Source organism: Emys orbicularis, chromosome 18 (genome assembly GCF_028017835.1).
Source record: "Emys orbicularis isolate rEmyOrb1 chromosome 18, rEmyOrb1.hap1, whole genome shotgun sequence".
Lineage (NCBI taxonomy): Eukaryota > Metazoa > Chordata > Testudines > Emydidae > Emys > Emys orbicularis.
In genome coordinates, this window is record NC_088700.1 from 14309468 (window position 1) to 14369246 (window position 59779).

The following is a 59779-nucleotide window of genomic DNA, read 5'->3' on the forward strand; positions in this document are numbered from 1 at the left end:
TTTGCATTCTCAGCCAACCTGTCTTTTGTTTGGACACAGGGCTCTTTTTCCCCTGTGCTATGCTGAGTTTCTTTTCAGCTTGTCAGCCAGCCTCAAAAAGGAGAGAGAATTGTGAGAGGAGCAAATAGAATCATAGGAGGTAGAGATTGGGGAGACTTTTTAGATCAGTTTGGTATGTCTCCCTGCCAGTGCAACTGTAGGACTTTCCAGCTGCAGGGTTTTAAATATATACATTAATAACTGATTGCTCGTGGCTGAACTAAGATCTCAGTGGAATGCCTGTCCATGTGATCCAGCTGCAGCAATTTCTCCATTCTGTTATATGGTGCCATCTGCAGGAGAGAATTGAAATGAATTCTGAGTGTACGTCACCAGCCAGCTGAACACCTTTAAAACTATACATTTGCTCCAGGGGTGGACTGGCACACGTAAAGCAACCTGGCCACTCTGGAATGGCCTCTGATGGACCAGAGACCACTTCAAGGTTTATCTCCTGAACCTCCAACACTAGAAATTTGTGCTATATACCACTGAAACTAGAATTCCCAGTAGCATGTACTCTATAGCATTGTTTCTTAGCTTCGGTGATTTTTGATACAGGCCCTCAAATCACATTTGTATTATACTCTTTCACATCTGCTGTGTCCTGTTGGAGAAGAACATCCTTGCTTGGTACATTCCTGAATGGCTGTCCTCAGTCCAGGCAGCTGGCTACCAAACTCTCCAGTTCCAAAAAAGAGCAGCAGGCTTGGGACACAGATCAGCATCCTGGATACTTTGCTTATTTTCTGTCCCTATTAGGCACTACTTTTGTGTTCAATCAGTATAACACCCCCTTCTCCCCCAAAGCACAGTTTGGGATACCTTCTTGGGCTGCTTCCCTTTACTATCTAGTTTTCAGCTTGAGTGCACTATTTTTTCTTTATTCCTCATAGGGCTCCACTGAACCAATTAATGACCAATGGTTGAGCTCCAGGCAGGCAGCTTGTATTATATTTAAAATATTGCTACAGTTTTTTCATGAGGGAGAATTTATGTACACAATTTACATTTGAATGCTATTCATTTGTGTTAGCACAATATTTCTCCCGGACATACAAATTGATGTTTCCAAGTGCCAGGCATTCAACTACATGTAGTAACTAATTGCAGTAAGATGTATTACAAACACTTCTTGGGCTGCAGTCATTGAAAAAGTTAATGTAAATCAAGTCTAAAGCCTTATAAATGCCAGCACTTTGTCCTTTATTATTCTAGGATGTTATACTGCATCCAGCTCATGGCAGATGAATACAATGTGATTTTCATGAGTCATGGTTGTCTGTCATAAACAGAGTAGTAATCACCATTGCAAGGTAAGATTGCAGAAAGTATTGATATTATTTGAGGAACAGAATGTGATCGTGCAGCTAAATATCATATCATGAAGCATGTGTCCAAGGGGACAGAGTTAAGGTTGCTGAAAGGAATGTGCAGCCTTAACTTTGGTATTTCCTGACTTTTGAGTCCTTTTCTGCCTTGTGTCATATTTTTTTCCATGAAAAATACTGATATACCGAGAGCGATTTATCAAAAAATCATTTTTATTAAAAATTCATATTGGTATTCATATTCACAAGTGAGGTAAAACCAGACAGATATGATGCAGTGTCTGTTTTAAAAATAAACTGTAACTGAGTCATTGATTTGGTTCCACAGGGTTTGAGAGAAACAAGTCAAGAAAATTGTACTGATGTGGTTAGATGGTGAACAAGGTGGGAAAGCCATTGATGGTGCTGTCCTGACTCGGAGTGGAAGACTGAATGGATGGGTCAAGGATCTTCCATGGGCCAAAGCTTTCAAACAACACTGTTCATTATCCCTTTCTCCTCTTTCCAAAAGACAGTTGAACTACCAATACAATAAAGGTTATTAAATATAGCAATATCCCATGGACTGGTCTGGTTAAGAGCCTCATCAATATTTCCAATTATAGAAAGATATATTCATTGTGCAAATTCATTCCATCATGAATTTCAGCTCACTGCTTCTCAGCCCTACAGAGAGTTCAACAGCAAATTTAACTCAGCATAAAAAAGTTCCATTTTGACAGTAATATTTGCAAGTATTAATCCGTAATTTTGACTCATTGGTTCTGCAAGTGGAGTGTGGAGGGGCAAGAGGAAGACATTAACAATGAAATTATTTTTTGCAAACAAATCAATCATCTTCTACACATGTACAGGTGAAGCTTTTCATCTGAAATAAAAAAAATTCATTTATGAAGTTGGTGCATATTTATAATAACCACATTCACACTATCAAGTCAACTTCCCATGAAACTAAGTGCTCTTACTTAGTTCCTGGCCCCAAAAGCCAGAACAGCTCAAAAAGGAGGAAGGGTAGGAGGTGTAAAGGATCATTTTTTTCCCCAATATAATCTTAAGAAAAAGATTTGGGGTCAAATCCCACAGTCCTTAGGCAGTCAAAATGCCTGCTGAAGTCAATGGTATATTGACTAAAGACAACAGAATTTGTTTCTAACGCCTTAAAAATACAAAACAAATGACAAACTGTAAACAAAAACCAACCTCCCCACACTGTTGAAATAGCAAGTAGTTGACAAACTCACATAAGCAAAGACTTTTAGAGTTATGGGTCTGCTGAAAACTCCATATTTTCCCCATCTTGTTGTGCCAAGAGACTGTACAGGTTTCAAACTATACTGCAGTACCTAGTCCACTGGTTTCATCTGTATGTAAACCTACCCGAATGAAATTCATATTTATTCATTCCCTTAAGTACTACTTTGAGACATTTAATACACATGTAAAAACACCTCTGCTAGCTTCGGATGAAATTTACCACTGTGCTGAAGGCCAGCATGAGGTCTATGCACCACTATTTTGAGAGCTAACGTGGGACTTCTATGGGATTTAGGTTGTGGACAGGCCTTGTGCTGGTCCTCTATACAGGGGTGACTTTCACCCTTAAAGAGCAGCATCCACAAACCTCCAGCACAGAGATGTGGCTGCACCACCTCAGGTACCATATTATTACTCTACAAATGTCCAGCAAGAGACTGGACTGCATTAGCTCCTCTATAGTATAACAGAGTATCTGGGCACCTTCAAAGATGAGCCATGACTGCAAGACCCTCCATGTGTTAGAAGCCAGTTAAAGGCTGTATGTCTTGGGAAGAGGTGTCATTTTTTAAGATAGAAATAAAAATAATGAATTGTCTTTTTAGAAATCTATATGGAAAAAATATTTTTCTTTTTAAAAAAAGAAACCAAATCCAACAACACTAACTTCCAAGTTTAATCACACATCCTGGCTGCCATCCTGGATGTTGAGTCAAAAAGAAGCAGATAGTGCAGGATCACCACAGAAAAGGATGCTGCCCAGGAACAACTTTTGACCCCAGAGGACGGGAACTCAACCAATCCACAATGACGAGAGCAGATCTCGTCCCTCCTACCTCTGACCCAGTGCGTCCAACAGTAGCAAATGTAGCTCGTTTGAGAGAAGAGTCCAGTCGGTCCTTATTTCATTGGATGATGCCATCTTGTTGCCCATTCTGGGCCACATGGCTGGGGTCAGCAGTTACCGAAGGATTGGGTGTATTACTTTGCAGGAATCGACGGAAGTCCTTGATCATGGGGCGTAGGATCTGGATGAGGGCACTCAGAGCAGCCTGGGTCCCTTCCATAGCCTGCGCCTGACGCTCTTGTGCACACGCCTGAACCTCCTGAGAGCGACGGATCATCTGCAGCAGGTCATTTTGCTGTTCCAAGTGCTGGGCGATCTCCTTCACATGTAGGTTGGTCACTCGCTGCTCCTGCAGGAGCTTGGCTGAATTTAGGGCAATTCGGCTTTTCAGCTCCTGGGGTTTCACGGATGCCTCAGCTTGATGTGCCATCATCTCCAAGGGTGCTTCAGCAGTAACAGTTGTGGGAGCCTCTGTCGTGCAGTATTCCACCACTCCATCCTCCAGACTATGGTAAGTTGTCTCTGCAGGAACTAGGCACAAATAAAAAGAGAAGTCAGAGGCTGCAGCTCTTTGGGTGAATGTCTATAGCAGGGGTTCTCAACCTTTTTCTTTGTGAGCCCCCCCCAACATGCTATAAAAACTCCATAGCCCCACCTGTGTCACAATAACAGGGTAGCAACAGGGCAACTGCCTGGGGCCTCATGCCACATGAACCCCCACAAAGCTACATTGCTCAGGCTTCAGCTTCAGCCTTGGGTGGCAGGGCTCAGGGCCCGGGCTTCAACCCCACGCAGCAGGGCTTTGGCTTTCTGCCCTGGGCCCCAGTGACTCTAATGCTGGCCCTGGTTGGTGGCCCCCCTGAAACCTGTTTGCGGCCCCCCAGGGCGCCTTCGACCCCTGGTTGAGAACCACTGGTCTATAGGACACCACTAACAAATGAACATGCCAGGGGTTTAGTGCAGGGGTGGGCAAACTACGGCTCACGGGTCGCGTCCAGCCCATCAGACGTTTTAATCCGGCCTTCGAGCTCCTGCTGGGGAGCGAGGTCTGGGGCTTGCCCTGATCTGCGCAGCTCCCAGAAGCAGCAGCATGTCCCCCCTCTGGCTCCTACATGTAGGAGCAGCCAGGGGGCTCCGCGCACTGCTCCCGCCCCAAGTGCTGCCCCCGCAGCTCCCATTGGCTGGGAACCACGGCCAATGGGAGCTGCAGGGGCGGTGCCTGAGGACGGGGTAGCGCGCAGAGCCACCTGGCCGCGCCTCTGTGTAGGAGCCGGGGGGGGGAGGAACATGCCGCTGCTTCCAGGAGCTGCTTGAGGTAAGCACTGCCTGGAGCCTGCACCCCTGACCTCCTTCTGCACCCTAACCCTCTGCCCCACCCATTATCCCCCTCCTGCCCTCTGAACCCCTCGGTCCCAGCCTGGAGCACCCTCCTGCACCCCAAACCCCTCATCCCCAGTCCACCCCAGAGCGCCCCCCCACCCCAGCCAGAGCCCTCACTTCCCCCCGCCCCCTAACCCCCTGCCCCAGCCTGGAGGCCCCTCCCGCACCGTGGACTCCTCATTTTTAGCCTCACCCCAGAGCCTGCATCCCCAGCCACAGCCCTCACCCCCTCCCACACCCCAACCCCAATTTTGTGAGCATTCATGGCCCGCCATACAATTTCCATACCCAGATGTGGCCCTCAGGCCAAAAAGTTTGCCCACCTCTGCTTTAGTGCCTGCGTAAGGAGAAAACTGAAAAGACTGTGCATGTAGAACACTAAAGAAGAAAGCTAGTCCTACAAAAGACTGATCTTTCCTGATCTGGATCTGTCCCCAGGCCTGTACAGTGCAGGGTCAAAGAGCGTAGGGAATACTACAGTATATACCTAGATACACCACTTCTCAATCCCCAACTCAAGAGGAGCTTTCCAAGCAACATTAATAAATGGACACAAAGGACAAGTAAGAGATGAAATGGCATTGGTCAGAATGCCTTTGGCTGCTCAAGCATCCACTAGAACATCTCCACAGACCCAGAAAAAGGTTTCTAAAGACAGAAGGAAGAGAAATGTGCTTCCATCTTTCGTAACTCACAAGAGGGTGGGGGATGGAGGAAGAGCTGGGAGTAGCCACAGAAGACAAATCTATTAAGCTCAGCCTTTGCAGGACAAAATAGGTTTCACTTATTCATCACAGTGTCAAAACAGCTAGGTGCTGCTGTTTCAACTAGCATATCTCTGAACATCTAAACATCTCAAGGAAGCTTTGTATAAACTAGCTTAACGAATATATATAGCTAGAGGTATCTGTAGTTGCCTATTTTGCTCCATCTGTACTCTGGATTTATAGACTGAACACCAAGAGCAGCCATTCAATGGGAAGGAAAGCAGAAGAAAGATATTTGAGCAGATAACTATGTACTGTGAGCTTTTATTCTGGTCTAGAAAGCTCAGTGTTCAAGTTCTTCCTTTCTCTACTAAGCCCCCTTAATCCATCTTTGCTCCCTTTTATGATTTGTTACCCCACTCATAAGCTTGAATCAGCTTTAACCACAGACAACTGTGCATAGCTACTAACCATCCTATGATACAGCCTTACAGTTATCCTCCAGATGGAGGCTGGGGCAGCCTGTTTGTTGCAAAGGTGCATTGGGATGCCAAGTCCCCAAAAGGCTGCTTGCTTTCCTTGTTCTTAAGGCTGACCTTGCTGTCAAACAGTGGTTTGCGTTCAGTACCTGCATATCCTGCCCCTCTATAGCACCAGAGCTTATAGGGGTGCCATTTTCACTATATTGTAAAAGGTGCCACGGTTTCATTTTGCTGCCCTTTTGGGGAATGGAGGCTGCTCCACATGGGTACCGGGGCCCCTTCTCATTGTTCATGGGAGAATTGCAGGGACCCCGTATGACCTTCTGATCCAGCACCTTCATAGGGGCAGCACTCACTCTGGGTCAGGGTGACAGTGGTGGTGGAGGCTGCGATGGGTATCTCAGCACCATCCCCGGCAGTGCAGTCCCCAGTAGGTAGACTGATGATGGTGGCTTCTCCCAGCAGGTTGCAGATGCGCTGCTGCATGGGGGTGAGTATGACAGGTGTGGCTGTGGCACCAGTCGGGTCCTCGCCATCCTGGCCCTCGCCGGCTCCATCCTGTCCTATACCACCTCCTTCCATAGCGGCCCGGACCTGCGCCACCTTGCGCCGCACCTCAGTCTTGAGGTCTGACCACTTCTTCTTGACCTCCGGCAGCTCGCGGCGGCAGGTGGCCACAGCGTTGACGCGGCGTAAGATGTCGTGCCAGGCGGCGGCCTTGGTGGCCAGGGGGACCCCCGCGTTGAAGTGGTTGATGAGCAGGTGCTTGCCTCGTTCCAGCTCCTCGACGATGATCTCCACCTCCCGCTCCGAGAAGTTCATCTTACGCTTCTTCGCTGGGGGGGCCAGGGGCGATGCCATGGCCATGGAGTGATGGGGCTGAGGGGAAGATGGGAGCTCTGGAGGCCTAAGGGGGGGTGGGGGGGGCAAAGGGCCCTAGAGGGGGGTTGGAAGGGCAGGAGGCCTGAGAGGAACTGGACTGGGGGCCTGACAGGGAGCTGGGAGCCTAAAAGGGCCCTAGAGGAGCCTAGAAGGGCAGGAGGCCTTAGAGGGCCGGGGGGGGGGGACCAGTGAGGGGTGGAGAGGGCTACTAGGGGCCCTGAGAGGGACTTGGGGCCTAACAGAGGCAGAAGAGGGGTGGGACCCAGGGGCCCCGAAGATCTAACAGGGTCTGGTGACCTAAAGGGCCAGGGAAAATGGGGGGGCCCCAAGGGGCCTCACGGGCCCTGGGGTGCTACCCCCTTCAATAGCGAAAGATACGCAAATTGCGTACCGCGGCCACCCAGCAAGCCCCGCTAAATGGCCTCCACCCTGCGACAGTGGCGTAATGGCTTCCAGAATCAGCCCCTTTCCTGCCTCGGCCCATTGGGCTCCCTGCTTGCCTGTCAAACATAGGTCTCACCTCCCGCCGACAGCGCCTTAATCCTATTGGTCAAAGGTGCTGCTTGTCAGGAGTAGACACCGCCTCCCCCCAGCGCCATTCCAGCCCGCGGCCGGAATGCTGCCTGTCAAAGAGTGTACCCGCCTCCAGAGGCCGCTGCTATAGTGCATTGGGTGCCGTTCCTGCCAGTCATAGCTCAGTAGCCTCTGTTCTTCCAGGCTATTGGATGTATTCTCTGTCTGTCAAGATTTAGTACGGGCTCAGGCCGTCAGCGTCTCAGTCCATTGGGCCTGTCGTCACCTTACCCCACCTTCCGCCGCGGCTTTACCAATGTGAATCCTCCATCAATTTGAATAGCTTCCCAAATCCTAGTACAAGCTGAGCGCCTCTGCATTCTGATTGGGTAAGGCTAAGGCGTCCGTGTGACGTAAATGCAACCGCCCATGATTTCATTGGCTCATACGGGGAGGTGCGTGGAGCGTCCGTAGTGTTGTCCTCGAGCTCCCTGTGAACATGCCTTTCCGAATGGCTACAAAAGGGTCACGTGGGCGTTTTGCCTGGCGGCGCGAACCGGAAGCACGTCGAGACATTTCCTTTCTGTGGGGGAGGGGGAGTTCCGCCATTTGCCGGCATTTCGCGAGCCGCTGGAGGATGCCGGGTCCGCGGCGCTCTCTGGCCTCTCCTGTGGTGAGCGGCGTGTTGTGCCCGTGCGGCTCCCCTCGGGCAGGACCCGCGACTCTGGCATCTGAGGCGGGCGGCCGATCCCTGTGCGGGGGGCCCGAGCACCGGCGTCTTCACACCCTCTTCCAGAAGCTCGACGTGAACCGGGACGGCGCGCTCTGTGTGCACGACCTGGCGGTGGGGCTGGGGCAGCTGGGGCTGCACCGCACCGAGCGGGATCTGTGGGTGAGTGAGTGAGCGAGCGGGGAGGGCTCCGGCGGGGTGTGCGCTGGGATTGCACCCAGGAGAGCCTGGGCTCAGGAGCTGGGGGACCCGGTGTGGGAAGGCACCGCGTTTGGGGGAGGGCGGGCCCCGGGTGAATGAGTGGGGAAGGGCGGAGGAGGGGGCGTGCCCCGGGTGATTGAGGGGGGGAAGGGCGGGGGGGTTGCACTATGGTGGGGGGGAGAGGACGTACCCTGTGGGCAAGGGCGGGGGAGGGGGCGTGCCCCGGGTGATTGAGGGGGGGAAGGGCGGGGGGGTGTTGCACTATGGTCCGGGGGAGGACGCACCCTGTGGGGAAGGGCGGGGGAGGGGGCGTGCCCTGGGTGATTGAGGGGGGGAAGGAGGCGTGCCCCGGGTGATTGAGGGGGGGAAGGGCGGGGGGGTTGCACTATGGTGGGGGGGACGATGTACCCTATGGTGACGGAGTGGGGAAGGGCGGGGGTGGGGGGATTTGCACTTTCCTAGGACGAAGGGAGGGCCTGCCCCTGGGTGAGTGACTAGGGAAGGGCAGGGGGATTGCATCATACTGAGGGGGGAAGGTCTAGTGAGCGACGGGGAACGGGGGACTGATGATTGCATCACGCTGAGGCGGGAGGTCTGGTGAGAGCATGCTCTCAGGTGAGTGACCGAGGAAAAGGGATGATTGCATCATGCTGGGGGGGAGCGTGCCCCTGGGTGATTGGGGAAGGGGGGATTGCATCACATTGAGGCGGTGCATACCTCCAGTTGAGTGATTGGGGGGGGGGGATTGCATCATGCTAAAGGGGGAGGTTTGGGGGGGATGTGCCTCCAGGTGCATGACCGGGGAAGGGGGTGGCATGGATTGCATCACACTGAGGGGGGGGAGCTCAGGGTGTGTAAGTGGAGGAAGTAGACTGTAAGGGGGTTGATACCACACTGAAGGGGAGCTCTGAGTGGGTGGCCGAGACGGAGAGGGCAGCACTGCACCTAAAGAATGCGAGGTCTTTGCGGAGAAATTGCATTCTGAGGCACAGCCTAGGCTGGTTTGGGGACTGCAGAGGGAGACATTGGGGAGTCTAACTGAAAACAGTCCATGTGTGTATTTGAGGGGGACTATAGGGACTGATGGATGCAGGCCCTAGAGACGAGTAGGATTTGGGGTCCTGTGGGAGGCTCTTTGGCACATAAGATAATGAGGGGTGCATACAGAAGGTGGTGTTAATGCTTTTTTTTCTGCTCAGTCCCTTTTGTTTCTAAGGGGACCCTTTCCCCATGGAGAGTACATCCTGGTCTGACTCTTGAGATTTTACATTCTTAGACAAATGGGGAAGTGTCTGGCTGTAATCCTGACTGAAAGTATTTTGTTAAAATAACTGGTTTACCTGTGTATCTACCCTGCAGCGGCCATTCAGTGTCTGCCTACCCCATGTGGGCACAGCTGTGGCATCTGGTGGATGCTCTAGATACATTGTTACTCGGGAGCAGTATATGCAGATCCCATTGTGGAGGTTGCTGTTCCATAAATGTGCCTCTCCAAGCAGCTTTGGTTTTGGGGAGCGGAACCTCGCTGCAAGGTTAGTCTTGGGAGAGAAGCCCCACAGTTGCATAGCAACACTTAAGCAATATTATCCAGTTGTGCTCCTGCCTCTTAGGGTTGGCCTCTAGAGGGAATGCAGGATTGTGCATATGTGAGGAGACGCACCTGCACTATTTTGCTAAGGCGGTTTTCTGCTTTCCTAAAGGCAGCCCCATTAACTCTTGACACTGAAACTACAGGAATCTATTTGTCTTACTGTCTGTGGATCTGAATATTTGTAAACTGAACAGAAGTTAAGGTTGAAAACATCACTTCAGAAAAAGATTTTTTTTTCTCAACTTAAGTATTCAGAAATTCAGTCAAGGAGGATCCACTTAGGAAACAATAATGAAGACGTTGGAAAGTATGGCTGTCGGGTCATCTGAACAGCCTTAATTCTGTTCCCTTATTGACATTAGCCTTCCTGATGTAAACTTTATACTTTAATGTAAAAATTTTACAAACTAATAGTTTCCAAAGCACTAAATCAGTTTTTGTAATAACTTTAAGGATTTTGCAGCTTATGGCGGAGGGCATATTACATTTGGCAAAGCTGGTGTATTTGTATAGCTAACATGTGGCATGTATCAGATACATATTACAGCATGTTGACTTTTACATGAGTCTCTGATACTGTGATATTTCACTGTCATGCCACCATCTATTCATGTAAAACCCATAACTGAGGATACTAGGCTTACAAGGTCTGGACCTGTAGGTACTGTAGCTGTATCTGATTGTAGCTGGAAGCATTTACCTTTGTGGATCAGTGCAGAGCTCTTATTCTTATTCGTGCTTTTTAGTTTTAAGTGACCTGCACTGTGTGTGTCTGTGTCCATGTCCCTAAAGAACCCAGGCTTCTTGAATTAGTAGTCTATAAATATGATTGGGCAGTGCATAATCTCTGAAAGAGTGAAAGAAGTAGTCTAGTAAAATGTATTTAACTTTTGGAGTCTCTTATAAAATGAACACTTGTGTTCTTAAAGTCCTCATGATCCTCAAACTCTTGCTGTGCTCAGGGTAATGTTATGGAGATTGTTTGGGTGACTTTTTCATCCTTTTGTTCCTCTCTAGTTAGACTTTCTAATGTTTGTGTATGAAAACCGTATTCTCACACGGTTTTTTTCTGAAGTGATATTTTCTTCAACCATAACTTTTTGCCTGAGAATTATACTTTTTTGAAGTAAAGGAAAATAATTATTCAGTTACGTGAAGATCTTGCCAGCTCCACAGATCCTATGATGAGACTTACAAGTTGTGCAGGTATTTTGTTTGTGACTAAATCTATGGGATTCTGTCTTTAATCAGTGATTCTCTGCACCGAGAAGTGTTTAGGTTCTGAAATCTAAGCTTAACATTAAACTATAAACCATCTGTATGTGCCTTCATAAAATGCCTGACGAGCTGTTCTTCATGGGCACTGAGCTTCTTACTCTCTGGGAGAATTGTGTTGGTTCAAGCAACAGAACATTCTGTGCTCACATCTACATGCCTGGGCAGTTCAGCATGCAGGCCCTTTTCTTCCCTGGCAGTGTCGTTCTATCTGGCTTCACATTTTCTAAGGTGTGTATGTATGCATCTCACGTGAGATGAAAACCACCATATTGCAGGAAGCCCAGTGAGGAAATACTCACAGGGGCAGGAATATATGCTTCTAATTGGGAAACATGAACCCACTTTATCCAGCCTATTTTTCAGTGAAGTTTCTTTCCTCTGTTAACACTGTCCCTTCACTGGGCTCACTTTCTCTCCTGTCATTGCCATGGTTATCCCTACTCACTTTTTCCCCCACTAAAGAGAGTAGCCAAGTCTCTTCCTCACCAAAGCTGGGGCTTTTGGACATTCAGAGTTTATAAAGCATATGCTAGGGTGTTGCACATTTCATAATGCATCCATTTGGGCAATATGTGCTTCTTAATAAATGCATTAGTTAGGATGCAGAGCTTAAAATGTTGCAAAGTTTCGAGTATGTGAAAATAACGCTTCAGTAGGTCTGGTTGGAATATTTCCATCAAAATATAATTTTCATGAAAAATTTGACAAGCTTCTGAGAGAAATGTTTCCTGTTTCCCAGATAGTTTATTAACTAGTCCCCCTCCTTTTCTCATTCTTAAAACTAGCTAGAGGCGCCAGTATTAGCCAGGGAGAACTAATTTGGAGTTATGTTAAGGGAAAGTATTGGAATCCCCATGTCTCCAGACCCATTGCCTGATGTCTCAAACTGCTCAACAAAATTCTACTTGAGCACAAATTCACATGTGTGAAACTTCAGGTGGGTTAGCTGTGGTTCAGCAAAACTTTGTGTTTCAGGCCTTGTCTACACTACGGGGGGAGAGTGATCTAAGTTATGCAACTTTAGCTACTTGAATAATGTAGCTGAAGTCAACATACTTAGATCTACCTACCGTGGAGTCCACACTACGCTATGTTGACGGGAGATATTCTCCCGTCCACTCCCCTTGTGCTTCTCGTTCAGGTGGAGTGCAGGAGTCGATGGGAGAGCAATCTGTGGTCGATTTAGTGGGTCTTCACTAGACCTGTTAAATCGACTGCCGATGCATCGATCGCCACAGATCCCCTGTAAGTGTAGATAAGCCCTTAGGCACCTAGCATTCTTCTTTTCTACCATCTGTAATGAGTTGTAGGATTGGAGTACCACTTCAGTTTTTGTGGGGCAGGAGGAGAGAATTAATCTTATGAAGGAAGGCTAGCTTCCACCTTAATTGTGGATCAGACCGATGTGTCTCTAATGTTACTGAGTTTAAAAACCCACTTGCTTTAATAAATGAGCTAGATTCTTGTAGTAACAACACTGATCTTGTGCTGAGTGTGAGCTGCAAGCATTAAATCAGTGTAGGTTCTTGGGCAATACTCCAACTACCTCAGTTTTCTTTTGATTAAAAGTTTCAGGTGCAGAAATTATTGTTGCTGCATAGTATTTTTGGTACAGAATAACTGCTGCTTTCTCTTTCAGAGGTGGCTGCATTTCAGTGTGTGGGGGGGGAGTTGCATTACTTTGGCATCTTTCTAGATAAAAGTTGCTATGTAAATAATGTGGTATTATCCCTATGATTACTTTAAAACTATTCAGCCTATATATCACCAAACCACTATGAATGACAGTATCACTAACAGTGTAGGATGATCAAAAATACTGGTTTCAGTTACGTTCTAATTTTCTAAATAATAGTTCATTCTCATTGGTTGGTATAAGACCAACCATATACTGTACTTACATCAAACACTCTAGATCTAGTTGCTGAGTTCGTGTGTGTGTGTGTGTGTGTGTGTGTGTGTGTATACATATATACACATTCACACTCATGAAGGATCTCAGAGTTATTAACTGTGTAGGGACCACTCCTCCATGACTTGATTGCAGCTACCTCTGGAATAAAGAGGCAGTCATTGTCTGAGCAACACTACAAAAGCTTTATAGGAGAGTAAGTGAAAAGTAACTTCTCCAATTCAACTATAGAGTGCTCAGATGGGAAACTAGGTTGACTTGCCTGGGTAGTATTTTGGCCATTGCACCAGGGTTAAGTTCCACATAATTTAATAAATACTCGATTAAAAATGCATGTTTTTATTGCTCATGCATTCACACTGCTAACATTAATTTCTCCTACCAATCATAATCAATTGCAGGGCTGGAGTATCCTTCCAAAGGTGCTGAAATTAAAGCCAATTGAACCAGTGAACTGGTGGAATTTGTTGGCCAGCCACTTACATGCAGAGTCTGAAGCAGTAAATCAGCTTGGTCTGCAGTAGTCTCTTCTGCGATGGTGGAAAACCTCTTCACTTGGACTAATGAATATTTAAGAAACTGAGTCAAGCACGGCTCCTTCTCTTCTCGGCCATGACCATCTGTTTGCCTCTGATCTCTGTAACTGTGATGTCATCCTTGAGCCTGAACTTTTTTTCTCCTCCCACATCTATATCAGCAAATCTGCCGGTCATCACCTCAGCAGCATGTGCCCTCTGTGACACTGCTTCAGTTCTACCTGTGTTGAAATCTTCATCTGTTTTCATCTCCTCTTTCCTTGACTATGGCAACTCTCTTCTCTGATCTCGTCAAGTACCAGCTCTCCCAATTCAAGCATGTGAGTTCTGCTGCTCACCTTCTCATGTGTACAAAGAAGTGTGACTGAATTGCTCCAGCCACAAACTCCACTGGTTGCAGCTTGCTTCATGCTCCAGTTTAAAATTCTTTGTTTTATAATTCACCATGGACTTTTTCTCAAATGTCCTCAAGTAACTTGTCTGTCTCTACTCCCGTCTGTGTTAGTCTTTATCATTTGCCTTCTTGACTGTAGATGCTACCATCTGGAGTAGTTGTGTTGAATTTTCTGCCTAATCAATCTTCCCTCTCCTTTCAGATCTTGGCTGAAAACATTCTCCCTTGTTACTAACTTTTAAATTTCTCTCCCCTTTTGAGCTTTATCTCTGTAATTGTTTAACTTTGCAAAATGTTTTGGGCTACAGTTTGTATTTATACCATAGAAAACATGAGAATATTGTAAGTAACTTAGAGGTAAAGAAAGCAGGAAAAATTGTATTTTGTTCCAAGTAATAAAACAAAAAGCAAAAAAACCCCACACAAATAAACAAAATCTGCTCTCGGATGAAGATATCTTTAATCATAAATTTGGTGGGCCCAGTGAATGACAAAGTTCTGTTCAGTCATTCCACTGTTTAAGCTGAAAGTATTAAGCACTGGATGATATCAATAGGTGTTCTTTAATCCAGGCTACACTGTCTCTAAAATCCTGTGTATGTTTGATAAACTGTATTTTACTATACATGTTATGAATCCTTCTGTTGCACTTACTATTCCTGGGAGAATGTTGTGGCAAAAAATTAAAAATGCTGCACACAATATTTTAAAATTCTGCATATTTTATTGATCAAAATAACACAATACAATCACACCAGTTTCAATTATTTTAGCAATTTATTTCAAAATACCTGTCAGCAAGTATGTCTTTACTCGGGGGGGAAACTTTTTTGTTGTCTCTATTGTTAAGAGAGTTAAAGAACCCCCTATGAGAACCCAGTTTGTGTTTCGCTGTTCTGCTTTTGTTGGGTGCCTCAGTCTTGGTGTGGTACACGTGCCAGCTGGGCACATCAGGGGGTGGGTAACTTTGCCCCTCCAGTCTCTCACCCACACCCCCTCTCCCTGAGCCCAGCCCAGCTTCTAGTTTGTTTAATTATGTGCAAATTCTGCCTTGCACAGGGATGCAGAATTTCCATAGGAGTAACTTAGAGTTTTGAGGCAGTGTGACCTATTGATTCAACGTTAACTTGACTAAGGGTTTTGCAATATGAATGAATTCAAACAAATTACAAATTGGTTCCTTTTTAAATGGTGGACTATAGTCCTTTGCTTGCTTTGAGGTATTTACCAACAGTTCACTAACTGTCCTGGGGGAGTATTGTGGATGTTCTGTGTCAGTTCTTAGAGCAGGTTTGCATGTTTGTGAAATTGTTCTCAGGCCTAGCTTAGCACCTTTGAGTATAACCTTCCTTGAGCTGGTAAGCAAATAGGAATACATTAGAAGATCTCTAGGGAGTGAAGTATCTCTTCTCCTGTTGGTGGGCGCTTGATGAAATCTCAGCTTTTTTCTCATGTACCAGGACATCATGGCACCAGTTCTGTAGGCGGGTGGGCCAGAGTTGTTCTAGCTGTAAATGGTATTCAGAAGCCTTGTGAGGAGTAGAAGATGGAATACAAAACTCATACCGTGTTCCTCAGTTTAGGACCAAAATGAACACTTCATAATCAATCCAAAGAGTTCCTCACTGCCACAGCAAAACCTCCTTGCAGATGAGGAATGTACTGATTGGCCTTGGGACAGGCAAATCTTGCAGTTACGGGGTCATTCTATTAAAAGATTTGGCCAGTAGCCATGCAAGACAGGAACTGTGCTAGAGGGTTGGATTGTGAGAGTGCCTGTATCTGGGGAACTGCTTGGCATGTTCGCTGTCTGCCTTGGTCACTCTGCCCTGACCCACAGAGCCAATGAGAAATTCAGCTGGGATTTAATGGGGGTCTTCAATACTTAGGGCTCACTTAATATTGGTGAAAATCTTGAGCTGCACTTCTTGAGCTCAGTGCTGGCCACCCAGAGGTTCATCTTTGTTGCTAGAGGTATAAAATGCTGCAACATATGGCAAGCTACGCATTGTTGCTGAGAGTAGCCAGGGGGAGAACTTTTAAATGCATATATAACAATTCCCCACCCCTTCTTGCCTAGTTAAATAAGCAGAGCACTTGGCAACATATGCAATACCTGGTGTCTTATGCTGGGATATCAGGAGGGTCAGATGTCCTGTCATATTTGGGCATGTGATCCTGGAACATTCTTTCAATTAACTAGATTGCTCTGTAGTCTGCACTTCCAGCAAATTGGAGAAGGCTGATGATGCTTATCAGGTGTCTTCAGCTGGAAGTAGCCTCTGTATTAGGTCAGGCTTGACCTTTGTGTGATGCAGAAGTAGCAATGCCTCTTGCATGCTTTTTTAAAAATGTAAATAGCACGCAATGAGGGAATGTCGTTTCCAGAGATGTATTCTGCTTGTTACTGAGATGTTCTATTCCTGGTGGATAATGCATGTTCTGGCTTCTCAGCCAAATGGGGAAACTGCAGAACAGCTCAACCAACTTGCAGAGACTTGTTGCAGGTACAACCTACAAAAGGAAACTATAGATCACAAGCAGTTACAGAATCAAAAACACATGTGGCCTTATTCTGTAGCCAAGGGCATTGACCATGCCGCATGGGCATTGTTGGTTTTTTAGGACCTACTCCATGGAGTAATGAATAATTGGTGAGGAGAACTGGGCAAACTAGCCCCAGTGTCTTTTGGGAAACTGCCTCTTCTAGTCCTGGCTGCAAGTGAGGACTGATACAGGGAGTAGTGGTAGGAAACAAAACACTCATCAGAAATAAAAGTAGGCAAGAGCCCAATATACAGGGCCACCCATTGGTACTCTTCCAATTAGGAAAAATAAATGAAAATAAAGAAAAGTTAAGAACCTGCCTAAAAGTAAGACAGACTCCTAAATGGTTGAAATAGCTCTAAAACCATTTCAGTGAGGATTTGAGCTCTTATTCAGAGTAAGTTTCACAAAATGGTGAGAGCTGGAGATCCATGCAGCCTATTTAGTATATTATATCATCCAGGGTCAGCCTCACATGTTGCTGGGTAATATTTTACTGATGTCACCATTCACTGATAGTACAGTCTCACTACAGTTGATGTCCACTGGCATGAACACAGCTGGAAGTTTGGGAAGTGTAGCTTTCCCCCCCACATTGAAGCTCAGAAGTAGCTAAGGTAACTGCAATCTGCCCCCACATTCAGCGTGGAGTGTAAATGATGAAGTTATCCATGGGCTAAAGCTAGTCACATGACCGCTTCTGACAGCTATAGTGGGTTTCAGAAAAGGATGCTGCAGTAGGAGCTCTAATCTGTTAGATTATGAGACACATGGGATGGCAGGATCCTTTGGTATCTACATTGGGCTAAATAAATTTCCCTAAATGCTGCAGATTTGAGGAAGATCAGGACCTGTGCATTATTGCACCTCAGGAGCTGTGTGGGAATAAGATTGGGGCTCAGGACTAGAGGGAGAAAATAATTTGATAGCTATGTTCCTGGGGTTTAACCCACTACAGTTTGTAACTGGGAATTGTCTGGGGTTTTAAGTTATTTGTTACTGGAGCAGGAGAGAGAACCGCTTTTTAATCTTGCGTTGTTTAGTCTGCCCCGTCTCCTATCCACCCTCATTACTCCTCATGTGATCTGTATGACCTTACTGAGTACTCCCTGTTCAGTGACCCTGATGGGCTCTATGTACCAACCCCCCTCATCTGCAGTCTTCATACCCTTGTGTTTGGCACAGGCTCCCAGTTGATGATTTGCAATTATTAATCACCTGGAATGATTCATTTGAAATTGTAAAAAGGATTTATACCATAGAGTAGCTTTCTTTACAGGTATCTAGCAAGGGGACCAGTGTAGCATTTACTTGCTGCATTACTACAGCTGACTGTTAGAAAGTGTTTTTTTTTTTTTTTGCACCACCCAGTTTAATTGCCCAAGAAGTAATGGCCAGAATGTCTGGTTTTGAATGCCTGATGCAAGAAGCACTGCAGGCTGTATTTCAGCTCTGTCTCTGGAGTGTGAAAAGTTCACATACTCAATCCTGTTAATTTTTCCAACAATTCCTGTTCTAAAAGGTTGCTGATGACAAATAGTGTAACTTCTCCTACGCTGAGACACACAGGGCTAATGCAGTATCACGGGATTGCTTATCTGCAGCCAGTACTTGTCCTCCGCTGGGTGTTTCCAATGCAGCTTTGAAACAAGATGAGTCACTGTTCATTCCTGCAGGGTCACTTGGGGAAACTAGAGATGGAGGCTACTGTGGCTTCTAGCTCCTGGTGACTGGAGAAGGATGAAAGATGCCATTACAAGCAATCCAATCAGCGCCTCTGCAGCTCCCTTTCCCCCCCCCCCCCCCCCCCCCGCACGTTCTTGCGATGTTAGCTAGCTGTGTCAATGAGTTCTCACTGAAACACACTGAACTTCCTCAGGGAGATGTTTTAAAAAACCGCGTGAAAAGGCAAATTCTCTGGGCTTGAATTGAACTCTACGGTTGTGTGGGTGGAAAGGGAAGGTGATTCATCTGGCACCCATCCGCGTGGGAAACAATAGGTCAAAGGGTTTCAGACTTTCATAGTGTGAGCCCGATCTTAATAAATGGCTTACAAGTCCCCTCTTTTTCTCCACTCTCACCACTTCCTTGTTGCAGAACATCCCAGTGGCAACTACAGTGATCACTCCCATGGCAAAGTAATATTGAGGAAATTATTGTATTTTTAACTTTAGTGTCATAACTTCAAAATAACGTAACCCTGCTCTTCCTTTCATCTTCCCCTCCTGTCTGTACTTCTTTCTGTCCCCTGAGCAGAGTGCCTGGCTGCCTTGTTACCTTCTGCTCTGGACATTCCAGTCCCACTAGTGGCTCTGGTTCCCGAGGCTGCTCCTGTAGCAGCGACCCCTAATAGAGGCAGTTAGGGTTGGCTGCTTTTCATTTCCAGATGCTTAGAGGCCCCTCCAGCTGCTTCTCTCCATGAGGACTGGGGACCTGTAGAAGCAGCTGGAAACAAGGAGCGCCAACATGTGACCAGCCCACTATCAGGGGACCACCAGCCTGGACTTCAGTTTACTCATAGGTACAGCTGATGAGTAAACATGGACCTCTGGCTATCCTGGTCTTCAATATAAACTGCCATGGTCAATTTCAGTATATGGCTCTTAGTTCTCCTCTGAGATGCACACATCAGGTTGGTGTCAATATTTGTTGCATATCTGAGTGGATTATAGAGTTTGTCACTTTTTGGTGCCTTGGGTAGAATGGTGTTTTTGTGGGAGTCCCCAGTGCTTTAGGCAAATATCTTGGTGCTAACTGAACCCCCCTCTAAACATCCTGCCCTTAACTGGCTTTATTTTTGTAACCCTAATATGAGGTGTTCTTCACTTGATATGAACAAAACTTGCTTCCGTTAAATACGGATTAGAAAATCTACCTATGCATACAGCAGTTGCTAGATTAGTGCAGTGAAAGAATTCTGACAAGACCTGATTTACTAGAAGGATGAAACCCAAAGGGGTTTGGCTAGATTTCTACCCCACAGCAATAATGTCATCCCTTGCACAAGACCAGCAGTGTGCCCAGCTCTGCACTAACAAAGGAAGATACAGTCCCTGCCAAGAATTTTACAGCTTAACTTCAGGTTAATCTTCAGCAGAGAAACTATGGAAATACGGGTGTGTAACTTTAGTTGTCTGTATGAATAGGCCTTACTGAACAGCAAATCTGAATTAGAAGCCCACTGTCCACACATCTTCTCTTGCAGGCTTAGACACTAACAGGAAGGTTGGTTTGCAAGCGCTGTTACTCAGTTACTCCAGCGAGGTTTGTCCACCTAAAAAAAAAAACCCAAATAGTTCATTGCTTGGGCTGAGAGAGAGTGAGGAACTTGGACCTAAAAGGAAAATTTAAGGAATTTAAAACAAGTTTGGTATGGAATGATTCTTTCAATTTGTTTATAGTCATTGTGGTATTACTCTGTCAGAGAAACCAGGAAACCTGCAGCTCAGATTCTTACAATGTCCGAGGCCTAAAGAATGGTCTAACTTTTATGGCAGTACAATGCTAATGTTTTAAATGGCTGTATCTTCCTACTTTCTTTTAACTTGTCTGTTGGAACAGTTATTGGGTACCTTTCCCAGAGCGCTGTGTAAGCTTGAAGGCTCATCTCTCTCTCTCTCTCTCTCTCTCTCTCTCCCCCTCCCCCTCCCCCCCAACAGAAGTTGGTTCACTAAAAGATGTTACATTACCCACCTTGTTTCTCTAATATCCTGAGAGTGTCATGGCTACAACAATACTGCTTAGTCAAGACATTACTAAAAAAGTATTCTTCCTGCTTCCACTTTTTTCTTGTAGACTGTTCTGAGTAGAGTAAAATCCAAACCACAATTTTCTTTTGCCATGCTTTGACTGTGGTAGGTAAGTGTAGTTTTCCCTGCAAATTCATACTTTGTATCACTTCCTCTTTACTTCCTAACCTCTCTCTCCTTGTCTCCTATAACGCAGAACCAGTAAAAAATAGTCACTTAGCAAGGGGATGCTGTGGAGTCAAAAGGCCTGTACATTGCACTTGAAACTCGGCAGATATGCTTGTAATGTGAAGTCTTCTGCACACTTGGAGAAGACCAGCTTCAGACTTGAGCTTTTCTCCCACTTTGCTGCATGATCGTTCATGACTTGAATTATTACATAAGTGATTAAGTGGACTTGTAATGTTAATAAATACATAGATACATGCACATCCTTACAAGCTCATCTGCAAAATAGCTGGTCATTTCTTACAGCTTATAACTGCTTTGCAAACTTTTGCTGCTAGTTTCACACAAAACATCTGCAGAATTGTATAACTTCCTGGGTTGTAAATGACTGTCTCTGTAGTCATAATAAGTTAAAACGCTGAAGATAGATCACCACAATGGAAAATCAACTACATACAATAAGCAACTTTCCCTCCTCCCTAGGAGGTTTCTGGGAGGAAAATATTCTCACTAAGTCCATTCTTCCTTTGTCCAGCATTATCTTTGGCTATGCTAGCAATTTTCCAGGATCCAGAGGATAACACTTGAATTTGCATTAAATAAAGAGCCAACAACTCCTCTTTAATACAGCCAAGCCACTTAAATCAAGGTGGAGCATAGCATGCTGGGACCTATAATCTCTGAGTCACATTCCCATATTAATACTTCTGTAGTGGCTTTCATCTGAAGATATCAATCATTTTACAGTTCAGACTGGGAAGAGAGATTGCTGGTTTCTAATCCCCTGCTGTATCCACTAGACCAGTGGTAGTAAATAGGTGGACCATGGGGCAAATCCAGACCACCAGATGCTTTTGAACGGACTCTGAAACCTTTTTATTTTACTTATTATAATCATTATTGGTGTTTTGTTTTCTCTGGAGTCTGGACCTTGACCAAAAAAAAAAAAAAAATAGACTATCCTCACACTAGACCATTCATCCTCTCATAGGACCATCTAAAGGCCGCATCACAGAACCCTGGCTGAATTTGACTAGCGGGCTGCACTTTAACCACTGCATGTTAGAGCCTACGGAAAGAGAAGGAGCCATGAAGGCTTTGTAAATGTCATTGTATCTTAGTTAAAACCACATGCCAGAAGAGTTAATGCAACACCAAGCAGCTAGTGTACTACGGATAAGACTATTATAGACTAGCTGCCTGCCCCTCCCTTCCTTTAGAGCAGTGGCTCTCAACCTTTCCAGACTACTGTACCCCTTTCAAGAGTCTGATTTGTCTTGTGTACCCCAAGTACACTTAAAAACTTACAAAATTAGTCATAAAAATAAAAGTGTCACAGCAGACTATTACTGAACTATTGCTTACTTTCTCATTTTTACCATATTTGGAATATAAATATTGTACTTACATTTCAGTGTATAGAATACAGAGCAATAGAAACAAATCCTTGTCTATGAAATTTTAGTTTGTACTGACTTCGCTAGTGCTTTTTATGTAGCCTGTTGTAAAACTGGGTAAATATCTAGATGAGTTGATGTACCCCCCCGGAAGACCTCTGATGACCTCCAGGGGTACCCGTACCCCTGGTTGAGAACCACTGCTTTACAGGTCAATTCAGTTGTGGCTAGGGACCACAGGCCTCTAGCTTATAAAGAGCCATCTGCTCTACTAACAAAGGATATAGATTCAGCTGCAACTGCTGAGTCATAAGCAGGTATGTGTGATTCCTATCCTCTTTCAGGTTTCTGTATGATAAAGTAGCCATGTCAGGGTTGTGGTTTAGATGCCCAGAGCCGGCGTATTTTTTTTTTGAATATAGTCCTCTCCAACCCTGCTGGTTACTTGGCTAATCCAGCCTCATTCTGCGGGCTGCAGTCAGTGCTTCTCTGCAGGACTGTCTGGCTGCATGCAAAGAAATCGTCTGGTTGCGCACACTTCTATTGGGCTAAGATTGCTGGTTTGAATAATGAACATGTTAGTGTCGGGAGAGGTGATTGGCTGGGCACTGCTGCAGTGAGAATGCAGGCTGGATACTCAGGGTTTCGGCTCACTTGATGCGCGTTAGATGAGCCAGGGAGAGCCTAGATTAATTGGTAGCTTTGAGCAGCTTCCCAGAGTGAAAGGGTCCATTTTAGCTTTCATATTAAGCTCAGCATCTTGGCTTCTCTGTCCAGACTTCCTCTAAAGCTCAGTATCTCAGGTTCTCCATGCCAGAGCTCTTGAGCTTTGTCTGTTGCCACCAGCTCTGAGGCTCTTGTACAGTGAGCTGCTTATCAGGCCAGGCACGACAGCAGTAGCAGCAATTTCAAAAGGCAGGAATCAGCTGCAGGAATAGCCTGTAAAGCAATTGGACCTCTGGAATTGCTGGCTTGAATCTCTTTCTGGCTGCTGTGCGGAACGGATTCCTAGTTTGGAGGGCTTGGTACTGCAGTCACATCCTTGGCAGCAGGCAGCCACTGATTGCAGGGTTTCCTTGACTGGGACTTTCACTGGAGTAGCAATGCTGCAGACCCTCTGGCGTTTTCTGTCCAGCCTCTTTACCAGGGCCATATGCCAAGGTCCTGCAGAAGGAAAAGAGAATGGGGCCAGAGAGACGACCCCAATTCCAGACCCAGGGGACCAGGGGCCAAACCTGTTGGGGAAGCCACAGGACAGAGGGGCTGATCCCACTGAAAGGAGACCAACTATCTTACTGGTGGTTGGACCCGCAGAGCATTTTCCAAAGGTAACAGAGCTTCCGAGGTTCCTGAATAGGGGCTGGCTTGCATTGGGTTGCACATGCCTGGCCTACTGGAACAAAGGGTGTTGGGGGAGATGAGGGAGTGTGAAAATGGAGTTCCCTGAAGGGAGGGATGATGAAGGGGCGGGGGGGGGGGGAGGGGCGCGGCTGGCAAGGAGGTAGAGTGATCCTGGGTGTGGGCTTGCTAGAAGTGTAAGTAAGTGAGCTGCCAGTAGTTCCCTCTCTCCCTTCCCCCCCTGCCGCCCTAATCACGAAATATTTTGAGGACTGACCTCTCCAGGGAAACTGCTTTGGGAGCAAGATGAAATATTGGAGCCCAAAGGTTCCTTGGCAACTGAAAGCGGAGGCTTAGTCTGAGAAGGCAAGGAACAATAATATGGGCTAATAGTGAGGTTCATTTACTTCCACGCCTGCACTGGGGACTGGTTAAGAAATAGTCTAGTAACTTGGATAGGTGGGGTGATGCCTCAGGAGATGCAAGAGAAACCAGGGTATTTGAGCACGCAAGAGCCAGACAGCATTAGCTAAATGGCGCACAGCGCTGGAGTCTGTCAGAGGCAGGAGGATTTACACCTTGGCAATGAAGAATAGTTTCCGAGGAGAGGATAGGGAAGGACACTGGGACTGGAATGAAGATTGGAACTTCTGAGGAGGGGGAGAGTGGGCGTGGGGGGCAAGTACAATAGCTAGAGAACAAAAGGAGATTCCTTGTATCTGGGGCAGCTAGACAAAGGCGGTTAAGCAGTATGTTAATGTACAGTAGCCTGGGATCATGTGACCGTATAGGCTGGGTACAATTTTACTTCTCTTAATTTGATTATTTAGCTATTTAAAGAGGCGGCAAATGCTCCCTGTTGTAGAAGTTAATGTGGAGGTTGGGAGCGAAGAGCAGTGAGGCTGTGATTACATATGGTTTGTTACAAAGGGAGTGACTGGGACTGGGGAAAATGGGGGCAGGCAGGTACAACCTCTCCAAGTGATGGGAGCAGGGGAAGGGAAGATTGTTGAGACAGATGGTCGGCCACCAGCAGGGATAATGATAGGTGGTTTGCAAGGTACAGTTTACCAGGCAGGGAACTAGGTATAGATGCTGTTTTAAAAGCCTTCTGTGTTCTTGTTACTGGGATGAACAGGCTGGGATTATGTGGTGGAGGTGATTGTAAACTTTTCTGCCTCAGGCATTGGATTGAAGCAAGCAGGGCTGAATTTGTGGCTCTGGTTCCACTGGACGGGGCAGTCCCTGCTTGGGCCTGACTGAGAGCTGCAGGGACTTATTCCTCTTTGCTGGTTGTCCAGTGATGGGACCTGGGTACCCCTTTTAAAGAAAAGAAATGCATGAAGGGTGAATGGAGAGAAGATAGGAAGGGGAAAGACAGAGAAGCCAGTGACGAGTTAAAGCAGGCTGTGAGGGGAAGCCTGGAATGAGTGGGGTTAAAGATCTCTAGTGTATCTTCTAGGGGAGTAATGGGTCCTCTGCCTTTGAGAGGATCAGTCTGCCTCTCCAGATCAATGTTCCCTCTTTGAGAGTGGGGATGAAGCTGAAGTCTGTCTCATTCCTTCCCTGTGTGACACATTCCCATGACCTTGGGAGGCTGCTTCCTGACAGTGGAGAGAGAATTAACTCCTGGAAGTTGGAGTATAATTGAAATCTGTGGGAGGGTGGGGATGGGGACAGCCTAGCTCAGCACTGGGGCTGCTCATGTACCTTTGCTGTCATGTAGGGGGAACTGTTGTCTGGTTAGTGTGGGATATGGGAGGCAGAGGTGGGATCTATTCCTAGCTCTGCCACTGAATGTCTGTGACCTTGGGTGAGTCGTCTAATCCCTCTGCCTCTCTGTTCCCTTTGTAAAAGTGTCTTGAGCTCCTCAGCTGCTATATAAATATTTATTATGCCTGAGAGCTAGATGCTGTGATGGCTTCATTTGTACGAACAAACCTGATGTTAAGAAGCAGATTCCATAGTCCAGTGTGAACTGTTTCTGTTTATCCCCGTGGTCCTTGCCTTACAGTTGCACAGGCTTTGATGTGATGGCTACTTAGAGGTGGTTATCAGGCTGTTTTTCACCCACATGTATGTAAAATATTGATGGGTATGTGATGTGCTGGCATGCTTACCAATCACACCAGCATCTGTCACTCTTGATCTGGTTGTCATGAGTGGAAGAGGTCAGCTCTCCTGGAGTTTAGTTACCTTCATGTGAAATATTTACCTTTTACTTTCTCCCCTCCCTGTAGCCTTGGCTAGCTGCTATTGTTCTTTAATTTGTTATGGACTGTATTGAATTAACAAATGATTAACTGCCCTCTTCCCCCATTTTGTATCCCTGTCCACTCCTTGACGTTTGTGTCCTGTTAGGACTTTCTGTCCCGTACAATTAATTATACTCCAACTTCCAGGAGTTGAAATACAAAATCAAAAGAAATTACCAGTCAGGACCTATTTATTCCTTTGCTGAGCAATAATCAAGGCTTGTCTACACTACCCACCGGATTGGCGGGCAGCGAGCAATCCAGCAGAGGTCGATTTATCGACTGCTGAGCGCTCTCCCGTTGACTCCGGTACTCCACCAGAACGAGAAGTGCAAGCGGAGTCGACAGGAGAGTGTCGGCTGTCGACTTATTGCAGTGAAGACACCGTGGTAAGTAGATCTAAGTATGTTGACTTCAGCTACGCTATTCACATAGCTGAAGTTGCATATCTTAGATCGACCCCGCATGGTAGTGTAGACAACCCCTCAGACACAGTGGTTCTCAGACTGGTCCAGGGACCAGCAGTGGTCCACCAAGCTGCTTGTGCCACAATGGAAAAGCACATTAGCCTTCAAGCTGACGTTTCCAGTGAGTTGTGGCCCAGTCCAGCACTTAGGGCTAGTCTACACTAGAAGCGCTACGTTGGTGCAACGGCGCCTATGCTGCTGGGAGAGAGCTCTCCCGTCAGCATAATTATTCCACCTCCACAAGAGGCGGTAGCTATGTGTGGACACCGCTTAGGTCAGTGTAACTTGCGTAGCTCAGGGGAGTGGCTTTTTCACACTCCTGAGCAACGTAAGTTATATCAACATAAGTGGTAGTGTAGACCTGCCCTTAGTATTTCCAGAGGCTTTTTTAACCTATTAAATTTAAAAACAAAACCCTCTGTCCTAGTGCAGCTGCCTCATGTCTCTGGGCAGATGTGTGTTGGTGTAAATTCAACCATGGCCTGACTAATGGAGAGCACTAAAATTGGAGGTGACACAAATGCACAGGAGATGGCCATACCCTCAGGTTCTATACCGCAATAAGACCTGCCGCACTGGGTCAGCTGGCTTGGGCTGTGGGACTAAAAATGGCAGTGTAGACGTTTGGGCTGGAGCCTAGGCTCTGAAACCTGGCAAGTGGGGAGGCTCTCGGGGCCCAGGCTCCAGGCCACGCCCCAACATCTACACTGCTATTTTTAACTCAGGAGTCTGAGTTAATTGACCCGGGCTCTGAGACTCCCTGCCGCAGAGTTTTTTATTGCTGTGTAGACATACTCTATGCAACCAGGGAAGATTTGCGCTGAGGGGACTTCAGATAGGGAGCAAGCCTTGAGCTAATGCCAAGCTTCTGCCCAGGGAAAGGAAATAAATAGCATGGATATCAAAAGCAGGTATCCGTTCATCTTGTCTCCTTAGTACTGTCCTATATTACTTTTTCATGTCATCAAATTCTAGCATTTCACCTGGGAATGCTTGGGATGAGGCACTGACAAGCGGCTCTCTAACTTAAGAGGCCTACAAGAGGGGGAAGTCATGAGAATTGCTGGGATGAGGTTACTCCTGCAAGTCACAGCATTACTGAATGCAGTCTTGGTACTGTGTCCTTTGGGGTGGTCTTCCAAAAAATGTCCCCTGTAAACGGGAATGCACAGAGCAATAGTTAACATTCCAATAAGATGTTGCAACTGGTAACTGACATGAGGATTTGTTTTTAAGTGCCAAGTGCTGTTTATGAATGATTTGAAAGTAAGCTTTCAGCCCTCTTGATGCAAATTAAGGTCAGTCCTTTGTAGCCGAAAAAAGCTGGATCTAGGCAGTGCTCTTTCCAGGGTAGGGCTGGTCTCGGTGGGAGACAGCTGCTGGGAGTTCACTGCAAGAAAGGAGTAGGTATGGATCTGTCACATGACTGTTACCTCCCCATCTCATCCATCCTGCTATCTGGAAAGGAGATCAATGGAAGGGGTAGTTTAGGAGTAAGGCAAGGATACTCCAGAGATTCACAGTGAAGCAGCAGCAGAGGTAGGTGTCTTGTGTAGCTTTCACTGTATTTCTAGAGTCCAAGTAGTTGAGTCATGGCAGCTCAGCCTCACATATTGCAGATGCATGGAGAGTGGGCTGGACAGTGGCACTGCTGAAGTTTCCAAAAGGCACTCACTATACTTGGCTTCATTGTTTAAAGCATGTAGAAATAAGTTCTCAGTACCACAGTAACCCAGGTCTCTGATGCTTTACAGAGCAATTTGCTTTGATACTTCTAACCTTCCAGCTTCTTGAAATGGGATCTAGACACTTGATATCTGCACACTCTCTCCTGCTTTGCATTCATCTCTGTAAATGCAGTTGCTGGTGTAAACTCAAGTTGCACTCCATCTCCTCCTCCGAGTTCATTGTGCTGTAACTAAGAACAGATAGTAGATAATGTTTTCACCTCTCAGCTCACAGAGAGCCGAGAAAAAATGACTTTCTTGCCCTCCTCTTCTCTTCTCTACTTTGACCTAGGATGGTGGGCGTTTCTTCCCTGAAACGCACGGTTTTGTCCATTGTCTCCCGCTGCCAAGTGTAGGTGGATTTCATTGGGAAAAGCTGCATTGTGCTGTCATAGCAACTGTGATGTCAAGTGGCTGTAACAAAGAATGATGCCTGGGAACTCAGGAAAGCGTGCATGTATGGTGATGGCGGGGGCTTCTCAATCACTATGTAGTGGAGTAGGTCTCCGATGGGAAAAGCCAGTTCAGTCGGCCTTGTAGGAGGCATTTGCCTTTGACTCTGTTGGGCTGATGATTATAGCAAAGATTGGTCTTTGGGCAAGTGTGGGGAAAGAGGGGTGCACTATTGGCTTGTGAATCACACAAGCTTCTGCAGCTGATCTCTAAGAGGATCTGGATTTGGTGAGAGGATCCTGTTCTGTGTGCAGACAGACGTCACAGGGGAGTAGGTTAAGCCTTGTTAGGTAATAGTGAAATTACGGGGCACAGTGGGGTGAGAGGCCTGGGGGAGGAGTTATGAAAGCTGTAGTATGGCCAGGCTTTTGGGAGAATATTAAACGTTGCTTAATAGATCATGACTTGCTTTTGTAAATTCCTCAAATTAAAGCCCCAGACTAAATAATCCCAGTCCATGTAACTGGCTTGCTACTCCATGATCAGCTTGTAAAGACACATTTTAAAATTTCACCCTAATGAACAAAATTCTGTGGAAAGTTTTTCATGTTTTTTGGACACTAGGATGTGAGGGAGAGAATGTTTGAACTAGTTTTTAAACTGGTTCTGGCATATAGTTTGTCTGGCCAGTGTGGCCAGAGCATAATCATTTGCAAACTATTGCTCTAGCAAGGTTAACTATTTGCTAAACTGGTTTAAACTAGTCCAGCAAATGAACTTCCTTTCTCCTAGAACAGACAGATCATAGTGCTTTGGGACGCTGGAAATTGAATGTTGATTCTTGCACCCATCTCTCATCTGGTAGCCTTTCTATGGCAGATTTTAGGGACAGGGACTCAACTTTACCTTCCTGTTAAACTAAACTACGTTCTAATAATGCAGAGGATTATGGGAAGCAATTAATAGCCCTGTAACTGATTACAGAACCCTCAGCCTGGTATGTGGTCTTTTTTGTTGCTTTTTCTCTATCTGTATACAGCAATGCCAGGGAATATTTAGTGCCCACGCGCCAAAGTGCCAAGCATTTAGAAGCCTGTAGTCATATCTGTGCTCAGTAAGGAGTCCTCACAGCACACCCCATTTGTCAGCCTGACCAACCCTATACTGCTCCATGCACCAGTGATGAAAGCATTAAGTGGCTTAATAATAGATGGGAGAACCAGGGAAAAACACTGTATCCACCCAGACCATTTGGCAGTGTAAGCTGTAACTGGACAAAATGTGTTTTTCACGTTTTCCTGTCTATAATTAACCACTTACTACGTAAGCATGCAAGCTTACATTTACTGCTCCATAGATGGCTAGTTAGATTTTAATTTGTCTCAAAATTAGACACACACGTTTTTCAAGACTGAGTCTGAAGTGTATATTCTACCTTAACCTGGAGCCTGCTTTCGACTGGCTTCCTGCAAGTCTGTCACAGTGGCACATGTCTCTCGGCCACCTTTTCTCAATGTCCCTGAGAACAGGGCTGCAGCATTGATCTGTTTGGGCATTCAGGGAATTCTCCCTCATGGCTGACATCACCCAAGCTCTAATTCTATTTCCCAAGATTGTTTATAACCAGAGAGCTAATTATCCTCTGTTATGCCACAGCCTTCTTTAAACATGGGACTTTTGGGGTCTTGTAGCTGGTGATCTTGAATGTGGCGTGAAGGCAGTGGATGTATGGAGTATCCTGTGTCCCATGCATCTTTTAGAGGAAGTAAGAAAATCATTGGAGTATTGGTTGCGGGGTGAGGGGAAATCCAGTCCCTTCAATCCTAGCATTAGTATCTATGGTATTGACCAAAGGCCCCAGTCGGGATTGGATGGCATTGTGCTGGGAAGAGATGATTCCTGCCCCAAAGAGCCTAGTCTAATCTAAGGCAAAGAGCATCCAGCGAGCATTACAAATGGGGAAGGGAGAAGCTTCTCCTGGATTTTCTTGCAGCTCTCCCTCTACACACTTAAACATTTATTACAGCTTCTCCCAGCCCCAGTGCTGTGGGTGCTGCATGGGACTGTGCTGTCTGCATCCCGGTTCGGTTCGGTTGAGGAGGCAGAAGGGATTAAGTGAGGGGGACAGGGAAGAGTTAACTCTGCTGGTGAGAGTGTGACGTGGGCTGCTTGGGCTTTACAAAGAGCCTAGAGTTGAGCAATTGGAGGCAGCTCACATGCCTTGTCACAAAGCCAGTGCTGGTTGGCTAACTGGGAGGTATTGCACAAAGAAGGCTTCCCGTTTAAGCAGAAGGGCAGGACTTGAACAGCCAATGGCAGCTGAGCACGGACAGCTCATAGCCATGTGTCATGAGTCTTGCCGGCATTTCCTTTCCCCTACGCACTGAAACTAGCTCCAGCAGAGGATCGCTCAGGTCGCTTCCCATCCTCCCTTGGCCGTGTAGGTCAGCACCTGAGTTGCTGGTACAGAAACATGCTCTGCTTGTGTCTGTATGTGCCAGTGTTCGGGGAGTCTCAGACAGAGTTCCAATACTTTGAGTCAAAGGGGCTCCCTGCCCAGCTCAAATCTATCTTCCGCCTGAGCCTCTTCATTCCTTCCCAGGAGGTCTCTACCTACCGCCAGTGGAAACAGGTATGGCTTGGGTGTAGGGTGGCAGAAAGGAGGGTGGGGATGCGGTGGGGAAAGTGGTGTATCAAGATCTTCTGGACTAGTTGGCTTGGCGAGTGTATGGGAAACAAGCTTGCTTGTGGCCCCTGCTGCTCATACCTATAGCCAGAGGCATGGGCTGCCGTCATCTTTTCCACTACCCCTTTGCAGGGGCTTCTGGCAGCAAGCTATAGGGCAGTGTCTTTCCTCTTAGGCTCCCTCCCTCCCCTTAAAGGGGAGTCAACTGTGTGTGTGTGTGGGGGGTGGAAGTGGGGGGACATGGGAGCCAAATATCCTTTCCCCTTAGAGGCTGTTTTAGGTATCTTCCCCTATAGTTCATTCTTGCTGAATTTAGGAGGTCTTGAGTAAACCAGCTGATTAACTGCACAATATCCTAGTGAGTTCTGGGGGGAAGAGATTGGTGTTTCCTTTCTTAACATTGCCTTATCTGCTCTTAGACAATCCCTGTAGGATTGTAGTGTTCGCCCCGTCCTCATTACTGTTTGTCCTCCACCCCTTTTTGTGTCCTAGCATCCAGCAGCACGTGCACCTAGGTCTTGTGTCTACTCTGACGTTTGAACCCTTTCTCACAATGGGTGCAGCTAAACATGTGTTGTGCACTGTTTAGCAGCAAGTGTAGACCAACACAAACCGTGTTCACCACGGCTTCAGCAACCATGTCTAAACCCTGCATGGAAGAGTTCATAGCGTAGGCAAGGCTATAGCATCACCCACAAATGTTTCACGTAAAGCCCTCTGCTACAGAAGGGCAACTTACTAGAACAGGGGTGGTCAGCCTGTGGCTCCGGAGCCACATGCGGCTCTTCAGAAGTTAATATGCGGCTCCTTGTATAGGCACTGACTCCGGGGCTGGAGCTACAGGCACCAACTTTCTAATGTGCCGGGGGGTGCTCACTGCTCAACCCCTGACTCTGCCGCAGGCCCTGCCCCACTCCACCCTTTCCTGCTCCCGCCCCTGAGCCTGTCGTGCCCTTGCTCCTCTCTCCCTCCTCCCCCCCCCTCCCCAGTCTCCTGCATGTCATGAAACTGCTGATCTCCTGGGAAGTGCAGGGAGGAGGGAGGGGGAGGCGCTGATCAGTGGGGCTGCCGGTGGGTGGGTGGGAGGCGCTGGGAGCGGGGGGGGAGGGGAGCTGAGAGGGGGCTGCTGATGTATTACTGCGGCTCTTTGGCAATGTACATTGGTAAATTCTGGCTCCTTCTCAGGCTCAGGTTGGCCACCCCTGTACTAGAATTATACACTCACCCTCTCTCCATTCCACTGCAGTCCCGTCTGTTCCAGCACGCTGCTGCTGGCGCTAGTTGAATGTCAGATGACTATGCTGTTAAGGGCACTGGTGACTGCTTATGAATTCCAGGAGATTGCGTGCATGGCAGATTTGTGCATAAGAACTGAGGAGGGGCAGGGGAACAGCTGGAGAGGCACTTTATGAAGGTGATCATGGCAAACACTAGCAACTTAACATTAACCTAAAGTTGCAAAAGCACGGCTGTGCTAGTGTTGTATCTGCATGTATTTACAGAGTACAAAATAGAAATTGCTGCAGTGATTCCTGTTTGCCTCTGAAGGCAAGGAGGCAGGTGTGGGGGCTCACCCATAGCCCTGAAGAGGATGCTGAAGGTATAACGTGTACATCCCTTGCTAGGGTGACCAGATAGCAAGTGTGAAAAATCGAGACACAAAAGCCCCCAATATCGGGATGGTCCCGATAATACTGGGATGTCTGGTCACCCTACCTCCTGCACAAGTAGGAAAGAATCCCAGCAATTCCCTTGATGCAAGCCCATTGCTGTGACTTTAGAAACAGTTTGTGTCCTTCATTGCTTAGTGAAGCTTGGAGTGATTAATTTAGCAAGCCTGAGCAGGTAGAAACTGCCTAACTATGGTAGTTCCTGTTATCCCCATCTCCTCTGTGATAACTGTCAGGAATTCTCATAGGAAGAAGAGAGCCTTCCAGCTCTCCTAACTGTTTTATGGAGGCTGTGAATCCCACTGGCCATGAACTGGTCAGGGATTATCTGCTAGAGGGAAGCCTGGATCAGCTATTTGACTCTAATCTGCTGACATGCCAGAGGTGTTTGTCTATCTTTAGCCTGCAAGTTGAATGTGGGGCCCCATCTGTGTCCTTTACAACTGTCATATGACTGTCTGCAGACTAGGAACACGGTGGGCATATCTCTAAGGTCACTGTGGTTCAGGTTTTCATTTTATTTTTTTAAGACTCTCAGAAATGATAGGAATGATCCTGGGCTGCCCTGGGACCAGAATTGACCAGTTGGGTGTTTGTCTGACTTTAACCTTAAATGTAGTGGCCAAGTGTGTGTAGCTACATATAGGATTTAAAACTAAGTGGTGTATCTTGATTTAAAAGCATCTGAACAGGGCTAGCTTCCATAGGTTTAAGAAATATTGGAATAAATTTGGCTTAACATGTTCCCTTTGAAATACTTTCACTGAGAACCTGCCTTACGAATTAATGTTAGGTGTTGGTAAGTACAGGACTTGTTAAAGGGTCTGACATCTGGGAGTCCAGAACTGAGGTCTATTATAATAATAGCCAGCCGCTGTTTGCAGAGAGAATAACTAGCATTATAATCCAAAAGGGAGGTGAAGTAGAGAACGTGACTGGACTGAGTCACTTGGTGCTGGTCGCTGTTGGCTCTTGTAATCTGTGCAAGGCAACTAGCAAATGTGGTGTGGAGCAGGAACCGACTGACCTAAATTATTGCTCTGTGCAGGCTGGCTTTCTCCTGCCTGGTTAACAAGTAGCTATGTGCCCATGTGCAGGGCAGGCCATGTGCTATTTCCTCATGCGGGAGTGAGTTGAGGTGTGAGAGCACTGTATGCCAAAGTTCCCTATCTTCCCCAGTTGCTTGGGCTAGATTCCCATCTTGATGTAAGCGCTCTGTCTTGTCTGCTGTTCATTCTGCATCTCCCAGGGACCTTGTACAATTCAGGTCTACGTAAGTGTGTAGCTGCAGGGTGGCTAAACCAGTTCATGCTGGCATCATAGCAGCTTTTATCGCTAGCACTGTCCATGGGAGATGGACTTCAGTTTGGCAACAGGCTCTTGCTGGCTGGGATTGGTTATTCCCAGTGGTGGTTTTCCTTTTCATGCACCAGGGGGAGGAAGAAAACTCTGCTTTAACTAAAAGCTTGGATTGGGAGGGGGATTGAGGTTCTATGATCCAAGCCTCCTGCAGTCCTAGTGCTTCTGTTTAGAATTGCTCAGTGCCTCTGTTTGAGATTCAATCTATGGCATAGGGTGTTGTATATTACTACAGGTCTGACACTTAACTAGCTAGATATCAGTTGCATAGGTATGAGTAATCTGGTCTATGTGACTGACTTGTGAAGACATGTGCCTGGAATCAGTTTGGCCTCTCCTTTCTTCCCTCCATTTGCCACACATGATCACTTCCTGGGTAAAGCTGAGCCCAGTTTGGAGGGGAACTTTTCTTGATGCTGCATGTGCGTCCTACTGTCTGTCTAGCTAACTGATTAGTGTTACATAGAGGGGGTGTCTTGAAGAAGAAAGATGGGGTAAACATATCTGAATGAACAAGGAACTGAGATTGTTTTGATATCCTCAAAACAGAAAATTGTGAAAGCTGGAGACAAGGACCTGGATGGGCAGCTGGACTTTGAGGAGTTTGTTCACTATCTCCAAGATCATGAGAAAAAACTGAGGCTGGTCTTCAAGAGCTTGGATAAAAAGAATGATGGTGAGGCTCTTTCTAATAGTCCTCTAGAGGATCAGTGGCCTCTGCAGGTCAACCTGAAGCCTCTTTGGGTAAATGGTCTCTGGGCTCACTGGCTTCTATCTTTGCAGGCCGTATCGATGCCCAGGAGATCATGCAATCCCTCCGGGACCTGGGAGTCAAGATCTCTGAACAGCAGGCTGAGAAGATCCTCAAGAGGTGAGTTTTCAGCTGGCTTCTACACCTCAGTTTCTACATACGAGAAGGAAATGTAAAGAGTGATCTTCTCTCCTCTTCCCTCCCTGTATACACTCTCTAATGACTGCAGCTCTCCCTCCTCAGACCTATCGCTTCTCACTGCATTTTTGAATCTTCTGTGTATTGAAAACTATAATGCACTATGGAGACTGAAGAACAGCCACCCATTTGCTCAGTCTGCTTGAATCAAATTGGGGCAGGGGAGAATAAAGAGCAAGAACATTGGTCAAATAGAATGAATAAGAACAGTGACTTCTGATGCTAGATCAGACCACTGGGCTATAAAGATGGTATTCTGTCTCCAGCATGGCTACCATCTGATACTTCCAGGGAGGTGGGAATTCCATCTATGCACAATCCTCTCCTAGGTTCTGAGGAGTTCAGTTACCCCTTCCCCATTCGATAGAATGAATGGAGAAGAATGCTTGTAGCCCCTCACCCCAAGGTCTCGGAGCCTTGCAGTTAAAGATCCTTCGCTAGCCTATTGTGGAGAAGGGCATGCACTTGATCATACCGGCATCCCATGTGCCTCTACCGAGTCACCTGCAGCTTGCTGCTCTGGAGAGGGACTGTTTACTTACTTTACTGAAATGCTTAGCACTATGCATGTGGCACTAACACTGTAACAATCACTTATTTGTCCTGTTTTTCCTCTTTCCTTTGCCATCCTCCCCTCTGTCTGTTTGCCTGTCTGTCAGAATAAGGACAGGCCATTTCTGGGGTCCTGTCACCTAGTAAGTACCTGTGTAACTTTAGTCTCTGCCAGTTCCTTATCTTCTCTGCAGTGCCAGAGTTCGTTGTTATTTTTTTTGTTTTGTTCTAACCATGGTGGGAGGGGGCACAACAAATCCTTTGGTGTGGCTAGTGGGGAGGGAGAAAATGAGGCACATTTCCCCTACTGTCTGCATGGCTTGGGAGGAGAGGATTCCCTAGCAGTGTCTTGTACCTTTCAACCCTTGTAACACTTTCCAGTAGTTGCCCTGTGAAGGTTTCTACTTTGGGGTGAGGGGAGGGGCCCTGAATAACCAAGGGGGAGGTGAGGAGGAGTTTCTCCTTCAGTGGGGCCATGCACCCATCTCCTGTTCATTTGCTTGTAATACACTTTTTTGCAGCATGGATAAAAATGGAACTATGACAATTGACTGGAACGAGTGGCGAGACTATCACCTGCTGCATCCAGTGGAGAACATTCCTGAGATCATCCTGTACTGGAAGCACTCAACGGTAAAATAAATAAAAATTCCTCCATCAAAGCAGGCCTGATCCTTCCCCAATTTCTTGATAAGAGTGCCACTTCCCAGTAGCACGTACCAAGTCCCCATCATTCTCTTCTTGGTTCAGTAGCTGCCTTCTAGCTCTAGACGCCTGGTCACTTCCTGCTTCTCATATATTTAATATATCCTTGGCATGGCTTCTGAAGTCCCTGGCACAGGTGACAACTGGACCTTCTGAGGGAGGGGAGAGCGAGCGAGCAGGTTGACTTGGATCACGGCTCTGAGAGCTCAGACCAGTTCCTGCTAGTTCAGGACCTGCCAATACCAGGAACTGATACGACAGGCACCAGCCCTTCCTCGATATATTTATTCAGTGCTTTTTATAATGTGTAAGGAGAGCAGACTGGCTGAGCGCCAGAAGGTTCCAAAAGCGACATATCTTTTTCTACACCCCACTGCCCTTGGTTAGTCACTTTGATCGTTAAAGTTAGGCATTCTGTATTGGGGCAGCCCAAAGGGTTGGCAAGTCCCCAGCCTCCTGAACTGGAGTCATTAAAATGTCAAGGGTCCCCATGTCCTATCAAATCATGAATGGTATGGAGGAAGTATCATTTATCTCTCGCATAACCCCTAGTTCTTGTGTTAGCTGATTAAATTAATAGGCAGCAGATTTAAAACAAACAAAAGGAAATACTACTTCATGCACCACACAGTCAACCTGTGAAACTCCATTGCCATGGGAGGTTGTGAAGGCCAAAAGTTATAAGTGAGTTAAAAAAAGAATTGGATAAGTTCATGAAGGATAGGTCTATCAATGGCTGTTAGCCAGGATGGTCAGGGACTCAACCCCGTGCTCTGGGTGTCCTTAAACCTCCAAATGCCAGAAGCTGGGAGTGGATGACAGATTGGATCTTTTGAAATTGCCCTATTTGTTCATTCCTTCTGCAGCATTTGGCACCAACCCCTGTCAAATACTATCAGACTGGTCTGACCTAGTATGGCTATTGTTATATGGTGATGATTTGCATGTTCTCTGGCACTGCCAGTTCCTTTATTGTGTGTGGTCAAACATATCCGCTATGATTTGCAGACAAACTGGGAATTTGAATATTAAGCTCATGTTCAGTGCTTTACAGCTATTTATTTAAGTACTCAAGCTATGGGAAGTTGTAAGTGACTGACAGCGGGACCTCTGAGGACGTGACAAGAAGCTACCTACCTAACTCTATCCTTCCAAGCACTTCTCAACACCTTGTTCCTTCCTTTGCAGATCTTTGACGTGGGAGAGAATCTGACAGTCCCCGATGAGTTCACAGTGGAAGAGAGGCAGACGGGCATGTGGTGGAGACATCTGGTCGCGGGTGGAGGTGCAGGTGCAGTGTCCAGAACCTGCACAGCTCCATTGGACCGGCTGAAAGTGCTCATGCAGGTAGGGCAAAAACCAAGGATAACTTTGTTTTATCAAGGTGCACATGCTGCTTCCCTTAGTGCACTGGTCCAATTAAATGGATCCTAGCAGCAGACCTGAAACTGTCTGTCCAGACAAGTGACTGATTCTGGTTGGACTCAGTCTTATTACTTCCACATTGGTGAGTGGCAGCCTTTTGGTCTGTACCAAATATCATTTCTAGCCATGTAAAAGCCATTCCTGACCTGTTAGTTGTCACAATGATATGAAAACTTTAGGATCTGAGTAGATGAGAGCCATCACTGGTCCTAGCTAGACCACCTTGTACCTGACAGCCTTGGGAAACTTACGTCCATGGAACTGGTTCAAGAGGAGTCACTGATTTGAGAACTGGCCCCTGAAAATGACTGAGTTGACTTGTTGGCAGGTCTCCTGGCTCCAGGTTCACAGGGCAGAGATAAGTGTAATCAATGTTAGAAAGCAGAGTTACGCAGCAGGGATTTTGGACTTTGCTTAGGCAGGCAGTCAGCAGTGACTATCCCTGTGTTTTAGCTGAGAAGCCTCTTCTCCCTGTACCAGAGCTCATGGGGCGTGTCTGTGCAAGAATGGTTCCCTCCCCTTCCTGCTGTGATGGGCTGGGGCTCAGGTGGATTAATCAGTTAACTGATCTCAGACTTAAAACCCCAAAATGCCTTTTTTCCCCCTTTTTATAAATGTAATCTGGGAAGAGTTAAAGCTCCCTAAACCTCTGGGTAGATAAGAAATGCCCTTTGTTTTAGGATTACAGGCAGCTGTGGCAATCAGGACTAGCACCAATCAGAATTCTGCCCCTTCCTCCCTGCCAGGTCCATGCCTCCCGCAGTAACAACATGTGCATCGTTGGTGGCTTTACCCATATGATCCGAGAGGGCGGGCCCAAGTCGCTGTGGCGGGGGAATGGCATCAATGTCCTGAAGATTGCGCCAGAGTCTGCCATCAAATTCATGGCTTATGAGCAGGTAAGGGAAAGGTCGTATTGAAGCTTGGACACAAGGCCACGTGGGAGCTGGAGGAGCCTTTTCATCCGAGTGACTGCCCAAACTAGAGACATGTAACGGATGGTAACCCACCAGTCGGGTATAAATGTATGGTGCCTCTAGGAAGACTGAGGACAGGCAGAGGGCATGAGCTTTATGCCCATGCCTGGCAAGCACCTCTCTCCAACGGTGGGAACAGTGCCTTTCACACCTCACCCCCTGGCAGAGCTGGAGAAATGGGCAGCATGAAGTCACAGTGAAGTGATGGAGTGCATGGCTGGAACAGAGGTGGTGTTCACACTTCCCTCTCCAGCCTGTGGCAGACCCAGCAAGGGAAAAAGGAGGTAGCTTGTGGCCCATGCTAAGGAGGGAAGGTGTTATGTGGTCCAGCCAGTCAAACTGTCTTCACTGCGAGAAGCCCCCCTCTATTATAATATTTCTTTGTTTCTACAGATCAAACGGTTCATTGGCACTGACCAGGAAATGCTGGGAATTCATGAGCGGCTAGTGGCTGGTTCTCTGGCAGGGGTCATTGCTCAGAGCAGCATCTACCCAATGGAGGTGAGGCTGGCGGCTGGCATCCTACTCCATGACATAGGGGATGGGGAGTCATTAGGTGGAGAAATTGAGGTGTGGTAATGTGAGCTGAATGCTAGTTGTGAGGTGAATTGTGTTGGGTGCTAGAGGCAGCTTTTGTACTGGATGTCCAAGGGCATTGTCTAGTAACGGGGCTCTAGTAATGCAAGAAATGGAGTTGCTGACACTCCCTGTGATGTGCTCCCTTCATGGGATTATTGTGACCTGTTCCTGGTCCCAGTGCTGTTGTAGGCATTTACAGAGTGCATGCTCTTGTGCCGTGTTAGGTTCTGAAGACCCGAATGGCCTTGCGGAAGACAGGACAGTATTCAGGCATGCTGGACTGTGCCAAGAACATCCTCTCCAAGGAAGGAATGGCTGCCTTCTACAAAGGCTACATCCCCAACATGCTAGGAATCATTCCATACGCTGGTATTGACCTGGCAGTCTATGAGGTACGGCGCCTGCCTGGCTTCTGTGGGGCTGGGATATCTCACTTTCAGGACAAGCAGGGAGAGGTCGTGCATGTCGCTAATGTAGGCGTATAAAACCTTCCTGGTTAAATTCTGCACATGCCCCTTGAGATAAACACAAATGGCCTAGGGGTGATTCCAGCACAAGCCTTGTGGCAATCTATGGCCCTGCCCTTTGGAGGAGGGAGTCGCTGCAGCAAAGCTGCTAACTAGTGTCTTTCACAGATGCTACAGTGGCGGCAGCAGCAGCTGCTCAAGAAAATCTGACAAACTAGGATCTTGTCTTCTGCAGTTATTTCTAGTTGACGTTGCATAGCTCTCCACAAGCCTCCAACCCCAGCTTCTCTCCTCGTGTGGGCCAGTCTCTTGATGCTCCATGCCCTGTCCTTCTCAGCTAACACCTGACCTATTTCTTCTAGACGTTAAAAAATACCTGGTTACAACGCTATGCTGTGAACAGTGCTGACCCTGGAGTGTTTGTTCTCCTTGCTTGTGGCACCATCTCCAGCACCTGTGGGCAGCTGGCCAGTTATCCCCTGGCTCTTGTGAGAACACGCATGCAGGCTCAAGGTAAGAACTGTTCTGGAATTCCAGAGGAGAGTCTGGACTGCTGCTATGTGTGCAGTGAGTATGGAACTCACTGTGTGGATCAGTGGAGATCTGGAAGGTCTTGCAAAATTAAGGCATATTTTAATTTTTCTGTGCAGCTGAACTCTGGGATATCTGTAGGCCAAGGATCAAGAACGATGTGAACTTTGTGCCATTCTTGGCAGTTGGACCCAGAGCCTCTATAACCAAGCCATTTTTTCATTCTCTTTACCTGTGTGCTCTAGTCAGCCCATGAGCTGGTGTGTGTAGAAATGGCAGGCATATGTGGCATGGCCTTATTCTGCTGCCTAATCTCTCACACTCATGTAACTATGTGGTCAGTGTAGCTCAAGAGTCTCTGCTCGTATGAGTGCAATAAACAAATCTAACACATGCCTTTGAGATGGGCATTTTCTTACAACATACCTTAATGTATGCTCTACTATTTCTTGTGTTTCTGTTGTAGCTTCAGTGGAGGGAGCTCCAGAGGTGACAATGAGGGGACTCTTCAAACACATTCTAAAGACAGAGGGAGCATTTGGCCTCTATCGGGGTCTGGCCCCGAACTTCATGAAGGTGATCCCAGCCGTAAGCATCAGCTACGTGGTTTATGAGAACTTGAAGATGACCCTGGGGGTGCAGTCACGGTGACCAGGAGACACCAAGGATTCTGAACTCTGAAATCTTGGGCTGTAATCCTGGGGTGTATAGCCATCTCTCATTCTGTGAATGTGTCGACACTAAGCTGACTAAGCAAAGCTGTGAAAATCCAGTTGTGTGAGAGTCAGGATGTGGAGGATTTGGTGTCCTTTGCCATCTTGCTACTCAAGAGCTCTGCTTAAACCATCAAGTGGTCCTTCAAGCATACAGGGGACCAATTGGGAGACCAGGGGATCAGCTCCTGGTTGTGTCTCAAGCTGCAAGTTTGAGGCCAGTTTCCAGCAGCCTAGTAGAGCGGGGATCTTACATGTAGAAACAGAGCTGCTGGCCTGGAGATATGTAGCAACTTTTGACATGCTGAAGGAGCTTCTTTTTCCGTTCAGTTTAACTTCCTACCTGTTTAAAATTGTACAAATGTTGTGTTGGTGCTGCCACCACAGACTTATTTATTATGTTTACATGTATTTCTTTCGGTAGGAGACATTCATGTTCTGCTTCCAAGACTCTGACATGAAATGTAACTTTAAACTGTACCAGTTTTGGGGGCTGGTGAGCAGTGGTTCTTCCACTCAGGCTGAAGGTTACTTAGGCCAGCCTGGTGGAGAATTAGGATTATTTATTTTTATAGGTCAGATCAAGTCCGTCTCATAAACCTGCTAACAAGATGCACTTACTAACAGAAGCAGCAGACTAGAGCCTGCACGCCTGCATTGCTGCATGCTAGATGGGTTTGTCATTCATGCCCAGCAGAGGTTTGGAAAGGGGAAGGCTAGAGAGCCCTGAATGGACTGTTGCCTTGATGCATGGCTTCACTGAATAACTGACCGTACTCTGCTACTCTTTTCCATCTCTGTAGCTGGGCTCCTGGCACAGCCTGGGAGAAGGCTCTGCAGCCTGCGTGGTACTCTGAACAAGGTTCTGCTTGGTGCCAAGGGGGGACGACTGACCCTTTCCAAACCCTGCAGCTAAGCTGCTATTTATCCCTCTTTAGATCTCTTTGTAGACTTGGAGTTAGGGTTTGCATTTGAGGGATAAGGAATCCCCAGGCTAGGAGTAACGTTGTGGGAAGGAATGTTAGCTGACATTGGGAGGAAGTTGGGTTCGTCAGGGGTTTGAAGACGACTGCTTTCTTTTTCTCCCAGAGGGTGCTTTTCATAGGTGGAAGGGAAGGGAATGGCTTTAAAATTTCTCTGACTGCATTATGGGCTACTTCAGTCTATAGGATCAGGCTTCTGGTGCCCAGGAGATCCTCTTCCAACTTTTTGATTTGGGGCAAAATGGACCAGTGTCACATTCCACTCACGTCATACTGCTTAAATCATATTTATTTTGTATTTATTTGAACAGAGTTATGTAAACTATTTTTATAGACTTGTTTAAATATTGTTACTGTCCTTGTATTTCTCCTATTTAAAGTTCTGTATTATTTTCTTACCCATTTGCACCTTTACCATCACACCGCTCAGCAGCAGGGGAAGACACTGAGGTCACTAGTGTTCTCTTTCCCCTAAAGCTTGAGCTGCTCTTTTTATATCTGGGCTGGTTATTGGAGGGCCTCAGTCAGTCAAGAGAAATTCCCTGTAGCAATAAGCCATAGAAGGGAGGGGAACTGATTAGCTAGGGAACAGTCCACTGGGACAAGGGACGCGGAATGGTGTATTTTGAGGCTTGCCTTGCTCTGGAATCGCCTCGCATGTGTGTGTGACAGAAAGGATTTCCTGTGGATGGCTCAAGCTGGGGAAATGGAAGGTCTGTGTATGTTGATGTCTCAACGGCTAATTGAGAGAGGGTTGATTGGAATTTTTGTGGGGGAGGTAAAAAATCTCAGGGATTTAAAAATAAGACAAAAGTTGCCAGTTTCCAGAAATGTGGAAGGAAACTTGCACTTGGACACAAGCTGCTGCAATTCTGTTCGAAGGCGAGTGGGCAGATCTGCTGCTGAGTCCCAGTGCTCCTCACACACACGTGCACTATGGAGAAGTTTTGTGGGAACGGGAAGGGCTTCGTTAGGCACTCCTGGCAGCTGCTCTGGGTGTGACAGGCTTTGGCAGTATGGAGAACCTTCAGTCTTTAGGTACTCTCCTTGCTATCTGTTCTTGCCAGATGGAAATCTAACTTTGTACCTGGATTAGTGACATGATTTTTTTTCCCACCTCCCCCTTTGAGACCAACTGTTAATTCTGCAGTGGCTCCTTCCTACCAGTGTGGCCTAATGGGAATATTCCGAATACAAAAATCAATGCAAAATGTGACTGTCTTTGTAGCTGTAACTGGAAGTTGTCAGAACACAAATCTAACCAATGAGATTCCTCATGGAGGGAACAGTCTGCTAATAAAGGTCTATCAAAGCTACCATGTGCCTGCGTTTCTCTGAGAGTGTATCACTGGTGCTGTGCGAGTGACTGTGGGGCCAGTTTTTTCCTAAAACCCCTTTTCTTCACTGAGGGTAATTGACAGCAAGACTGTCAGAGCAGAATCCCCTTTGAATCCTAATTCAAGGGAACACCTGAGTATAACCAGAACTAAATGTTTACTGTGGCAATGAGAATGAGTCAAGCATATCCCATTTCCAACCTATTGTCTGTGCGGTGGGTGCTGGTGAATCTCGGTTCTCATTCTGTTCAATAGCTGGATCTTTTTTTCTGCATAGAGGATCTGTAGTTCCTTTTATTTAGTCTGACTGCACCCTCGAAGTATCGGCACTTGGGTTTTAAAGGGCATTGTCCTGATGTGCTTTTTACAGTGCCCATTAACAATGAAGTGCTCTATGTGCATACCCTGGCAGACTATTCAAGTACAGTAGCTAGTGCAGAACATAGCCACCCCCTTGCTTAGTAAAATTAACCACAGGGACCATTTTACACTAGTCCTCCAAGGACCACACTGGCTCCCTATGTACTTCCAGATGTTCAAGGAATTTCTATTCATTTATAAAACCTTAACAAGGTTGTATCCTAAGTATTTGAGAAACTACCTTTTGCAGTTGCAATCAGCGGAATCACTTGAGTTAGCATTCCCTAGATTGGATCCTCTAGTCTAAAGGCTGGTGGCAATTATCAGTGGAGGGTGTTACTGAGTTAATGGTCTCCTGTTGGGCACTCAGAGCCAGATTCTGACCTTTTGGGGCATGGTGCTAAGCCAGCCTGTCACAGTCTGGTAGAGGTGTGTTTTTAATTGTGGGGCTGGCCCTGGTCCCTGAGATCATGAGGGGCACATCTGAGAGATGATAAACCTCTACAATTCCATTTTCACTATAGGAACCACTCGTGACACCTATTCTCCCTCTCCCCTATTGAGAGAAATGAAGGAACAAAACTGATTGAAATCGCAGTGCTCCCTAAATACCTACCAACCTAGAACTAGGAGGGATTAGCTCCGGGGAGAGGGGATTTGATTTCTACTCCACCTCTTCCTTGCATTTCTTATGATCTGTTTCATCTCAAAGAGGAGGAAGGTTAGTTTAAGGGTTTAAGCACTGGACTGGAACTAAGGCCATCAGAGTTCCATTCCTGGCTTTGTCACAGGTGAGTCACCCCATGGTGAGTCACTTAATCTGTACATTTTAGTTCGCTCAAGAACAAGAAAACTTCCCCACCTCATAGGGCTGTGACATTACATTAATGAACTGATGTGAGGTGCTCATATAAGGCCGCCATGGGGTTCTCTGGGAAAGCCTGAAATAAAGTGCCCTACAGAGGGGACACTGCTATTTGATCATTTCTGGTTTTGGTATGCTGGAGTTACTGGGATTCAGGCTGCTCATGACATCCTGCCTATCGAAACAATTCCATTTCTGAGTGATGGAACCCGCGCTGGTGTAGGCTCCTAGAGATCTGACATGGTCATTGTTTTTGCTAACTTAGTGATCAGCCAGTTTCCCTCGCCCATTCGTCTAGGACCTTGAAATGGGCAAACATCCTTTGGAGCTGGGATTCTAATTCACATCTACAAGTTTTAGAAAGGAATTTCCTCATAGGAACAGATAACTAATTAATTCTGGTAGCCAAGTTTGTGACTAGGTAAGCTTCAATTTTACACTTCAGCCTGATGTACGCTATCCAGCTGTTTTAAAGGAAAACAGAAATGAGGCTTTTCCCTGTGTATTACATCAGCTGTGCCTTCCAGCACTTATTGGTACAGTAACTTTAAGTAGTAGTACAGGAGTGCCCTCTTCTGGTGATCACAACATTGAGTTTCAGAGTAGTATCAATGTGTTTCCATAGTGGAGAACCAAATGTTAAAACTGCCCTCTGTTTCCCATTTGGTGCTGTTGAACCACCTGTGTAAAACTCGCTGCTTTGAGCCAGCAGAGAAGAAATGTCCAAGTTTCATGGTGGTTTGCAACCATGGTTACTGCCATTTGTCCAGCATGTGGAAAGTTGGCCTATTAACTATCTGTTTATTTGCAAATAACTAGGCAAATCAAAACTAGCTGTGATCTCTCCTCACTAAACCCCGATCTACCTATCTAGTAGAGCAACTCCCCTGGTTGATGTTGCATCAACAATACACAGCAGAAATAATAAGGAAAACTTTTATTTGCTGCAGAGGTTAAGTGGTCAGTTGCTGATGTCCAGCTGTGCTAGCTTCAGAGTTATCCTAGTACTGGAGCTGGGGTCTCCTTGCCTGGGGAATCATTTGTTTGGTTTCTTTCATTTGGCATAGCTCCTTCTGAGAAAAATATGCAGCGAATACAATTGATGTCAGTATGGAACCAACTGGAGAGAATTCTCTAGAGCAACAGGATCACTTCCTTTTCTTTGTGTTTTTTGCTCAGCAATAAATTAGCCCCCCAAAGGAACTAAGTCACCCTGTTGGGAGAAACTGGGCCTGTGTTAATTGTGTGCTTTACCCAGGGTTAATACTGTTACTATAGCTGTAACCTCTCCTACGCCATTCCCTGGATTCTGCTGATCTATGATCATACAACTTTTTTTTTTTTTCTGGGTGGGATTAGAACTGCAGCTAACAGTTCTTCTAAGTCTGTAATATAAAGTAGGAACTATATGTAACAACAGTAATGCTACCCTGTGACCTGTACATTAAGCATGCCCTAAAGTGAGTATGGGAAAACAACTAGATGAATTAAAATGGGTGAAATCCTTTTTAGAAGCTCAAGGAATTATGTAAAAAGTTGTACTCTTAAGAGGTACTGAAGTTAAATCCTCTGTCAACACATTTCTTTAACTATGTTAATATTGATGCCCTAGATTGAAAATGTAACATTTTAAAATGTGTTTTGCTTGTCACTACTTCTGCTTTGCTCACTTGCATTTCTTTCAGCCTGGCCAAGAAAAATCAGTCAGTCCTAGTTTTGGTATAGTCACTTTCACTTTTAAATTCTTAGGGCTGCAAAGGTTTTGGGTCTCAGACTCTGCAGGGGAATCTTTCTTTATTTGAAAGCACCTGTGTTCATCAGAACTTTGCAAGAACAAGACTGACCTGGACTATTCCTATTGTTTTTTCTAAAACTTCTGATTTTTACCAGAACTTAAATTTGGTCCAAATGTAGGGTTGTCCCTTTAAGTTTGCAGCAACCCATAATTAGCTTGTTAGGAACAAGTAGCTACCTCCACAGGTGATTGCAAATTGGCTTATAGGGAGAGCTGGCTGCTCAAAGGGGAAAGAAGGAGCAAATCTAGACAGGCTTCAGGTTGTCTGACTGTTCTTTCTAGAATTCTGTTCAATTTAGTAGTGGCAATTGTTTCAAAGCTTTACTTTCAGTAGTTTGTTTTCCTTTGACCTTAATTGTCACATGAAAGTGTGGGAGATTCCCCATGAGAAAGTCCTCTGTTACTCTGGTGTGGAAGTACTCAGATTCTCTCTGGGACTAGGTTTTCTCTACTAACCTCTAAGTGGTGAGCTGCCTAATGAGACCACCTGAAGCTGGATTCAGGTACTAATTAGGAACAGACATTCCTGAAGAAGCAGAGGAGATGGCACCTGATTATCTATGGTAAGAGTTATCCCTGCACCACCATTTTGTCTGGAAAAGAATGTATGCCTGCCAGGACTATAAAATTACCTAGAGACCTTAGTTGTTTGGACATAAACCTCTGAACCAGGTGTGTATATTAACTGAAACAGGAAAAGGGTCTGGCTCTACTCTCTTGAGCTATGTTCTTATCAAATCTTTCAAATTCCAGCACCCTTGAGCTATTTCTTGGGTGGGAGACCTAGAAAAACCCAAACTTCTATAGGAAGTGGGGCTGGTCATTCAGTAGGGACAGGGAGTGCTCTTCCTTTGGAGTCCGTACTGAAGGAATGCTTTGGAATATAAATGGGGGCAGGAGGGTGGATGATGTGCTGTTGAAGAGTTTTGTCTTTCAGCCAGGGCTGACGAGAGGAGGGGGAAAGCCGGTACAAATTACCGGGGCCTGGCGGTCCGGAAGGGGGCCCAGCTTCCCCGGCTTCCCCCCCTCTCGTCGGCCCTGTTTAGCCGGTCCGCCCTTGCTGGAGGGCCCTAAAAATTTTTTTTTCACCAGGGCCCGAACTCGCTCTCGGCGGCCCTGCTTTCAGCTGACACTTTCTGCCAGATCCAGAGAGAGATCTGTAGCTTTTAGCTAAATTCTGGACTGAATAACTTTTTCTGGCTAAATTAGCTCCTGTGGGGTCAGCTAGCTTTGGCATTCTTCATTTCCTGTTATGTCCTAAACCTGGGGTTTTCAAATTTTGGGCGCTCAGGATGCATTTGTAAATGTTTATGGCCTATTGTGACCCAATAAATAGTCTGAGGGTGGAGGCCCTGGGACCAAGCCATAACTAGGCATTTTAGGACCCGGGGTGAGCAAGCACCCTGATTTTTTTTTCAGGTTATTTCCCTCCCCCGACAGGCTGGGTGGTCTGCTGAGGAGAGTCAGGTGGAGGTGGCGCTCCCTCCGAGCCCTGCCATGCAGGGCTGGCCTGACAGAGCTGCCCTCGTGGTTTCGTACCCTGGGTGGCTGCCTCACTTGTCCCACCCTGGTTACGGCCCTGCCCTGGGGTGGTTTTGGTCGGATCCTGCCCCTGGGTGGGGTGGGGTCCTGCCTGGCACTCACCCCACAGTGGCAGCTCCTGTGCTGTGGGGCTGGCTGGGCTTGGCTCTCCGCTTTGGGTATTGCAACCTCTGGGCTTACAGTGCTGCTTAGGTTTGATCCCTCCCGCCCTCCTGACTGGAACAAATTTGTGTGAGTGGACTTGTGACCTGCTTCATGGGGTTGCAGTGCCACTCACTTAAATGTGGCCTACCCAGACTCCTGGGCCGAACCTGAGTGGTGCTGGGACCCCAGAGGTTGCAGTGCCTGGAGCAGGGAGTCGAGCCCAGCCAACCCTGTAGGACAGGAGCTGCCATGTGACCCTTTAAAACATTCTGGTGACCCAATTTTGGGTTCTGACTCATGGGTTGAGAAACCCTGTTCTAAACTGTTGTGTGGTATAGCTGTGTGCTGTTAGCAGTTGCCATGTTCCTCCCCACAGATGGCTGCATTTTAGTGATAAGTGAATTGTTCCTTGAATGTGTGGCTTATAAATTATTCTGATATGAATGATACTATAGAAATGTAAGATATTATAGATAATGGAAGGGTGGGTCTGTGGGTATATTCTTTTTGTATTTAAGTCCTGTACTTAATTCCTGTTCTGAGAGGGGGGAGGTGGTGATTGGGTTCATGATCTTTACAAACCACAAATTTTTAGTGCATTGTTCTGTGAATATGCATGTCCATCACATGAAGATTTGTTTTCTGGGAGTAAAACTTTCAGAAGCACCCAAGTCCCATTTTCAAAAGTGATTTAGACACTTAAGAGTCTAAATCCCATTGATTTTACAAGGACATTTAAGCTCTTAAGTGCCTAGGTCACTTTTGAAAATGGGACTTGGGTGCTTTTGAAGTTTTCCCCTGGACTATACATTGCGGTGATCTAAGACTATTTATTCATTTCTTATAAAACTCCTTGTAGCTGAGGCTGGCCCCTTTTGTTCCCTCCCAGCTCCTGAGGGTTACAATATTGTTGCATCTGAAGAAGTGAGGTTTTTTACTGACAAAAGCTTACGCCCAAATAAATCTGTTAGTCTTTAAGGTGCCACCGGACTCCTCATTGTCTTTGTGGATACAGACTAACACAATACCCCTCTGAATATTGTTGTGTGGCACTGAAGATGGGGCCAAGGATGTTTACTGATCCATAATGAGAACTTTACCTTCTGCCATGGTGCATAAATTATTTCCTCTTCACGAAGACCCAGACATTTAGCATGGTCTCTGAATTCCTCCAACTGAGTTTTACTCATGTTTTGGTTCCGGGCTGTTTTAAAAAGGAAGAAATTGCAGCATTAAATATTAGAGAGCAGTTTAGTAGGAGCTCGATTAATATAATTAGTTTAGGCATATAATTTCCATGTTCCTTACCTATCCTCCCTGTTTCTTCATTCTCTCTGTTTGACACACTTAACCAGGTTGTCCTAGTAAGAGATTCTCTCTCCTCTCCATTCATGTCACTTTATCTGTGCTGTGACTGTTAACCCCCACAGGGTATGTATTTATAACACACTTATAAAGTTGCACTTCTCTAGTGGCTGGTTCACATAGAGGATAACAGTATACTATTGCTGCTAGCTAATGGTGGTGCTCCTTTAGCTCGTGTAGTAGAGGTCAGTGCTGTGGTGCAGAACATCTGAAGTCCAAACCATGCTGATGATGACCTTTTGGTGTGTATGGAGGGCTGTCATATGTTAGTCAGTACATGCTCACCTTGGGTTTCCTGATTAACAGGGCATAATTCTTAATCCATAACTGCTTCAATGCACCAGAGCTGTGTGTTATATATTTACTGGCAAATGAATCCTCTGATGTTTTGTGCTTATAAAATGTATTTTCAATTAAGATGGTTTTATAGAAATATCAGTTTTACAAGGCACCTAATAATCGCTTTGTTAAAATGTGTGCTTCCCACATTTAGCCTAGAACTCTTTATCTACAGCTCTTCTGTCACCGGTGCTCTACTTGCTGAGCAGTGAATCAGAAGTGAACTTCCAAAGCTACTTAAACCCACCATCAGAGCCTCATTTGGGCTAATATGGCTGGAGAGCCTGAATGCAGCTCGGAGGGGCATGACTCTTACTGGCTTGGTGGGTGTAATCCCATTCTTGGATGCTCAAGTGCGGGAGAGTGGGAAGAACAACTCCCACTTTTCTCCTCAGCTTGGGCATGTGGCGCTCCCCCTCCCCCTTGGCTGGCGCAGTGGGGGTTCTGTCTGTTGTGAAATACTTTAACTGTTGCCCATTCTTCATGGTCCTGAGGGACACAGAACCATAACCAGGGCCGCCCAGAGGGGGTAAGTGGGGCAATTTGCCCGGGCCGAGAATCACTTTCCTGGCTAGAGGCGCCTTTTTAATTTCTACTCACCCGGCGGCGGTCCGGGATTTCGGCGGCATGGGGCCCCTCAGTTGCTCCGGGTCTTCGGCGGCATTTTGGCAGCGGGTCCTTCAGTGCTGCCAAAGACGCGGAGCGAGTGAAGGACCCGCCGCTGCTGCCGCATACTCGGAGCGCCGCCCGGTGAGTACAAGCACCGCAGCAGGTGGTGCCTTTTTTTATGTCCGCTCCCGCCCTTTGCCCCAGGCCCACTGAATCCTCTGGGCGGCCCTGACCATAACAATGGGCACTTCACCCTGCTTGCCATGCGACCCGACTCAGACCTACCAGCTGGGGTAGCCCTGTCCTCGCTGGTCCCTGGCCATTTCATTCCCCCGCCATGGAGGCAGGCAGGTGGCTCACCTGGCCCTCCCTACTACAGAGCTTTTCTGAGGGGAAAGGCCAACACACACACTCCCAGATTTCTGACAACTTGGCTTAGTAAATTGCTGGACTGAATCCCAGCCATGTCCCGGGGTTGCATAAGCTCTGGGTGAGTTTTTCCCCTCAGCACTGCTTCTCCTTCTGAGGTGCCTCCCTCCCCTGCCGGCTACAGAGAGAAGGCTTGGGGTGAAGGGCCTGTCCCTCCTGTTCCATCCTCCCCGCCCCCCTTGTCAGGGTGCTTGGCTGGCTCTGTGGGCACTAGATTGCAGTTTCCCCTCTCACAGCTCAGTCAGCCCTGAGCCCCACTCCCTCAGGCAGGATTGAGAACACAGGCACCATCTCAGCAGCTGACTCTAGGCAGTGGTTCTTCAGCCCGTCCCTCCCATCCCCCCAAACCACCCCAGCAGAAAAGGAGCCAGGCAGGACTGGAGAGGCTGGCTTCAGTGGCTAGTGACGCCCCACTCTGTTAGGGGAGCACAGAGTGTCCAACTCTCACGATGTTTGGTATTTGTGTTTCTTGTGAATATTGCCCTTGTGGTGATTTGGCTGCCATCTTCCATTACTCTCAATGGGATGGAGGCCATAGGATTCTCTCAGTCAAGATGGCTGCCATTCCCCTTTAGTTTCTGTATGTGGAATTGAGGCCGCCCTTAGTCAAGATTGTTACCATATCTTATCATTTTCACTGAGATTGACGCAGGGCTGCACACTAGGAAGATGGCCACTCTAAGGGATCTAGGATTGGGCAAGTGGGCAGGAGTCTGAAGGGGCTGGAGAGGGGCAAGAGGCAGCAAGAAACTGAGGAGGGGGTGCAGAGAGAGAGAGTGTGTGGGAGGGACACAGGTGGGGGAGCCGGAAGGAGGGAAACAGAGAGAGGGGAGGTCAATATAAGAATGAGAATGGGACAGAAGATGGAGACAGCATGGAGGGAGAATGTGGGTGGGACAGGAAGGGAAATGGAAGGAGATGGAGAGGGATAGCATCAGGGCCGGCTCCAGGCACCAGCGCAGCAAGCAGGTGCTTGGGGTGGCCAAGGGGAAGGGGCGGCACGTCCGGCTCTTTGGCGGCAATTCGGTGGTGGGTCCCTCGGTCCCTCTCAGAGGGAAGGACCTGCCGCCGAAGTGCCGCTGAAGAAGAAAGTGGCGCGGTGGAGCTGCCGCTGATCGCGGTGGCTTTTTTTTTTTTTCCTGCCGCTTGGGGCGGCAAAAACCCTGGAGCCAGCCCTGGATAGCATGGCATCTCCTCTCACCCCAAGCGATAGGATTTGAGGTAAGTGGAGTTCACTTCTAAACAGCTTTTGGTGTACACAATGTGGTGGGAGAAAATGGCATCCTAGCTGCACATTTTTGCTTTACGATCGGTACCCCAGATCAGTATTTGTAGCCCAAGGAAACCCACGGTACACTAAAGAGCCCCAGGCTATGGATTCCATTTGTTCACCCCGTGGGCTGACAGGACGTCTCCTAATGTAAAAGTTCTAGGTCACTGGCACCCAGCAGAGGGCCAACTTGTGCCAGCACTGCTGAGGTGCCCAGAATGTTCCGCAGTGCTCGGCTCAACCCTTCCCTTCCCTTCCTGAACGCAGTCAACTAAGGCGCTCCTGAGTGACAGCCCCAGTGCTGGTCCAAGCACCAAATTACGCTTGGGCATTGCTCTCTAATGCCCCGTATCCTTCACTTGTTCTCCAGTGTCACTTCTGTTAATTATAAAGGCACCCCCTGTAAGTGGTGATTGGGACTGCCATTATTGTCTGTGCTTGCGAGTTCCCTGTCATCTGCTGAGGGGTAGATATTACAAAAAGTGCTGGGGGTCCTTAGGCAGTCAGGGGCGGCTCCAGGCACCAGCGCTCCAAGCGTGTGCCTGGGGCGGCAAGCTGCGGGGGGCGGCCTGCCGGTCGCCGTGAGAGTGGCAGTCAGGCTGCCTTCGGCGGCATGCCTGCGGGAGGTCGGCCGGTCCCGCGGTTTCGGCGGCAATTCAGCAGTGGGGACGCCGAAGGCGCGGGACTGGCGGACCTCCCACAGGCATGTCGCCAAAGCCGCGTTACCAGCGGACTTCCCGCAGGCGTGCTGCCGAAAGCCGCCTGCCTGCTATGCTTGGGGCGGCAAAATACATAGAGCCGCCCCTGTAGGCAGTTCTCTGACTGCTCTGGAGGAGCGAGGCACTCTTTGGAAAGTGCTGGGACTTTTTCCCTTATGTAGTTGCTTCTGAGCCAGAAGGAGTAAAGAGAAGTTCTACCTTGTGGAGTGGTAGAGTGATCTGGTTGGTGAGGAGGCTTTATAAGTTCCAGTATTGCCAACCCCAAGTGTGAAAAAATAATGAATTAGGCTACTTAAGATCATGAAATTGGCTTACAATCACATGCTTTTACAAAACCAATACATTTTGAGTTTTTTATTGGCATTCTGGTTTTTGAACCTGCAGGGTGCACTTGGGTCATGTTTTCAAGCTTTTCTTTGCAACTATGATGGCTAAAAACTTTTTTTAAAATGAAAGCTGCGATTTTTATGTGTTCCTGTAACTCCAGGAGCTGGGGCTTCAAGAAAACCACCAAATATCATGAAAGCTGGCAACATTGAAAATTCTGATGTAGTTTTATTATATGGGGGTGAAGCTTCTTCATACCCTCTGATCACAGCTTCAAGTTATTTTATAATGGGGTTTGCATACCATAAAGATACAATCCTGCGTAGTTCTTCTCCTTATGCATCTGGTATTGAATGAGGAAAATTTCTTCGGAACTGCTGTTCATAAGCTTCCCCATGGTGCGCTGGTTCTTGGCTTTGCGAGAACACAATCCGGAGTTAGGAGTGGGCAGTAAGAATATTAAATTCGACCCAATTCTGTGTAACAAGACCTGGTATAAACCTGCAAGAATTGCTAATATTGGACAGTGAGTTTATTGGTCTGATTATAGATGAATATATGTTTTGCTACCATCTGCTCAGGGATCTGATCACGTGTAGAAAAGTCCTATCCTTGTGTAGCTTCTTCTGTAGGGCCCAGTCCAACTCCCAGCAGTCAGTGGGAGAAAATCTCCCATTGATTTCAATACAAGTTGCAGTAGGCCTTTAGTTTTTTGGTCTTCTTTTAGATAATGGCCTGGGATTTTAAGGAGCCAAAGATGCCTGGCTCTCATCCTAACATGGATGTATGCAGCTGGCTCATGATTCCTTGGTGTGTTCAGCCATAAATGGTTGTGCATGGCTCTCTGAGAATGGTGCAAAGAACTGCCCCAATGAGGAGGGGATCATTCCAAGGGGGAATCTGTCCCTCAAGTTCTCGGTGGGTTCGGTCACCTGATTCCTCCCTGTACTGAGGCTTCAAATGTGCAATGGGAAATGAGATGCATCCGAGAAACTAATATATAAACTCCTGACCCCTCTCCCCCATCCACTTGCCCTCCTCTATGTTTAGATAATGATGCCTCTGTGTGCTCCGCTTCCCTCTTGGCATCAGATTCTTACCATACTTGATCAGTGTGGCATTATTGATAGAGACTTCAAGGTAAGTTGAGTTGTTTGAGAGACATTTGTCCCCACTAAAAAGAGAGAGAGAGGGTGAACAGGCTATAATTAGAGAGGTGAGGGTAAGGATTCTGCTGTCTTGAGACACTTGGAGGCAAATTCTACCATTAGAGTCGAGAGAGAGTAGTTTTTAAGGTCAGAAGGCACCATGATTAGATTGCCTAGCCTTACCTCCTGTATAACACAAGTCATAGAATTTCACCCAGTTACCCCTGCATAGAGCCTGGTAACTTGTTTGACAAAAGTATATTTTTTAGATAGGTGTCCAGTCTTGACATGAAGACATCAAGATATGGGGAGTCCACCACTTCCCTTGGTAGTTTGTTCACTTTCTTTAAAAAAAAAAAAAAGGGGGGGGGGAGGGGCTTATTACTAAATTGAATTTCCTGGCTTTGACTTCCAGCCACTGGTTCTTGTTATGCCCTTCTCTGATAGATTAAAGATTCCTTTAGTGCCTAGTATTTTCTCCCCAGGAAGGTACTTATATAAATTGATGGGAGCTACATGCCTTCACATAGCACCTAGTGTCTATGTGTATTACATACACTGGTGTATTGTGCGGTACATTGGTACACTTATATAAAGTATAAATACTGCAGGGAACTCAGGATATGCCCAGCTTCTTCCATCTCATATGTGAAACAGAAGAGAGTTTAGTGCCAGACTGATGGCCTCTATCTATCTACAGGTCAGAGTGAGCACAAGTAACTGAGGAGGGCTGGGCAAACCTGAAGAGGTCCTGCCAGGACCATGATAGAACCTGATGCTTGGAGAGGAGGGATTCAATCTGCAGAGGCCGGGACAGAGCGAGGCAGAGATGGGGCAGTGCATGGCTCGTGGTACAGCCCAATGCTCATAGGTAAGTTTTCACGGTGCATGAACGTTCATGGTCTGGCATATACAACATAAGCAGGCAGCCTTTGTGTTGCAGGGGACAGTCTGGTACATTAATATGGATGCAGGGTACCTAGAGAGAGACTGATTAGGAGAGCAAGAAAGAATCTAACCTGGCTGCAAGGACCATGGGAGAGGTCAGAAAAACCAAGGGAAAGAAAAAACCCCAAACCAATCGATTCCAAGGCTAGAAGGGACCAGTGTGATCATCTAGTTTGACTTGCTGTGTAACACAGGCCATATAACTTCCCTCAAATAATAAGATGATGGCAGGACTAAATTAAACTCTTGTAGCGCTGTTAGTAGGAGGCTTAGTCAGACATGAACTAGTGAGGGGAGACAGAGAGACATACAAATCACTGGGAAAAAAATTAATAGAGAAACTTTTAACAAACATTCCCTTGTTCAGGTGCTGCTAATTAAAACCTTGTGCTGAAAAGGCTATGGGGTAAGGGGGAAATTATGGTATAAAAATAAGATAGGTGCACAGATGGACAAAGGGAAGAAGAGGAGGCATTGAAGAGTCTTACACTGTGACATGCTGGTTGATGAGTAACTCCTGCTCCTGTTCAGTAGGGTTCACATCAAGATAACCATTATCTATCAGCACCATTTCCAGCAGGTGAAAGGGGAACTGTGAAGCACCAGCTATGTAGAACCATTTCCCCAGCAGCTGTGAAGATAAAGTGGGCAGGAGAGGAGAATAGAATGAGGGCTTGTCTACACTACAAAATTAGGTCGGATTTATAGAAGCCGGTTTTATAGAAACCGGTTTTATGCAGCCGACTGTGTGTGTCCCCACATAAAATGCTCTAAGTGCATGAAGTCGGCGGACCGCGTCCACAGTACCGAGGCTAGCGTCGACTTCCGGCGCATTGCACTATGGGTGCCTATGGGTACTCTTATGGAGTTCCAAGAGGGAAAATGAATGACTTGTCTTTACAGTGACAAGTCTTGCTCTCACATTCTGCTGTAGTACTGCGTTTTGCCCGTCAAGTTCTCTCACTAAAACTAGCAAGAATAGCCAAAAGAGAGAAAGAAACAGCGTTCTTTACGGTGGATAAAAATTTTGAATGTGTTGATTTTTCTAAGGTGACTTTTGGTTTCTGTTTTTTTTCCCTTTCACCCTTCCGTCACTTTTAAATGGTCAGTGAAGTCACATTGTGGGATTTGTTTTGCATTAAAACTTTAATTTATTTTGGAAACTTTTCAAGTTTGAAATTCTGATTTGAAATATAATCCCAGGGGAAATTGGTGGGGGGAAAAGAGAACGGGGCTATTACAAAACCCAACGGGACTGAAAATATTTATGAATATGTCACAACATATATGGATTCTTTCCCATTTTCCATCAGGTCTACTACCAGCTAATATTTGCTATTTATATAGTGACATAATATAGTACTTAAGTGCTTACAGTAGTGGTATATTTTGGTGGCAAATGTACTTGAATTCAATGTTTGCTAGGTAGGGAAGTATTCTCCACGTTTTACAAATAGGGAAACTGAGGCATAGAAGATGCATAGATAGTTTGTTGTAGAGACAAGAAGAGAATCCAGGTTTCCTGATTCCTAATCCTGTACTTTAATCTTTTTATCTTGGGTTTTATATATGAGAGAGTATTATATTGTGATGTAAACTGTGTGCGCGTCACCCTGTAACATAAGACCCAAATGTCTTCGTGGATGGTCCCCACTGCCTAGTTCCTTCCTGGTCATTGCATGGAATTGGAGTGTAATCACCAGAAGAAGTAAAACGCACTGCAGGGCTTTTCTTACCTTGGATGCTGTAGTGTTGTCTGGGATTTGTGGAAGCAGGAGTTCACATTGCAGGGGCATACTGCTGAGGAGATGCACTAAGCTGAGAAACGTAACAATGCAGGCTAGTGCCATGGCTTCTCTTCAAGGGAGATGAGAGAGTGTAGGATGAATCCCTCTGACTGAAACATCTCAGCTTGGGAATCTGTGTATAGAGATTTCTGTGCAACTGTTGAACTGTCCAATTGTGTCAGGGCAAATCTGCTAGGTGCATGTATCAGAGACAGTCGGCATAGCATTTGTGTGGAGATGAAGCAATGATGTACCTTTCCAGGAAATCGCCCAGATAAAAGCTGCATCATTTGCACTGCAGTCAGAGCTTTAATTTGGCATGAACACTGGCTTTGAGCTAATGCATGTGACGTGCTACTTTAAGGTGGTTCTTTGAAAGGTACCTCTGAGGGTCTTTGGTTCCACTGCAAAAAGGACTTTGGTATCATGCATTGCAATAGTGAGTGGGCCCCATTACGTGCACACAGGCTGCGATAGGCTGAACCCTGGCAGGGCTGGAACTGCAGTTCTGTGTCATTGCCCTCACATGTGGCTGATTGGGATTTTCTCCAAAGCTCTGAAGGGCAGTGACCCAGCACCTGGTTTGCATTTTCTACCCCTTACATATTCCATCCCTGCAGGGTTCTTTTCATCTGTAACCTGCCTGATCCTGCAGTCCTTCCTCACACTGCTCATGGATTTCAGTGGGAGTGAAACACACACGCATGCTGCAGGATGAGGCCATTGGATTATATCAACCCAACCAGTTCAAAGCTGCAATATATAAAAATTAAAAACCTTATTAACTGAGAGATTCTATAATGACTCGTCCGCCATTTTAGTCCTTCCAGGGGGTCAGTCTGTAGTGGCTCTGGTGATGAGTGGGGCAGCGATGCCGTATAAACACAGGATGCATCTCTGGCTGTGCATATTGGAAGGGATGTGCAATCAAATCAAAGCTGTGCAGCAAACATTTTTGCAACTGGAAGTCTATTGGCTATTAGACACCGATTTCCCATCCTGCTCCTCCCCTTTCTTCCCATCGCTAAATCGCTACCTGGATGTAGGGCAAAGTGAAACCTTCAAAGCAAAAGAAAACTGCTGTCCATAATGAAGTCCTGGTTAGAAGTTGTGGGGTTTGTGAAATTTCTGGTGACAAAGTATTGAATTCTCAGTTCTCGGGGGGGTGGGGGGGGTAGGGAAACTGAGGCACGCAGGGACTGACACTTACCCAAAGTCACACAGTAAGTCTGTAGAAGAGGCAGGAATAGTCATAAGCACCAGGTCTCCTGATGTCTTGCCTGGGGCCTTAGTATGTTAGCCAGGGTTTTATATTTGAGAGATCTTTGTGATGTAAATTCTGGGTGCTGTGCACCCTGTACATCTGATATGAACATTAGTGAGCTGTCTTCTCCGTACAGTTCTTGTCCAGCCTTTGCTTGGATCTGGGGTGTAACTGCCAGAAGAAGCATGACCCTACCTCGGGCTTTTCCTACCTTGAATGCTGTGGTGTTATCTGGTATTTGTGGAAGTAGTTTAAAATCCAAAGATTGAGCAGTGAGGAGATGTGCTAAGCTGAGAACAGCAGCCATGTAGACCAGTGTAGTGCCAGGGCTTCACTTGAAGGGAGGTGGAATAAAATGCTCTGGCTGAAGTTGCTCATCTGGGCACAGGAATCTATTTTATTCACCCTCATATCTATAAAAACCAGCCAGCCATTTTTGGGGGAATAAATCTACTGGGCAAATATATATGTAATAGCCACATTGTATTTGATTAAATAATGAGGTGTCTTTCTGGGAAATTTCCATGATTTTAAAAAAGTATCTTTTGCATTGAATTCTGCACTTTAATTTGGTGTGAAATAGACAGCTCTGAGGTTTTTCATGTTAGCAGATGAAACAAAACTCAGTGTCATACTGCACTTTTCTGTTGGAAGTTCCTATCACTGACTCCAGTCTTAATGCAAACCTTATAAAGATCCACAAACATTAAAAAGAGATGAAATTAAAAGGTTAAAATGCTCCAAAAATTTCAAAGAAGGAAAAATTCACAGTCACCCAAGCAATCTTGACTGTGCCCTTGTAATGATTCCCTAAGGAATTGTGCGGGATGTCGGTAACATTGTGGTTAGACAGTGTGACTCCCCCAGCAAGTGGAACTCGTGTGTATGTGTGTGTGTGTGTGTGTGTGTAGGCTGTGATGGGCATAGTCCAAATGGAACTGCGGTACTGTGTCATTGTCTTCAAAAGGGTGAGGGTTGGATTCTCATCAGAGCCCTGGAGCACGATGTGTCCTACACAGTATTTTCATTTTCTCCTCACTTTGTGTTCCCCACCCTGCAGGGTAGGGTGCCTTTCATCTTTAATATACTCTGGTCCTCCTGGCCTTTTGCATGAGATGGTCCCAGTGAAGTTAATGAAACCTCTATGCATGGGAGGCTGTGGGATCAGGCCCTAAAATAATATCAACATTTAGTTTTGAAGCTATGGTTTGTAAAATTTCAGAACAAGTTGAAAGGTTTCCTCTGCATCCATCCCTGAGTTCATCAATCAAACAAACACACACAGTCTACCGAGGACTGTTGCACCAGCCAGAGGGACCACAGTTGATGGCGCTGCACCAGACATCATATAGTGACGTTCCCAGATCTGGCTCAATCCTGTGAATCCACGAATCTCTGGGGCAGCCCCGCAGTGGTGCTAGATAAGGTCCGGGGGTGCACCCCTTTGTGCATCAATGGAAATTTGAGAGCACAGTGTGCTGGGTTGTGTTTAGCTTTCCTGGCAACATGGCCAAAGACCATGCAATGCTGCTTCTGGATACAGTGAGTGAGTGGGTAGGGATATTGTGACACCTAGTACTGAAGCAGGGAGGGAATCTTTTAAGTCAGCTGTTCCCTTCCCCAACTCACCTCTTAGCTGATACCTGAGAGACTGGGATGTTAGGGCCTGTTCCAACTCTCACTGAAGTAAAATGGAATGTTTCCCTTGACTTCTAATGGGAGCTGGATCAGGTCCTTACTGGGTTTCACTAACGCTGCTGCTGTTCCTAGCTCCCATGTAGGGGAGCAAAGCACAGCAGGGAAACCAAACAGGCAAC

At 46.6% G+C, this 59779-nt stretch overlaps 3 protein-coding genes across 7 annotated transcripts; 1 reads left to right on the top strand and 2 right to left on the bottom strand.

Moving 5' to 3' along the window:
* Positions 1–1591: 1591 nt before the first annotated feature.
* NAIF1 (nuclear apoptosis inducing factor 1) lies at positions 1592–6907 on the bottom strand. The gene is made up of 3 exons (XM_065418916.1): positions 6397–6907; positions 3461–4002; positions 1592–2238 (listed from the first exon to the last, which is right to left on the bottom strand). The coding sequence occupies exons 1-2, from the start codon at positions 6905–6907 to the stop codon at positions 3530–3532; spliced, it is 984 nt and encodes a 327-aa protein (XP_065274988.1). The 3' UTR covers positions 1592–2238; positions 3461–3529.
* A 1165-nt stretch (positions 6908–8072) lies between these two features.
* On the top strand, positions 8073–40669 carry SLC25A25 (solute carrier family 25 member 25). Of its 5 annotated transcripts, none has more exons than XM_065418620.1 (11): positions 23042–23266; positions 34383–34509; positions 34617–34704; positions 35442–35477; positions 35856–35967; positions 37228–37386; positions 38211–38363; positions 38835–38942; positions 39245–39412; positions 39850–40000; positions 40485–40669. In XM_065418620.1, exons 1-11 carry the CDS (start codon positions 23042–23044, stop codon positions 40667–40669), a joined length of 1512 nt encoding a protein of 503 aa, XP_065274692.1. The 5 variants fall into 5 exon arrangements, with proteins under 5 accessions (XP_065274691.1, XP_065274692.1, XP_065274693.1 ...); XM_065418622.1 differs by lacking the exon at positions 23042–23266 and adding an exon at positions 30592–30750; XM_065418619.1 differs by lacking the exons at positions 23042–23266; positions 35442–35477 and adding an exon at positions 8073–8327.
* Positions 40670–45277: 4608 nt separating this feature from the next.
* LOC135891431 (alpha-1-acid glycoprotein 1-like) lies at positions 45278–56761 on the bottom strand. The gene is made up of 6 exons (XM_065418987.1): positions 56648–56761; positions 55400–55542; positions 53916–53989; positions 53119–53229; positions 48858–48961; positions 45278–45349 (listed from the first exon to the last, which is right to left on the bottom strand). The coding sequence occupies exons 1-6, from the start codon at positions 56759–56761 to the stop codon at positions 45278–45280; spliced, it is 618 nt and encodes a 205-aa protein (XP_065275059.1).
* Positions 56762–59779: the final 3018 nt, after the last annotated feature.

What these genes read in the sequence shown, in the direction of transcription:
- NAIF1 (XM_065418916.1), bottom strand. Translation starts at nt 6,907, where the DNA reads ATGGCCATGGCATCGCCCCTGGCCCCCCCAGCGAAGAAGCGTAAGATG. An exon ending in CACTGTCACCCTGACCCAGA is followed by an intron (nt 4,003 to 6,396) that starts GTGAGTGCTGCC and finishes ATTTGTGCCTAG; the next exon opens with TTCCTGCAGAGACAACTTAC.
- LOC135891431 (XM_065418987.1), bottom strand. Translation starts at nt 56,761, where the DNA reads ATGGCACTAGCCTGCATTGTTACGTTTCTCAGCTTAGTGCATCTCCTC. An exon ending in ACAACACTACAGCATCCAAG is followed by an intron (nt 55,543 to 56,647) that starts GTAAGAAAAGCC and finishes TTATCTTCACAG; the next exon opens with CTGCTGGGGAAATGGTTCTA. An exon ending in CGCAGGATTGTATCTTTATG is followed by an intron (nt 48,962 to 53,118) that starts GTATGCAAACCC and finishes TTTTTAAAACAG; the next exon opens with CCCGGAACCAAAACATGAGT.
- SLC25A25 (XM_065418620.1), top strand. Translation starts at nt 23,042, where the DNA reads ATGCTGCAGACCCTCTGGCGTTTTCTGTCCAGCCTCTTTACCAGGGCC. An exon ending in CTTGGATAAAAAGAATGATG is followed by an intron (nt 34,510 to 34,616) that starts GTGAGGCTCTTT and finishes CTATCTTTGCAG; the next exon opens with GCCGTATCGATGCCCAGGAG. An exon ending in GCAGCATCTACCCAATGGAG is followed by an intron (nt 38,943 to 39,244) that starts GTGAGGCTGGCG and finishes GTGCCGTGTTAG; the next exon opens with GTTCTGAAGACCCGAATGGC.